This window comes from Spinacia oleracea, chromosome 4 (assembly GCF_020520425.1).
Source record: "Spinacia oleracea cultivar Varoflay chromosome 4, BTI_SOV_V1, whole genome shotgun sequence".
NCBI classification, from domain to species: domain Eukaryota; kingdom Viridiplantae; phylum Streptophyta; class Magnoliopsida; order Caryophyllales; family Amaranthaceae; genus Spinacia; species Spinacia oleracea.
In genome coordinates this window covers 158,329,149-158,401,237 of record NC_079490.1, presented here as the reverse complement: position 1 = coordinate 158,401,237, position 72,089 = coordinate 158,329,149, and the positions used below count along the sequence as shown (strand labels likewise).

The window sequence follows — 72,089 nt, the reverse complement described above, 5'->3', positions numbered from 1 at the left end:
TTGGTGTGTTCCGTGAAACCTCATTGACATTTCATGAAAAAACCATGGAATAATTAGTTTTTTTTTCCCTTAAAGTTATTTATGTCAATCATCAATCGTGAATGGTGTTGAAGATCATGGATGATCAACAAGATTCATAAATGTCGTGTAGTAGCAGAGAAGAAGATGTGAGTCATAAATTAGATGGGATAGCTCAGCTGGTTAGAGCTTCCCTCCCGGTTCTAGGTAATCCTGGGATCGATTCTTATCCCCGCCATTGTGGCTCATTTGCACTAAAAAAAATTAGATATGACCAAATTCAACAATTGATTGATTTATTTATTTTGGGTTAAGGGTTGTTTAATGTGGTTTTTAATCAGTTTTGAAAATGCTACAAAATCAAACCAAAATCAGTTTTGTGTTCTACAGAAACAGAAAAAAATATAAAATGTTACCGAACAATCCCTAAGATAAACAATTTGTGCTCAACACTAACGTATAATGACCCACATTCAATCAATATGGCGATCGAACGTACAAGCCGTATGTAAATACCGTCCAAATTTCTCACTGGATATTTTCAGATTTAAATCTTATTAGGCGTAGACTAACATTAATAAGCCAACTACTTATACGATTATAGCCCCTAATAGTGTACTCCTTTCATCTCTTTTTATTCTTTACGTTTTATTTTTGAGTGTCTCAAAATGTTCTTTACATTTCCTTTTATAATATCACATAAATGCCTTAATATTCTATCAAAATTTGTGTCCAATTATTATTTTAACCAATTAAATTCGTTGGGTCATTTGATCTCTCATACTTTTCCAATGGGACATTAAATCTTTCTCATTTTCCAAATATCAAAATTTTGATAAAAATAAAAAATTATAGATAAACGTAATTTGTCTCATTTAAATAAAAAATTAGAGGAATCTCAATGCATATTAATTAATCGTTAAAACGCGTGTAAAATACCAAACGTAAAGAACAAAAAGAGACGGAGGGAGTAATATCCAACATTGTGCCATGTGGGGTCGGACGAACTCTTGCTAGACAAACCGGTACCAGGCGGCCCAGCCTAGTAGCCTACTACCGAAGTATCAACTTTGATCAAGCTGAAGCAAAGGCGTTGCTGCGCAATGACATTCAACTCGCAATCCTCTCCCGATTCCAGGTGATCTTGGGATCGATTCTCATCCCTGTCATTGTAGCTCATTTGCACCCAAAAAAAAAAAAAAAATATTCGTAATGCTAGAATTTGTTTACGGTAAGGTAGTTAAATCTTCTAGAATTGGTGTTTTAAAGGCCCAATAACAGCATAACTTAGGTACTGCAGCTAGGAAGGGGGCCTAATTGTTCCTTTGTTTGAGTTATCAAAAAAAATAAAAAATAAAAAATATATGTACTCCCTATTAACCTTCTCGCTTAGGGCAATCTCAACTCCTCAAGGGTCCACGCTATATAAATACATCCCTCGGCCTGCAAGCCGTAAATTGAAGACGTCTCTCTCCCTCTCTATCTCTCTCTCTCCGCAGTAAATTGAACTTCCACTTTCAAATTCGGTTTATTGTATTGTATCCTCGAAAATTATTTGTGTTCCAATTGAGTTTTACCAATTTCTGTTGCAATGTTGCTGGAAAAGGGTGATGAATCTCTATTCATTTGCAAACGTAGCAACCCCATGGGGTTTGCGATGAGCGTGGCTAATCCACACGAGATTTCTGACTTTTTCTTTACAAATTCAATTTAAATTAATTCTCTTTAGTATTTCTGTATTCTAAGCCATGTACAATTATATAAGTTTGATTTCCAATTTATGAAAGCTCAATCATAAAGTCTAACAATGATATTTGACATTGTTGAATGAATCAATTGGAAACTCGTCATCTGTGACTCTACGTTAATATTGATGTAAAATTGCTGATTTTGTCTGATTAATTGAATTTGATGGTATAGCCTATAAGGTGAAATTGGTTGAGCTTTGTGTTTACACAAAGGGGTAGGTTCGAATCCTATATATGCTCTTATTACTTATTAGGATAAGTATTGTGGTGGGCTTTGGATGCTAGTTTAAATCGTCTATGCTTGCTGTCGCTTTGATTCAGTTTCGTTGGTTAAGTATTCTTGTTCCTTGGCGTTGGGAATCCACTGTTTGATGTTATTGTTGTTATTGTCTTTGGATGCCCACTCTTTTGGCAGTCTTGGTTTAATTAGTGCAGTTTATGTCTGAGTTTTCGCGTTAGGTACTTAGGTTCTTCGATCCAAGGACATTATAGCTCCCTGTACAGTTCGGGATTAGTGTCTTTTCTAGGAAAGGGATTAGAGTTTTAAATTAAACACCGACACACATACTTGAAAAACAACCTAATGGGTTGAATACCTTTCTGGGAAGTCTGCCTTAATGCTTGTAGATTTGAGGAATGACACAGGGCCGAGACTCAAATTGTGGGACTTGAGTAGAAAAAGAATTCGGGTTAGCTAATCTGGGTCTCTTGCCTTCTATCTTCTTCCGGAATCAATTTTAAAAGATAGACAACTGGATCAACCTTTTTAAAGACTAAGAAAACATAGTAGCCACATTACCAAGTTTCTGATCTGATTACACAAGCATCTGCTAAAACCAACAAATTTAATTTCTTTATAAATATCCTCAATGGTTTTCTTCTTGGCTTGAAATTTCCTTTGATTCCTCTCCATCCGGACAAAATAAACTGCAAACTGAATTTCAGAGTCCCAATTGGCACTGTTCCTATAAAGCTGATGAAGAGTTGGGTTCGTATTGACCCGATGCACCTCAAACTGAATTTCAGAGTCCCAATCAGCACTGGTCCTAGGAAAGCCCAACCAATGCAATAATCTATTCCAAATCTCAGCTGAAAAAATACACTTGAAGAACAAGTGATCAAATAGGATCACAAGTCGCCCCAAATTTGCAAAGTTTGTCACTAGTTCAACATTGCTAACCAACCTATAAAGGAGCATTTAGGGATTGCGGGGGTGTTACATATAAGTTTCTTCCATGGAACTTTGGGAAGGTGATAGGGGTGTTCCTTTGCGGAATTTAAAATGTTAAAGGAACAACGATCAAATGAATGCTAACTCGTCAAGTTCCACTTGAACACGAGTTCCTCACATCAATTCTCGTTGATTACTGTGCTTGCTCCTTTCACGCTCTCTCACTGACTTTACTCTAAGTCACCTTAAGGATAAATCAACCCTTGAACCCCAAAATACAACTCGATGTATAAAAACTTCTACGGAGTAGTAATTAATAAAGCTTATGAATAATAAAGGAACTTTGAGGAACACGCTCTTTTGTAAACTAACTATTATAAAGACTCTTAAGCTCTTTAGAATTATTGCACGTTGTCAGTTGTGTTTTGAGAAATGAAAACTTTTCTCCTTTTATAGAGGAGCTTCCCTAAGTCAGTTTCCCATGTTCCCCTCAACTGCCATTAACAATTATTGGGATCAGTAACATGCACGTTACTTGAGAGAATTATGGGGACTTTTTCAAAACACTTTTAACACGTTCATTTCAGAGAAAATAATGGGAGTAGTTTTAGGAACAAGTAAAAACCCTTTCTTGGAAAACAAGGAATTATAAAACAGAATTCAACGTTGATTTTATTAAAATCGTTTTATTTATTTTCCAAAGATTTTTCCTTTATAAAACTTTATTTTATTTACAAGTACTATTTTCTCAAAACGTATTAAATCACACGTGTTCCTTTTGTTCCATATTATGCATAAACAATATTAAAATACTTACATAAGACCTAAACATAAACTCATAAGTTGTAGCTTTCATGTTGTCACCTTTTGAAGTTTTGCTTAAACGCTTCACGCATTGTTCCATCTCCGGAACTTCGATGATCCTCATAATATATGAGGAGCTCGCTTAATAACTTGTTTAGGATCAGCCATAAGAGGATCAACCGTTGAGGATCAACCACCTTGATGATCAAGAGGATCAGCCATAAGAGGGTCAGCCGTGTGCAAGACATTCACACTTCTTTGACTTCCTTGTCTTCTTTGTCGGAGGCTCGGGTATTGCACTAGTACCCAACTGCATATTCTTTTCTCTCTTCTTCTCCTCCCTCCTCTCCCTCATATCAGGCGCACCATAACACTCACACCTCCATGTCGCACCGGTCAGTTGCTTGATTTTATTCATTGTACCTTGGGGCCTGCAAACACCAAATCCCTGCTGTTTACCATATCTCTTGTAGTAATCCTCAACATCCTGCCAACTTTCAAATATGAGCCCTACACTTGGGGGGGGCAACAAGTTCCTCGTTAGTGGTAGTACATGGGCTACCTTTTCACATGCTCAGGAGTGAAAAATAGTCCGTCTTCCTCTAAAATGGTCATATTATTCCTCCTTACGGGGGTTATATTGGAGGATTGTATAGACGAACCACCAATTAACGTTGTTGAACAACTCTGAGGGCTAACACAAAATAGATTTTCATCTATGTTGTTATGTTTATTACGGATTGGGGTGACAAAGGATAAATTTTCATCTAGGTTACGTTGCCATTATGGGTATTACGGTTTGGGGTGAAAAAGGGTATATCTGAACTCCCGACACATGATCCAAATGGAGATTGAAGATCGTTACTTTCAGCAACCCCCATTCCACTAGGCGATCCATGAAGATTACCACTATTGAATGGAAATTCATTTGAGGTAACACCACCATCACCCAATCCAACAGGGTTGTACATGATCATTATTATTTAGGACACACTTAACACCTTGGTTATTAAGCTGCAATAAATTAATTTCACATTACTAGATTACTAAAATGTGAAACATAAATAATACTATCTACTCTTATTTTATTCTAATATGAAACACATATTTACAATATGTTATATTTAAATATTTTCAGACAATTTACAGAGGTAGTATTTCTTTAATAAATCTAAATTTCGGCAATTTACAGAGGAATACCCATATATTTACAAAATGTAAATCTTTCTCGGAGAATCAAATTTAGTCAACTATAAAATAAACATTATTCAACCATATTCTCATCATTATAGAGGTCCCTCAAATTTTATGTTTTGATATTAATTACGAATTATATAAATTAAATCGGAATCACTACAAAGTTATATAAAAAAAATCAATTGGGTCCCATTACTATTCATCATCTTCTCAACGAGGCCCCCCATTAATACACCGCAGCTTTATACAATAAACATATATAACAAAATTTCCATAAGCCCCAACCTGACCCACATATATCAGAACCCCATAGCATCAACATACCATAAACATCTAATTATCGAGAAAATATTTACCTTTGCAAAGTCCAGATCTGCCATTTAAACCATACGCTGATCTTCTAAATCAACCTTTACTATGAGAGAAGAACAATAACGGCGGGAATTACAAATTGGATTGAAGGTTAGAGTTTTACTATACAGTGAAATTAAAAGTGAACAATAAGAGAGAATATTTTTCATGAATTTTGCAATTGAAATTTTGAAACTGAAACACTAAACTTCTGAAATTCAAATGTGGACGGTTCAATAACGTCTGACAAACTCTGATTGAACAGTTACAAAACGGTCATTTACACTATCAATTACCGTCTACAAACGGATGCCAAGTCCACATTTTCTATTCTCCTTTATTTTTAGAACTTTTCCTGCTTTCTCCTTTTATTTCCCATTTTCTTTCCATTTTTACCCCCCGATTAATGCACCTGGTTAATCGGCCCGGTTAATTGGGGGGGCCTCTGATTTGATAACCATATTAGTTATAATACTCCCTCCGTATTTATTTAAGGGATACACTTGGCCGGACACGGGTATTAAGAAAAAGAATTGAATGAAGTAAAACAATAAAGCAAGTGGGGTTGGGTAGATATTTTAATTAGTAAATAAGTGGGGACCATGTCATTTTGGGGGGTGGGAGATGTGGTGGGGACCATGTCATTTTTGGTGGGTCATAGGGTAAATTAGATGTATTATTTAATTAGATGGTGGGGTTGATAAATTACTAAAAATGGCAAGTGTATCTCTTAAATAAATACGGCCGCAAAAGACAAGTGTATCCCCTTAAATAAATACAAAGGGAGTACCTTTTTTCTAGACCGGGTATATAAATGGCTTTCGGGTTTATAAGTAATTTTATTGAACCCACTTTTTAACACTTGTTTTACATAAAATAAAAAATAAATACTTCTTTTTGTTTGGGTATGGTCGTATTACACTCCGTATGTTTTATATGAAAATCGAAAAAATATTTTGCTCTTTAAAAAAAATATTAAGGATTCACCAGGATGTGACACATGTCATTCCTGGTGTGTCTTTTAGTATATAGTAATAGATAGATAATAGATAAATATTTTTTTTTTATCCGTACATGTATGTTCTTCAAATCAATATTAACATATTTGTTTTATCCTTGTCGTAATACATGAAATCATAATTTTTTTTTCATATATACTTCTATTATATTAAATAGAAGGAAAAAATAAGAAGAAAAATAAAATCAGAAAAACAGATATTCTAAAAGATTCTTCAATTAAAATATTAAGGATAAAATATTCTTCAATTAAAATCATTTTTTTTAAAAGAAAAAAAATACTAAGTACTCACCAGGATGTGACACGTGTCATTCCTGATTTGTCTTTTAGTATATATAGTAATCCCTTCGTTTCTTTTTGTTCTTTACGGTTTCCTTTTTTGGTGTTTCAAAATATTCTTTACATTTCATTTTATATTATCACATAAATGTTTTAATATTCTATCAAAATTTGTGTTTAATGATTATTTTAACAATTTAAATTCATTGGCTCATTTAATTTTTCACGAAAATAATAATCCATGTATTTGGACATTTTCCTTCAACTCCATAATTTTGTATTTAGTTATTTAACATAACATCACTATTTGAAGTTAATTCTACGAAATGAAAATGGATCATGGAAGTGTGTGACTTGAACTATTGATTAGGCCATGCATGTATATATCCTTTTATGCCACATTGAAATTCATACTCAAATGTGTTTTTTCATCACTTTTTCATTGGGACATTAATTTTTTTTCATTTTTCCAATATCCGAATTTTGATAAAAGTAAAAACATTATAAATAAACGTAATTTGACTTGTTTAAATAAAAAGTAGCGGAATCTTAATGTATATTAATTAGTCATTAATAAACATGTAAAAAGCTAAACATAAAGAACAAAAAGAAACGGACGGAGTAATAGATAGATACATAGATGGAGTTAAGCTAAAGGTTGGGGTCAAACCTTTTGGTTTTTTCACCCTTTAGGACCTCAACTTTTTTTTTTTTCACCTTTTGGGGACTCATATTCATTTTCCGACCAGTTAACATAGTTTAACTCACCGTTAACCATACTATCACTCAAATAATAAATTAAGACAAAGGTTAGGGTCTAACTTTTTGAGTTTTTCACCGTTTAGGACCCGAATTTTTTTTTTCACCTTTTGAGACTTCATATCCATTTTTTGTATACCAACGTTATTTACTATAAAAAATAAAAAATCAGAAAACGCAAAATAAATAAAAAGTTAGCGCTCAAATTAATAATTATAATAATAGTTATTAATATTTTTATTTTTATTAATTATTATGTAATAATTGTTATTAATATATTTAACAACAACAACAACAACAACAATAATAATAATAATAATAATAATAATAATAATAATAATAATAATAATAATAATAATAATAATAATAATAATAATAATAATAATAATAATTTATCTTTCCCAAACCCCATCATACAATTAAAACTACATAGTACTCTTCTCCAAACATCATAGATAATATTTACTCATTTATAAGACCTTTAATAGTTGAAACTTAATGTACGTAATCCAATAACAATTGATTTGAATATGTTTATAGAAAATTTCAGGTCAGAAATTTTAATTCAGAATTTTAATTCAGAATTTTAATTCAGAAATTGCTGATTAATTTTGATCGAATTAAGCATAAATCATTTAAGTACCTCATCAAATATGAGCATCAATAATCCAATTGTCTTTACTCTCATAAAACAATCAAGAACTAGTATGATATATTTGTTCCGGGTGTGGAATGAGAACAGCTGACTGTGGGATACTGGATTCCTGTCGAGATTGCCGGTTGATATCTGCACAACAGAATGGATTAACTAGCCTCGGGGGTGGTTCGAGGATCCCCCCTCCGATGCTTAAGTAAGATTACTGAGAGATTAAGAGATGATTAAGAAATGATTAGAGAGTAAGAAAGAAGTGTGTTTAAGTGTTTGTGTACCTCATAGCAATAAATGAGGTGTTCCTTATATAGACCAATCCAAGGGTACGATCTGGTAGGTCCCGTGTGGTTAGATAGCGACCTGTTGATAGTGACCCTTGGCTGGTTGTCTCCATGATAATGCCGGTAGGCTGTCTCGCAGAAATGCCGGTAGAGGATATTTACCTAAGATGACCAGGTTACCTGCAGGTTAAGTTTACATACGGGGAGTTCTGCCGGTACCAGGTGGTGCCGGTAGGACACCCCGTACAACTAGCCCCCTCAGAGTAAGCGCATATATGATCATTGTTGCGCTTGATCTGAGTTTAATGGGAAAAAATAAGTATTATTTTGATACCTGGTGGTACAACTAGCCCCCTCAGAGTGAAGCGCAGGTGCTGACTGCGTTGCGAGTGTTTATGAGAAAAGACCGCGAACAGTTTGACGACTGCCTTCGCTCTGAATGAATAACTTTGTTGCTAGGTCCTTTTGGAAAAAATATTTGGACGACTGGCTCCCTTGAAATTGCCGTTTGGACGACTAGTCCCCTTGTAAAAGGTTTTGACGACTAGCCCCCTTGAAATTGCCGTTTGGACGACTAGTCCCCTTGTAAAAGGTTTTGACGACTAGCCCCCTTGGGAATAATTCAGATGACTACCGCTTTTCGAATTTTTCCCTTACAAGTGGCGGGAGATTGCTAGCCACGTTCCTCCACGTGGCCTTCATCCTGTGCCTTATTTTTTGCGCTTAATCTGGGTCGTTGATTCTGAATGTAACTGACCTTTTAACTGCTTAACTTACGGGTCGAGACGTTTTGCATACCCCCCTTTGACCAATAAAAGGCCTTAACCTCTTCGAGATTTTTCATTTCACCCACTTTATTCTTGAACTTCCGACCTTTCTCTCTCTCTTCCCCTGGGTTTTTCGCTGAAATTTGTTGCTGTTTGATTCTCAAGCTTTTGCTGTTGTTGTGGTTTGAATTTTCCAAGGTTTATTAGCCTCCTTTTTCGTTGTTACCGAATTTCGGGTTTTTCTCCCTCTCTTATTTTTGTGCTTGATTTTCTTTCGTTTCAGTGTTTTTTGTAGGTTCTCCCTGTTTTTCTCTTTCGCGTGCTTCATTTGTCTTTCAAACTCCAGAAAAAACAGTAGGTACCCACCCCTCTATTTTGCTACTCTTTGCTATACATATATTTTTGTTTTTGCATTTCTGTGGTGTCAAATTTTTTCTTGTTTTTAATTATCCGCCGCCTTAAAAACAAAATGACCAAAAATGTGGGTGGGGACAACCCTTCTTCTCAGCCTTCTGGGTTTACCGGTTGGAGTGTTCCTCAAGAGAGTAATTGTAGTTGGGCCCGGGAGGAGCTGTGTTCTCAATCTAATTTAAGACGGGCTGCCATTCGTGAGGTTTATGCTGAGGGTTTGAATCAGGCTGAGAGAGAGCGTTGTTATGCCCTACATCATCTGCGGGCTCGAATGATACGGGAAGTGAGGTCTCGCGAGCATCCTATTCCAGCTTCTGAGCCTGCTTTAGATGTTTCTCCCCTTTCGGTGCGGTATTATATTCGTGATTACCGGGAATTCTTGAATTCCACGGGCAGTGGCCACGGGCAGTATGGAACTAATACTGGCAACTTCGGTGTTTCTTTTGGTCAGGCTGATAGGATGGCTTCCGAACAACCGGCTAGCACTAGTGGCCGCCGCCCTGGTAAAGAGCCTGTTAATGATGATATTGATATGGCTACCGGCGAATACTCCGATGGTGATTCCATCTTTGAGGATTCCGCCGGCAAGGGTGTTGATGCTCATGGGGGTGATGATGGTGAAGATGCTGGCGTTTCTGGTAGGGATGACGCAGACATTGGAGACGACGGTATTGGTTCAGATGATGACGATCCGGCCGACGTGATAGTCGCTGAGGTTCTTGCGGATGAGGCTAAAGAACAGCCTTATTTTACCGACGACTCCACGGATGTTCATAGGAAAGAAGAACTCCCTCCTTTAAAAAGTCTTCCTCGTACAACCGCGATTTTGACGTCTTGGCGCGATCTGATCATAAAGAAGAATCATGTGGTTCATGGAGGGACTTTTCTTGGATTGCCGGCTGAGTATAAGCTGGTAGTGCCGGATGAAGGTGCAACTATATTCGACTGTCCTCCCGGCCATATTGCTGTGTATGCGAAGCATTTCGATTTTGGGCTTCGCTTTCCTCTGCACCCCTTTGTTGAGAAAATATTCCGGGCCTGGAACGTCTGCTTGGCCCAAGTTACCCCTACTACCATCAGAACTGTTATCTCATATGTCTGGTTGTGTTTGTTTAAACAATGGCCGCTGACGTTGAATTTGTTCAAGCGGCTGTTATGGTTGAAGAAGGATGGAGAGACGGGGTGGATGTCGGCGTATAGCGCAACGAAGAGAAAGACTGTGCATCCTCCTTTGTCGAGCTGTAAAGATTGGCAGGATCGCTTTTACTTCGTTCAAGTTCCTGACGGCTTTTTGCTCCGACGGACATTTTCTAAACCCCGGCCTCGAATGGAGCAGTATGACCAGCGTGGTTTGGGCCGGCGGGAGAGAAAGGCTTTTGATTATTTGGCGTGTGACATTTTAGATGTCGGCCTCAGCAAAAAACAGGCTGTTAATCGAAATTGGCTCCCTAATGCCTATTATATTTTGGGTAATCAGCCCTTGTCCGCTGTCGGCCTTTGCAACACCCACTGCTTTGGTAAACATATTTTCAGCCGAATGGGATGTACTTATTATTGCTATTTACAGCTTTGTGTATTGCATAAGTTTCTTGCCGGTTTTAATTGAGTCCTTGTCTTTGCAGGTACTAAAACATTGGATAGAGAAATTCTCGGTTTTGACGAGAATTGGCGACCTGTGTGTACGCAGCCTCCGCCGCCTAAGGGAAAGTACGACACCATATCAACGTATTCGACCCGAGCTTCATCTCGTCGCTCTACTGCCACTGTTGCAAAGAATCGTGTGAGTGCTGCCTGCAAATCCAAATCCTCCTCTGTCGTTGTTTCTCAAGCTCCGCCTTCATCCACAATGCAATCCAATCCAACAGGCCGAGGTGGAACCCGCCGAAAAAGGTCGTCTCTTAATTCCAGTCGGTATAATCCGACTAAGAGGGCAAGGGCCACTGGTGAGGATGATGCTTACGCCGATCACGAGGCAAATGAGCCGGTCTTGGAGTCTGCCGCCAAGAAAACTACTGATACCGCCCTTCAGGCGCAGCCGTCTCCACCAGCTTCTATTGAGATTTTGGACGAGGGTATTGTCGGCGGTTTTATTGAGGACTTCCACCGGCAAGCTACTTCTGCTGCTGTTACCGGTGGTAACTCTAGTATGCCTCCCGTCAGTCGCAGCGAGAACAAGTCTGGTGATTCTCGACTGAATTATCATCTGCCGCTTCGTACCGGCGGTTGGATTGAGGACACCCCCTTTAAGATCCCGGAAGCAATGAAATCATGGTTCGGGTCTTTTGGCGGCGAACCCACCGATCAGTTCTACCCAAACATTGATCTGCTGTGTGGGGAGTCGATGGCGACGGATTCTGCTAAGGACGGTGGGGATTTGGGCTATCGTGCTTTTCGGGATCTGATTACTCCTGCTGACAGGCCACTGGGTCAGATTGACGCCCCTGCTGCTCAGCATTTCAACGATTTGTACAAGGTATTTCTTGCTTAGTTTGCTACAACTTTCTATCCGGCCATTTTTTGATTACTCACTTGCTACATGTTTTTTTTTTTTTTTTGTTTTGTTTCTTAGGCTGTTCAATCCAGCATGGATTTGTACTATGTCTATCGTTGGAACCAGATGCAGCTGACGCAGAATAACATTGATATTGTCGAGCTGAAGAAGCGGGCTGAGGCGGCTGAATCTGCTTTGAAGATTAACGAGAAGAAGTTGGAGAGTGCTTCTTCGAATTTGGAGGCGGCGAACCGAAGGCTGGAAGAGGTTGAGCCGAAGCTGAAGGCTGAAACTGAGAGGGCAGACGGTCTGACTGAGCAGCTGACTGATCTTAACCAGAGTTTGCCTGTGGTGAAGAAGACTGCCGCCAAGAGGGCTGTTGATAAGCTTCTCCAGTCTGACTGGTTTAATGATATTCTTACTCTGCGCCATAACGGTGGTTGGTGCGCTGCTCATCGGGTCGTTTGCCATGTGAAGAAGCTGGATGAGGATGGGTGGCAAGAATTTGAGGCTGGGTATGAGGAGAAGGAGCTGTACAAGGTTGCTACCGGCTTTGAGCCTCAGGAGCTACCCGAGGCTGTGATTTGCAATGCCAATCAAAAAACCTTGCCCCCCTTGCAAGTTCCAGAAGATGCCTACTGGTCTGGTGATGAGCATGTCGTTTGACGGTCTTGGCAGTCATCACCCTCCTCTTCTTGCGGATCCTCTACTTTTCCCAGCCGGCCTCGTACATGTTAGGGTTTTTTAGCTTAGGCGGCTGGCTTTTGACTTTTTGCCTGATGCTGTTAGGGCACTTATTGTTGATGTAACATATCTTAGAACATCGTTTTATTGTAGGGGTGTCGGTTTTAATCGACATCTTTTGTGCCTTGTGATCAGCTAATCACTTCGCAAGATTTTTTGGTGATGGCTGTCGGTTTTTAGTGTTTTTTCTGCTGTAATCATGCATTTATAACAAGTAGTTTTTTGATTGTATGTTTACTTCGTTTTGTGTATGATACTTCCATTTTATTAGCATGAACTCTTATTTGTTGACGGCCTTTCTATATTTCTATCTTGTTGAAATGATACACTCCGAAATAATTGTTATGTTTCGAAATGGAGTGCATCTTGACATCGTTTATTTTTTCTAACACTTTTAATTACAACAAATTATTATGGGTTGCTACGCTTCGCAGTACAAGTGTTCAAACGGCATTTATTTTTTGTACGGCTACTAGTCACACCATACACTTCGTTGAATGCTACGCTTCACAATGGAGTGCCCCTTAACGGCATTTATTTTCTCCAAAGCTACTAATCACAACAACTTTATTATGGACTGCTACCTTCACAGTAAAGTGCCCAGACGGCATTTATTTTCTTTACTGTTACTGATCACATCCATACACTTCGTTGAATGCTACGCTTCACAATGGAGTGCCCCTTAACGGCATTTATTTTCTCCAAAGCTACTAATCACAACAACTTTATTATGGACTGCTACGCTTCACAGTAAAGTGCCCAGACGGCATTTATTTTCTTTACTGTTACTGATCACATCCATACACTTCGTTGAATGCTACGCTTCACAATGGAGTGCCCCTTAACGGCATTTATTTTCTCCAAAGCTACTAATCACAACAACTTTATTATGGACTGCTACGCTTCACAGTAAAGTGCCCAGACGGCATTTATTTTCTTTACTGTTACTGATCACATCCATACACTTCGTTGAATGCTACGCTTCACAATGGAGTGCCCCTTAACGGCATTTATTTTCTCCAAAGCTACTAATCACAACAACTTTATTATGGACTGCTACGCTTCACAGTAAAGTGCCCAGACGGCATTTATTTTCTTTACTGCTACTGATCACATCCATACACTTCGTTGAATGCTACGCTTCACAATGGAGTGCCCCTTAACGGCATTTATTTTCTCCAAAGCTACTAATCACAACAACTTTATTATGGACTGCTACGCTTCACAGTAAAGTGCCCAGACGGCATTTATTTTCTTTACTGTTACTGATCACATCCATACACTTCGTTGAATGCTACGCTTCACAATGGAGTGCCCCTTAACGGCATTTATTTTCTCCAAAGCTACTAATCACAACAACTTTATTATGGACTGCTACGCTTCACAGTAAAGTGCCCAGACGACATTTATTTTCTTTACTGCTACTGATCACATCCATACACTTCGTTGAATGCTACGCTTCACAATGGAGTGCCCCTTAACGGCATTTATTTTCTCCAAAGCTACTAATCACAACAACTTTATTATGGACTGCTACGCTTCACAGTAAAGTGCCCAGACGGCATTTATTTTCTTTACTGCTACTGATCACATCCATACACTTCGTTGAATGCTACGCTTCACAATGGAGTGCCCCTTAACGGCATTTATTTTCTCCAAAGCTACTAATCACAACAACTTTATTATGGACTGCTACGCTTCACAGTAAAGTGCCCAGACGGCATTTATTTTCTTTACTGTTACTGATCACATCCATACACTTCGTTGAATGCTACGCTTCACAATGGAGTGCCCCTTAACGGCATTTATTTTCTCCAAAGCTACTAATCACAACAACTTTATTATGGACTGCTATGCTTCACAGTAAAGTGCCCAGACGGCATTTATTTTCTTTACTGTTACTGATCACATCCATACACTTCGTTGAATGCTACGCTTCACAATGGAGTGCCCCTTAACGGCATTTATTTTCTCCAAAGCTACTAATCACAACAACTTTATTATGGACTGCTACGCTTCACAGTAAAGTGCCCAGACGGCATTTATTTTCTTTACTGCTACTGATCACATCCATACACTTCGTTGAATGCTACGCTTCACAATGGAGTGCCCCTTAACGGCATTTATTTTCTCCAAAGCTACTAATCACAACAACTTTATTATGGACTGCTACGCTTCACAGTAAAGTGCCCAGACGGCATTTATTTTCTTTACTGTTACTGATCACATCCATACACTTCGTTGAATGCTACGCTTCACAATGGAGTGCCCCTTAACGGCATTTATTTTCTCCAAAGCTACTAATCACAACAACTTTATTATGGACTGCTACGCTTCACAGTAAAGTGCCCAGACGGCATTTATTTTCTTTACTGCTACTGATCACATCCATACATTACCTTTGTGTGTTGATTTGTGCCGCGTTTGTTTTTTGCTTTTTTCTTCCTTCATTTATGGACTGGCCGTATTTGAGGACCGCCCTAATTATACATAACAGCAAAATGCGGACTGCTATTGCAATCAGTCTGCTCATACATGATCATTATAGTTTTTCAAACATAGTACTTTCTCAGAGTACTGGCGTTCCAGGAGTTTTTGAGCGCGGTACCATCCATTTGCATTAACCGGTATGATCCAGGGACTATTTCCTCCCATATCTGGTATGGTCCTTCCCAATTGAATGTCAGCTTTCCTTGAGCATTTCCTTTTCCTGTTGCCGCCGTTCTCCGCAGTACCAGGTCTCCCACTCCTATAGGCCGATGCTTCACTTTCTTGTTGTATGCTCTGCTCATTCTGCTTTTGTATGCTGCCGAACTTACTTCTGCTTTCATGCGGATTTCTGGCATGAAATCCAACTGGTGTCGCAGCAGCTGATCGTTTCTCTCCTCATCGTAGTGCTGGATTCGCATGGTTGGCAGAGCCATTTCTGCCGGTATGACAGCCTCAGATCCGAAGCTCAATTTGAACGGACTCTCGCCGGTAGCCTCCTTGATAGGAGTTCTGTTGCACCACAGAATTTCTGGCATAAGATCTGCCCATTTGCCTTTACAGTCTTCTAGTTTCTTTTTCAGAGCAGCCAGGATTTGCTTATTCGCCGCCTCTGCTTGCCCATTGCTCTGTGGGTGACATACTGATGAGTGAGCTAACTTTACTCTGTACAATCCCAGGAAGCATTGTATGGGCGCACAATCAAACTGTGATCCATGATCAAAAACTATTGCCTGCGGCAGCCCGAATCTCGTTATTATATTTTTCCATATGAATTTTTTCACCTGGTTTGCCGTTATTTTTGCTACCGGCTCTGCTTCTATCCACTTGGTGAAGTAGTCCACTGCTACTATCAAGAACTTGCGCCCTCCAGCCGCCATTGGGAATGGTCCAACAATATCCATTCCCCATTGTGCGAATGGGATTGGGTTCAGAATGGGCATCAAATCATTGGCCGGCAAGTTTATTACAGCTGAAAACTTTTGACATTTCTCGCACTTTTTTACATAAGCTCGACAATCTTCTAACATTGTTGGCCAGTAATAGCCTTGCCTTTGACAGATGATGGCAAGGGGTTTTCCACCGGCATGGTTTCCACATGTTCCTTCGTGCATCTCTTCGATCAGCCTTGCTGACTCGAATGCTGTCAGGCACCTTAAGAATGGCAGGCTAAATGACTTTTTGTACAACCGTCCCCACAGGATGATGTACCAAACCGAGTCCCTTCTTGTCTTTTTGGCCTCTGCAAAATCTGCTGGTAGGGCTCCAGTCTGTATGTATGTTTGGATATTATCGTACCATTCTGAGGTGGTTGTGATGGCCATGACCCGTATTATCTCCGACTCCGTACTTCGCTTATTCATGACTTCCATCATGACTGTTCTTTTCAAGTCAGCGACATTTGAACTTGCTAACTTTGATAGGGCGTCTGCCAGTGTGTTCTCTGCTCGGGGTACCAGATTAATGCTGAATTTCTCTAGCTGAGCCGACACCGACCTCAACTTCTCAAGGTATTTGACCATCGAAGGTTCTTTGGCCTCATATTCTCCGCTGAATTGACTTGCTACCAGCTGGGAGTCTGTTGTCAGTATTACTCTTTTGGCATCTGCTGCGAGGCACATTTGGATGCCGGCAATTGCTGCCTCGTATTCTGCCTCGTTATTTGACGCGTTAAACGTAAACTTTATAGCATACTCAAAAATGTCTCCTGCTGGCGATTTCATGATTATTCCAGCCCCACTGCCTGTCTGTGCAGCTGAACCATCCACTGACACATCCCATACTTCAGCTTGTACTTCATCCTCTTGGTATGACGCTTCAACTATGAAGTCCGCCAATGCCTGGGCTTTGATTGCAGTTCTTGGCCGGAATTCCAAGTCAAACTCGGACAACTCTATTGCCCATTTTAGCAACCGGCCTGATGTATCTAGCTTGCTGATGGCTTTTTCGAGAGGAAAGTTTGTTAGCACTTCGATTGTATGCGCATCAAAGTATGGTCTTAACTTTCTAGCCGCGATGAGGACTGCATATGCCATTTTCTCCACCAACGTGTACCTTGTTTCTGGGCCGTTTAGCACATGGCTCACAAAATATACCGGCTGCTGCCCTTTGTTTTCTGTTTCGGCTACCAGTACTGCTGCAACTGTCTTTGGCGACGCCGATATGTACAGTTGTAATTTGCCGCCCTCTTTTGCCCTTGCTATTGTTGGCAGGTTTTTTAAGTGACTTTTTAGAGCTTCAAAGGCCTCTTGCTCTGCCGGCCCCCATTTGAACTTCTTGTTTTGCCTCAGGGTTGTGAAGAAGGGCATTTGCTTATCTGCCGACTTGCTCACAAATCTGTTTAAGGCGGCCATTTTTCCTGTCAGCCGCTGTATGTATTTTACGCTCTTGGGTTGCGGCAGACTGATGATTGCTTCTACTTTTTCAGGGTTGGCGTCTATGCCACGCTCGCTGACCAAGAAACCCAGGAATTTGAAGGAAATAATGCCCTTGGTCCAAGTATGCATTCTATGTTAAGTCTAATAAATGCGGTTCAGTATTAATTAACAAGTTAATAATTCAGTGAGATCAAGTGAGCTGAATGCCTAGCTAGAGGCCGCTTCAGTTCAAGTGGAATTAATGATATTAATCCACAGCTTACTCTTGACTGAACCCGTAGGGTCACACAAATAGTACGTAAACGGATCAAGTATTTGATGGCATTAAATACTCCATCTATGAATATTCGGAACCGACGGATCTTGGTTTCAGTGGGAGCTAAGATCGTCACAGGCAAGAAATGAATACTCCGGAAACGATGATATTGCCGGAAACGGAAATATGGATCGTATCGGAAATATGAATATTATCCAAGTCGTAGATGTTGCCGGAAACGGAAACATGGTAAGTATCGGAAAATATTATTGGAAATGGAAATATTACCAGAATCGGAAATATTGCCGGAAACGGAAATATTGTCAGAATCGGAAATATTACCGGAATCGGAAAATAATTCCGGAAACGGAAATATTAAATATTTGTTCGAAACGGAAATTAATTCCGGAATCGGAAATATTAAATATTGTTCGTATCGGAAATAGATTCCGGAAATGGAAATTTAATCGGAAGCGTATCGTACGAATTAGCATCGGACGAGGCTTGCCGGACGAAGGCCCAGCACGAAGCCGGGGCCATCGCCCAGCAAACATGCGCGCCACAAGCCCAGCCAAGGCAGCGCCCAGGCCTACCGCAAGGCAGGCCCAGCGCGCGCCAAGGGCCACGGCTGCGTGGGCCGTGCTGCGCGGGCTGCTGCTCGCACGCGCATGGGCAGCCCTTGTGGCTGCCGTGTGTGTGTGAGTTTGTGCTCATGCGTGATTCCTGAATCTACAAGAGTCAGTATATGATTAAATTTCTATTCCTAATTGGATAAATTAATTAAATAGAACTCATGTAGGATTCTAATTCCAATTAATTCGTATCCTACTAGGATTACGATTCCTTTTCCATAACTCTATAAATAAAGGCCTAGGGGTCATAATTTATACACAAGTTTCAAAGTATTCAAAAGTGAGTTTTTGAGAGAAAATTAAAACACATCTTGCTCAAAAAGTGCCGAAATTTTCTAGTACCTTAAGGGCGATTCTAGTTGGTCAATCTTAAGGCGGATCCGGACGTGCTGTGGACCATCTACGGAGGGACGACACTTGGAGTCCTAAGAGACTTGTTCTTGTTCGGTTCGGGCGCAGCTAGGGAGGGCACGCAACAAAGAGTATGCATCTAAATTATGCTATATGATTATGTGTAAATAATATGTTGTCCTGGGTTAATGGTTGTTTCCGCATGATCTATGTAGTGTCATATGTATCATAACCTAACAGTGGTATCACGAGCCCCTTATTATTTTCATAATCTAAATTGCATGAACATGGTTAAATATTACAAATTTGCAAGAATTAAAAGGGGTGATTAATTTTCGTAATTGTTAATTAATTGCAAATTGCGTTTATTTAATTATACGTACGCAGTTTTTCGGCAGTTTCTTCGTTACTCATCCAAATCGAGTGATTTTTGTGTCAATTCCGCATGTAAAAGGCATTCTAAAATTTTGACAAAAATAATATTTTTCTGCCGAACCCAGAATTCTCAAATTCGAAGCCTAACTATGACTTTTCGAAGGTTTTAGTTTTTCGAATGCAAAATTTCGTAAATTTAAGATGTTAAATTAAATATTTGCGATTCTTGTTGATAAATCTTGAATTTTTGATTGACCTACTGCATATGTTTAACAAGTTTGAATGCCTAGTCTTGTTAATTATGCAATCTAATTTGTAATTATGATTAATTTGTTGAAAATTAGAATAATTTAGAATTAATTTGATTTTCATAATTAATTGTAATTTAATTAGAAACCTATGATTAAAAACCACCATAAAAATTGTAAATTTACGATAAATTTTAAATTTTTATGACCTAGACTTGAATCCATATCAATCGGAAATCAATTGGATAATAAATTTTCGATTTTTTCGCCCTAAAATTATGAAATTAATAATATTTATTAATTTGTCATTAATTTTAAATATAAATTTTAAAAATTTATGCGATTCGTTCAAATAACTTGCACGCACGAAGCAATGGACGCTTCGTGTTACCCTTAAGAGGTGTTGTATAATGCGGGCATGCGACGACGAGCAAGGGAGCTCGTCGCCCGTGCGGCACGAATGCAATGAGCAAGGGCGTAGTGCACGAGCACAAGGCAGCAGTCCTGCCTTGTGTCGTGTGCCACGAGCAATGAACGAATGGGCATGGGCGAAGGGCGAGCCAAGGCAGTCGCGTGTGGGCAGCAAGCGAGCTGCGCCACAACGCGCGCTGCCTCGCACAAGTGCGCGCAGCCTCGCGCGCAGCGAGCGCAAGCTCGCGTGCCACGAGCGCTGCGCCCAGCATCACTCGCGCGCACAGCGCGCGATGTCGCCCGCCCAGCGAGCGATGTCGCGCCCCAGCGAGCGATGGCTCGCGCGCACAGCGAGCGAGCCAGCGCGCCCAGCGAGCGATGTCGCGCGCCCAGCGAGCGATAGCTCGCGTGCGATGGGGCGCTGTGCGGAGGCTTGCGATAGGGAAGCAGCAGCTATGCGACGAGCGCATGGGCTGCGCGCACATGGCCAGCAATGGCTGTGTGCGTACGGTCCATGGGCGTGCAACGCGTAGGGTGTTTGCGTTACGATTAGATCGTTTTGAATGTTTAATTTGAAAATTTCAGTTCACGTAATTTTAATTAATTTTAAAATTAATAATTTGAATTATTTTCTTGGATTTTAATTTTGAATATTATAATTATAATAAATGTTATTTATTCTAATTATTTTACTAAAATTAAAATCATGAATTAATTTAAATACGACTGAAATTAAATTAAATTTTTGGATTCAATTATAAATTGATATGAGCTTTAAATTTTAATTAAATTTGTATGTTTCCGGTTGGACTAGAAATACATTTTTATGTTTAAAATTGGTAAAGCATATGAATTTATTGGTTTAAGTGGGAGCGCTTTTTAGTCATAAACTCTTGATTAGGTCTACAAATCCTTAAGGTTAAAACAACTCGATTAGAATTAATAAGGACTGAATAATTGGTAGATTATTGGTGCCCTTGATTAATTGCTGCAAATGTTTACGTGATGCATAATGTGTTTTACTAACCAGCTATGTGGGCCATTCATGATAATGAATGGGTGAATGGTATATATTGTATATGTACTGTTTTGCAGGTTATGAAGTGACTAGTATGGCCCAAATAGGATAGAAAATATGGTCTGCGTACCATTAATTTGAATGTAATTGGTCTAAAGCACCAAAGTTATTTTTCAATTCAAATATGGTCTGCGTACCATCAAATAGTTGTAATTAGTTATAGCTTATCCTATTTGAAGAAAATGGTGCCTCCCACGGAGATTTTCAAGACGGACTTTGAAGTCAAAGCTTCAAGATGAAGTCGGGCCATACTAGATCACAAATATCTTATGCATGTTTTGAGTTATTTATTGCTTTAAATATGTCTTAAAATGCATGAGATCAAAAGCTTGATTATGTTTCATGATTAAGGATTTTAGTTCACTTAAAATCTAACCAACATAGTAAGAGCCTTAAGTTCCAAACTTAAAAAATTGAGTTAAAAGGTGCCATGCCAAAATATACACTTGCTTGGATATCCTTTACATCAATCTAGTAATAGTTTTCGCTCAGCGAGGTGTTACTTATTGGTCCTAAAGGGGCAAGGTACACAAATAATTGTGAGTACATGTTAGTTTTGGTGAAACTCAACGATATAAGTAAGGAGTCCTTTTATGTCGTGGCAAAATCGATAGGTTTACCTAATAAGTTCTTAGACGTACCTATCAACCAAGAGTAGTTTCTAGACTATTAGCAAAAGGCTTTTGCTTACCTAAAATGTTTTAGGATTAAGTCGACAAACTGTGCTTAGTTCTTCAATGATTTTAGGATCTTGGAATCATTTTATTCACACCTGCCGGAACAATAAAATCGAGTAAAATGCTAATAACTTGTTTGAATTGCATGGTTGCTTTAATTTCAAGTTATTATTCATGATAAATGTTTAGACTTTGCATGCTTCAATGTATGTTTTAATTATTGTTTATAATTAAATATCTTGCACTGCAATAAATCCTTTTAGAAAGGTAACAGTAAATTTCCTCGATTGGTAGTGAATCCAAGAACGATTCACGGAAATGAGAGAAAGTGAGCAATTTAAAATGTACGTTTCTTATATCGACTTTTATGGTTGTTTTCGAGTATCAAAGTCGAATGGCAAACCGATTGGTGCTTGTGAATTCAAAATACAATGTGGTTTTGAGATCATAAAGCATTGAGTTTAAACGCTCGGCTTTACCAATGGTTAACAACCTAAAATCCTTTTTCCATTTAATTCTCGAATGAGTCTAGTTCCTGGACATTCGAATAGATCGATGCTTAGAGAACTTTAGAAGCTTCTGGTAAGATCATCTAGTTGAAACAGAATATTCAACATAAATTAAAATGGTAAAGAACCTTGTTGGTGACATTGGACATGTCTAACAAAGTATAAAAGTCAACACTAAAGAATTCAATTCTTAAGACTATAAGAAAGGGTACAAGAAATAGGAAAACGAGGAACAAATGAAAGGAATTTACGATTCCGTTTTCTACCTATAAATTTATGTTTAAAGAGAAGTGACCTAGCAATCAAACTTCCTTGGTATCATATACCGCTTGAGGTTCTTACTTCGGTAATAACTCAAATAATGGAAGCTAGGATACACTAATGACCTACAAGTGGGAAATGAAGCATGGCAATGCTACATTAGTTGTAGGGTCATCTAGTTTGTTTTAAGTCCTTTCAAAGGCTGGAACTTAATGGCTATTTTGTTCCATAATCAGCATACCTAAATTTCTGCTTCAAACACAGAAAGACTCACATTCAGAAGAACAAAAACAATGCTTGTTTGTTTGTTTATTTGAATGAAATGGTCAATTACTGGTTGAGTCAATATGCTTGATTAAAACAAACAACTCTTTAAAGAACTTTACTAGGTTCAAATCAAACCCTTGATTTGAGTTCCATTAAATCTTTGGCATTGTTGCTTAGACCATATCAACAAGTTAACATTCATAAGCTCTATTTTGATGGACTTTTGAAAGTTGGTTGATTTCTAGATCAACTTAAGACAAGCTAGTCTTACTTGTTGAAAGTAACAAAGAATGTGAACTATTGTTAGAACGCCTAGACGATAGAGTTCAAAGCTAAAGAAAGGTTTTATGACTTTATTATTTCACATGGATTTGAGTGAATATAGGTTTATTTACTCAAATGTGATATAAGTTGAATCTGTTTGGCTAGTTCAAAGATTCAGAAGTATAAAATCCACTCGGCAAGAAATCATAAAGATCTAGGTTAGATCATGTTGATGATTACTTGAGACCAAATATGATCATCAATGATTGTGTGTTGTAATTTCACAATCTAGCTCCATAAGATATGGCATATCTACGTTGGAATGATCGAAGTCAATTAGTACTTGATTCGATCAATGATGAATCATAAAGACTTTTCCTATAATTTCTAAAACAAAATGCTCAACTACCACCAAACTAAACCAAATTCGTCAAAGCTATTGAAAAGTAATTTCAGGATATCTTTTCAATTATATATATCTAAAGAGTTGCTAAACTCAGTGGGAGCTTAGTGTTTGTTATTCAACAAACTAAGGCCCAAGTCTAGATATATGTTTCATTGTGATTTATTCAAATGAGACACAAGGGTATTGTTTCTACCACGAATTTTTGAGAACATAATGTTTGTTTGCTCGAAATAATGTCCTTTTGGAGATTCGTTTCCAAAATGACAAGTGGGAGAAAATAAACCTCGAAAGTTTTCGAGGCGAACAACAAACATAAACGGACATTCCGGAGGCTTTTCGAAGTGCTTCAGAAAATCCGAACTTATTCTTTAAGGACTTTAGAAGTGGTTTTAAAGAATAGACATCTCTTAGAAGACTTTACAAGTGCTTCAAGGAGAACAGAATATTCAAAGGACTTTCAAGTGGCTATTGATATTCTATTGTTTGATGTTCTATACCCTAGTAGGCATAAAGTTCAAGTCACTGGAACTATGAGATTCTTCTATTAGATAGTGAAGAAACATGGAGTTCAGGTCACTGAAACTATGCAATTCTTCTATTAGATAGTGAAGAAACCTACAACTTGCAGTCAAACTATTATCATGTAGATTAATGAGTTTGTGACTTGTAAGAAAGCTATGACGAAACCTAGATTCCCTAAAATGGTTAGAGGCCATATATAGACTCAAATGTTTTAAATGGTTAGAGGCCATAAAACATACTCAATGTTTTGATGACAAAATTGAAATTTTGTTGATTTGCAAGAATGGGTTCACACCTATTGGTTGCAAGTTTGTTTTAAGGATAAAAACCATCAAACAAGAATTGTGTTCACACACAAAGCTAGATTAGTTGCTAAAGGTTACAAGCAAATTCATGGCATGGATTGTGTTGAAACCTCATGCATAATCATAATGCTCAAGTCTATAATTCAAGCAATGATTGCATATTGGTACATATGACAATTGGATGACAAAACGTATTCCTCAATCAAATGATGGAAGAAACTATGTACATGGAATGTCATAGGATTTGTGGATCCAAATAAATGCTTGAAAAGAAAGCTAGCTTACGAAATCTAAGTACAGATTTAAGCAAGCAATTGGGAATTAGAACTGTATTTTAGTGAAGCTAATAAGTATTTTAGTTTCATAAAATATACATGATTCTTATAGATATATAAGAAGTTTAGTGGGAGTACTTAAAACTTAATTGGTCCTATGTGTATTACACACATATCTCTCTATTGTGAAATAACATTCAAATGCTAATGACTTAGATTTGAGATTATTCATCAATGATGGACCATGGCGAAACTTAGTACATACTGGGTATTAAGATCTATTTACAAAGATCTTATGATATTGTTTTGGATTAAGTAATGGCATTTACTAAATCAAACACGAAAGTCTCCATTGGAGATGTTCGACCCATGTGAATAAATCTAAGTAAAGGATGTTTTAACTATGTATAAGCATTTACTAAGTTAAACATCAAAGAGTCTAAATGAGATTCTTAACCTATATTATATGTCAAAGAATTTAGCTGAATTTAGTATCTACTGAAACTAGATAAGCTAAAGTTACATGAATAGAATTCAATTGGGAAATATTCTGCAAAAGAATTTATCATGTATGATATAATATGAGGATCGCCAAAAACGTATCGTATGACTTTAGGCATGACGAACATATACCAATCTCTATTGATCTAAGTGAAGATCAACTAGATTGAGATCAAGAATACTTATGGTACTTGAAATGGTACATAGGAATAGTTCTTGATTCAAGGAAATAAAGATATGCTAAATATTGATGCTACACGCATAAACACTGGCAAAGGATCAAGCAAGACCCTTTGGAGTTAACCATTGATAAGGACGAGCTATAGAGCATCGTGTTTTGAAATGGCAACATGGATTGGAGACCATGAGTTGTTGCGTGGGAAATTAAAATATTAATTTCTATGTTCTAAGATACAGCTGGAAAGTCTTCCACATATCTGTGAACTGCTTGGATAAGTAAATCCAAACAAAGCATCACTAGCAACCTACACAGTTGAAGTAAAAGTAATTATTGCCTAAGAAGCAATAAAACAGGGTTGTTTAAAGTTCTTCACTGAACTTGGGTAGATCACCTATCTGCTGGCTTGATGGTTCTTCATTGAAAAATGCGTAGAACCACTCTTGAAGCAAGAAAAACGTCTGCTAACTTGATGGTTCTTCATTGAGAAATGCGTAGAACCACCATTGTAGCGAGAAAGACTAGATCACAAAATAAACAAACTCGAAAAGATCTTATCATCATATCTCAAAGAACATTCGATGAAAAGGATGTTAAGATTGGCAAAGCATGATAACTAAACCTATGCAACAAGTGAGAAGCAACACTCACGTTGTAGCACTGGAAATCAAGCATAGCTTTGAATTCCATGAAATGTTTTAAAGATGGGTTTGAGGCCCATGGTTATAAAACATTGGGGATGAACATTTATCATATATGAAATGTATTTTCATATTCCATTTAATCTTGGTTTAGTATTAAATGATGAGTCCCTTCAAATTTGACGATATATTCAAGATAGACTGTCAGGACCAGTCCTGTGACTAAGAAATGTCTATCAAGTGAACTTGAATGTCAAAGGTTGAAAATGGTCCCTAATCGGAGTTTTCTATAAAATTGGACGCATAGAAAACGTTAGACGATTAGAATGCAAGATGACTAGTAGTTCTGTTTCTTGAACTATGTGGACATGGCAATGTTATAATCATTTGCATAGATACTTACTTTGGGAAGACTAGTATCGGACAAGACCTATGAAACTTTACTGTAAGAGATGAAAATCTGTCATAAGTAAATTTCATTAAATTATTAGACACTAAATCCTCAATACCTGAGTGATTTGAGATTACTTGTTTGAGAACTGGTTGCTTTGACGTTGACCAACCGTCGCACCGTAAAAGGAGGCTATAAAGGCAACGCTCAGGTAATCACCTATCAAACGAAGTCTAATCTCAAGATCGCAAGATTGGGATTGTCCTCCCATAAATCGGGATGAGATGCTTAAAAGTTGTATAAGGCCACTCGGAGAGCTAGAAACTGTGAAATGCATGGCCGTGCTCGGATGAATCATAGGCTATGATTATCTGTTTATTTGATCAGTTGAACTCTGAAACCGAGGAACACCTCTGGACATAATAAGGATGACAACTCTTACCTTATGTTCAAGAGCAAGCATCGAGCGACAAAGGAATTAGGAAATGCACACTTGTCCCTAAGGACAAGTGGGAGACTGAAGGAAATAATGCCCTTGGTCCAAGTATGCATTCTATGTTAAGTCTAATAAATGCGGTTCAGTATTAATTAACAAGTTAATAATTCAGTGAGATCAAGTGAGCTGAATGCCTAGCTAGAGGCCGCTTCAGTTCAAGTGGAATTAATGATATTAATCCACAGCTTACTCTTGACTGAACCCGTAGGGTCACACAAATAGTACGTAAACGGATCAAGTATTTGATGGCATTAAATACTCCATCTATGAATATTCGGAACCGACGGATCTTGGTTTCAGTGGGAGCTAAGATCGTCACAGGCAAGAAATGAATACTCCGGAAACGATGATATTGCCGGAAACGGAAATATGGATCGTATCGGAAATATGAATATTATCCAAGTCGTAGATGTTGCCGGAAACGGAAACATGGTAAGTATCGGAAAATATTATTGGAAATGGAAATATTACCAGAATCGGAAATATTGCCGGAAACGGAAATATTGTCAGAATCGGAAATATTACCGGAATCGGAAAATAATTCCGGAAACGGAAATATTAAATATTTGTTCGAAACGGAAATTAATTCCGGAATCGGAAATATTAAATATTGTTCGTATCGGAAATAGATTCCGGAAATGGAAATTTAATCGGAAGCGTATCGTACGAATTAGCATCGGACGAGGCTTGCCGGACGAAGGCCCAGCACGAAGCCGGGGCCATCGCCCAGCAAACATGCGCGCCACAAGCCCAGCCAAGGCAGCGCCCAGGCCTACCGCAAGGCAGGCCCAGCGCGCGCCAAGGGCCACGGCTGCGTGGGCCGTGCTGCGCGGGCTGCTGCTCGCACGCGCATGGGCAGCCCTTGTGGCTGCCGTGTGTGTGTGAGTTTGTGCTCATGCGTGATTCCTGAATCTACAAGAGTCAGTGTATGATTAAATTTCTATTCCTAATTGGATAAATTAATTAAATAGAACTCATGTAGGATTCTAATTCCAATTAATTCGTATCCTACTAGGATTACGATTCCTTTTCCATAACTCTATAAATAAAGGCCTAGGGGTCATAATTTATACACAAGTTTCAAAGTATTCAAAAGTGAGTTTTTGAGAGAAAATTAAAACACATCTTGCTCAAAAAGTGCCGAAATTTTCTAGTACCTTAAGGGCGATTCTAGTTGGTCAATCTTAAGGCGGATCCGGACGTGCTGTGGACCATCTACGGAGGGACGACACTTGGAGTCCTAAGAGACTTGTTCTTGTTCGGTTCGGGCGCAGCTAGGGAGGGCACGCAACAAAGAGTATGCATCTAAATTATGCTATATGATTATGTGTAAATAATATGTTGTCCTGGGTTAATGGTTGTTTCCGCATGATCTATGTAGTGTCATATGTATCATAACCTAACAGAATTTTCCCGACCTTACTCCGAAGACGCATTTTTTTGGGTTTAATTTCATCCTGTATTTTCTCAAAGTTTCAAAAGTTTCTCGGAGGTCGCTAACATGATCCTCCTCCTTCCGGCTTTTTACGATAGAGTCATCTACATAGACCTCCACGTTTCTGCCTTTTTGGTCGGCAAACACCTTGTCAACCAGCCTTTGATATGTTGCCCCTGCATTTTTCAACCCGAACGGCATCGCCTTATAACAGAAAACTCCTGCATCTGTGATAAAGGCCGCCTTCTTCCTATCTGATTTATGCAGGCTGACCTGATGATACCCTGAGAAAGCATCTAGGAAACTGAGCATTGCGTGACCGCTAGTGGAGTCTACCAGCCTATCAATCCGTGGCAGGGGGTAGAAATCTTTCGGACATGCTCTGTTAAGGTTGGTGAAATCTACGCACATTCTCCATGACCCACTTGACTTTTTTACCATTACCACGTTTGCCAACCATTCGGGGTAGTCACATGGCTCAATGAAACCTGCCGCCAGAAGTTTATCCACCTCTTCTTGTATTGCTGTCATTTTTTCCGTGGAGAAATTACGTTTTTTCTGCCGTACAGGCCTAACATTTCTGTCGGCGTTTAATCGGTGAACCATTATCTCTGGATCGATACCAGGCATCTCATCCGCCGAGAATGCGAAGATGTCAGCGTGCTCTCTCAGCAAGCTTATGAGGTTGACCTTCATGTCACTCCCCATTTCCGTACCGATCACGACTGTTCTATCCATGTTTCCAGCCTCCAGCTCGATATTTTCTGTCAGACCATCTGGCATTGGTCTTGGTGCTGATACCGGCCTTTCATCAAAGTGTTCCATGTTTAGGTCGGTTCGACCCCTTTTTGTGCAGTTCTTTCTTTTTGACAGCTGTTCTTGCCTTGCCGGCTTAGTAGTCAAGTGTATCTCTTGCCTTGCCGGCTCAGTAGTCAAGTTCACTTCTGGGACCATTCTTCCCGGTGTTCTCAAAGCAGTCAAGTAACAGGACCTTGCCGCCAACTGACTTCCCCTTATCTTTGCCGGCCTTTCCAGGTTCGACATATATATCATTGTCAAGTGATAGGTGGAGACTACCGCCTGCACGTCATGTATGAATGGGCGACCGATGATCACATTGTAGGCCGCTGGCACTTTAATGATTAGGAAATCCACCATGAGATCTCGCATTTCGGATCCTTCTCCGATTTTCACCGGCAGCCTTATACTACCCTCTGGGTACACTGTAGATCCTGAGAAACCGATTACTGGGTAGTTTACCCTTTGAAGTTCGTCCTCTGGTATGTGCAATTGTTTGAAAGCTTCCCAGAAGATGATATTTGCTGAGCTGCCGCCGTCTACCAGTACTCTGTTCACATCGGCATTTGCTATATCAATTGTAAGAACTAGTGGGTCATCATGCGGGAAAATGATGCCTCTGCAATCCGATTCCGAGAATGTCATCACTGGTATGCTGGGTGGGTTAGGCCACACTCTTGTGTTATGAAAGTTTACCATGTGCCTGTGTTCCTCCAAGCTTCTACTGGCGCCGCTTATTGTCCCTCCGTGGACTGGGCCGCCAGAAATTACATACACGGGTGGTTTTTTCCCGCCATCCCTCTGTTCTGCTCTGGCACTGGTTTCCGGCTGTTTTTGCTCGATTCTAGGCGGCTGATATGGTTGCTCGATTCTAGGGTATTGTTGTTGATTTTGCTGTTGTGGCCGGTATGAATTGGTAGGGTTTCCTCCCACCGAGTTGTTGTTACCATTTCCCTGCCTTGCCCTATACTGTGAGAAATACCCCTTTCTGACCATATCCTCAATGTTGTCTTTGAGGTCTCTGCAGTCCTCTGTTAGGTGGCCGTGCTCATTATGGAAGTCACAGAATTTCTTGACATTCCTTTCCCTACTCTGCATTGGTGGCGGCCTTCTCCAGCCATCCATCTTGTTGTTTATGTTATAAATTGCCGTCCGCGGTGTGTTCAGCGGAGTGTAGTTATCAAAGAGTCCTCTGGACTCCCTTCTGTCTTGCCGGCTTCTCTGCCCTTGTGGATTGGCATTTCTGTTATTCTGGTTTCTCTGCCCTGCCCCTTGCTGATTATTGCTCTGATGAAAATTGTTTCCTCCTTTTCCCATCTGTGGGTTATAGCCTGGATTGTACCCGACATTTCCGCCGGTTGCCACTACCACATTGGAGATCTTCATCATTTCATCCCCCCTGATGTACTCGTTGGCTTTGTGCAGGACGTCACCCAGATTGGTGTATGACTTTCGGCTGAGATATTTCTTGAATTCGCACTCTTGCATTCCCCTCATAAGAGCCAGAACGGCAACCTCCTGCTGCAAATTGGGGATAGTGATTGACTCGTTGTTAAAGCGGGTGAGATAATCCCTTAACGGCTCTCTATCTCTTTGAGCGAACGACATCAACTCTCCCGATGATTTCTTTCTCTTCTGTTTGCTCACAAATCGTGACAAAAACGACGCCTGCAGCTGTCGGAAGCTGTATATGGAGTGTGCCTCTATGCCCTTATACCAGCTCGCTGCGACTCCTAGGAGTGTGGATGGGAACACTTTGCACCACATGGCATCAGAATCAGTGTACAGCATCATGTGCTGTTCGAATGTGGTGCAGTGATCCTCCGGATCTGTCGTCCCATCGTATCTCCCTGTCGGGATTTTTATCCTTTCCATCCTTTCTTCTAGGATTTCTCGGCACAGGGGAGAATCCTTTGGCTGGATTGTCTGCCGTCTAGCTATCTGTAGAACCGGCGCTCTTCGTTTGTATTCCGCGATGGGGACTTGCTCTGTTTCCGGCCATTCTGTTTCCGCCGGATCCGAGCGCTTTCTTTTTTCTGGGGTGTTTTCTTGATTCAGGGCGGTTAGGAGATCCCTAACAGGTAACTGGGGAACCGTCGGCCTGGTCTTTCTTAGACTGCTGACTGATCCTGGCTGCTGCGAGGCTGGTAGTTCTGACAAAGCGGCCATCACCGCTGACAGTGTTTTCAATTGCTCTCCCGTGAATACTTCCGACAGGGGAGACAGGCGTTCCTGCAGCGTCTGTTCCAGCGGAGTTTTCGGTTGCTCTCTGGCAGGGCTTTCTATTTCTAACTCCTCATCGTCCTCCACTGTAAATTCCCTTTGTGCCGGTATCGAGGTGTTTTTTGTTATTAGGCTGATAACTGATTGTGCTTGTGACGGATGGACGGGGTTTAGAAGTGAGGGTTGGAACTTGGAGGTTGTCGCCGGTTGTGGGGTTGTTGCTTTTTCTTGACTTTTCTTTGATTTTTTACCGTCTTTCTGTGAGAAATCCATGCTGACTGTTCTACCGTTTCAAGGGATAAGGTCCCCTCCTTCTAGCGCCAATTGTTCCGGGTGTGGAATGAGAACAGCTGACTGTGGGATACTGGATTCCTGTCGAGATTGCCGGTTGATATCTGCACAACAGAATGGATTAACTAGCCTCGGGGGTGGTTCGAGGATCCCCCCTCCGATGCTTAAGTAAGATTACTGAGAGATTAAGAGATGATTAAGAAATGATTAGAGAGTAAGAAAGAAGTGTGTTTAAGTGTTTGTGTACCTCATAGCAATAAATGAGGTGTTCCTTATATAGACCAATCCAAGGGTACGATCTGGTAGGTCCCGTGTGGTTAGATAGCGACCTGTTGATAGTGACCCTTGGCTGGTTGTCTCCATGATAATGCCGGTAGGCTGTCTCGCAGAAATGCCGGTAGAGGATATTTACCTAAGATGACCAGGTTACCTGCAGGTTAAGTTTACATACGGGGAGTTCTGCCGGTACCAGGTGGTGCCGGTAGGACACCCCGTACAATATTAACTTGTGATCAAAATCAGAATTCGTTTAAAATTAAACTATTTTTATTATTTTTACGTTTTTGTGTGGACATTATTAATATTCTTCAAACAAACCACAAATAATTGTGAGGATATACCATCAATGGCGGATCTTCCTAACAACTTGGGCCCCGGAGCGGAAAATTCCGTAGTGTATTTTTAGTTCCACCATCCTCTAAACCTTTGAGTATAATTGTATGAATATCGTACTCTATTATATAAATTGTTTAATTCTTCTATTGTCATTGGACACCATAACCGAATATTTAAAATATGATTAGCTTGTAAATAATTATTTGCTTCTTTATTCATTAGATGATTTGATACCCAAATCAATTTATATATGGGCTAAGTTTATGAATTAAGTTACATATTATTTCAATTTGAGCTTATTATATGTTAATGATTAGAAACTTTAATAATTAAATTGGAATTACATGAAAACTTGAATGAGGTCTCAAAAGGTGAAAAAAGAAAGTTCAAGTCCTGAAAGATAAAAAAAACGAAAAGATTAGTCCTCAAACTTTTGATTTATTTTAACTTTTAACCCAAGGACTTAAACTTTTAATGTACTCTAGTTAAATTTGACCGAAAAAAGGGAATAAGGTCCCAAACGGTGAAAAAAAGAATATAGATCCTAAACCGTGAAAAGTTAGACCCCATTTATTAGTTTAAGTATACATAAAAACAGTTGAATTAACTAACGGGGCTGCGAATTATCCACGCGGCAGAATAACAGTTTCTACGATTCACCCAGGGGATCCCAACCGTCGGAAGATCTTCACAAACCTGTAACACAAAGAAGAAGCGGGAATAATCATTTATGTTTTTTCCAAAAATTTCAAACTAAAAATACACTTAAAAAACCCTTCAAATTCAAGCTTCAAACTTTTAGAAATTAAATTCTTCCTCGAAATCACAACGATCTTTAGTTCCCACTTCAAAATTTTCCCTTAAATATGATGAAATGATCTGCTGAATTTTGTTATCCGTTCAAATTTGAGTATTTTCTTTGACTAAAAATATGGATTTCCATGGGTTGAAGAGGAAAAAACTTCAAACACTCTGCAAGAAACATGGGATTCCCGCAAACTTGAAGAATATTGAAATGGCTAACCGTTTAGCTTTGCTTCTTAAGGTATATTTCATATTTTTTTTTGCTTAGTTTCATGGGTTTTTTTGTTGGGTTTGCTTAATTTTGTTATTTATACTGAATTTTGAATTATTTTGGTGGGATTCTTTTGATTTTCGTGGTTTTATTTTGTTTGGTTTGTGTAAATTTTCTATTCCAGCTTAATTTTGGTGGATTTTCTTTTGTTTTTTCTTCTGATTTTCATGGGTTTTATTGTTTGTGTAACTATACTGAATTTTTAATATATTTGGTAGGATTATTTTGAATTTTATGTTTTCTTTTGTTGGGCTTGTGTAAATTTGCTATGCTGAAATTTGAATGATTTTGGTGGATTTTTCTGATTTTCATGGTTTTTTTTTTTGTTATCCTGGTTTGTGCAATTTTGTTAATTATGCTGAAATTTGAAAGATGGGTAGGGATTTATTTTGATTTTCAAATTTCAATGCATATTTTGGGTTGTAATATTGTGTATTAAACTGAATAGGATGAACAACCCAAGAAGAGGGGGAGATCTCGTGAGAAGAATATTGGTGAAGAAGACATGCTGCTGTCACCATGCGTTGAGAAGAATGCGAAAAGGAATAGGAAGAGTCATCAAATGGAGGGACGAGAAGTCATGGGTGGAGGTGAAGTTGTAGTTGAGGGTTTAATGGAGGAAATTGATAGGGATGAAATGATCTCCGAAGGCAATGGTTTAAACAGGAGAGTAACTAACATTGATGTTGATGTTGATGTTGATGATGGCTTTAGTTCTGAAGTTGTAGGGAGGTCTAGTAGACAAGTAGGAATGTGCATAGTTGATTCTTCAGTGAATGAGCAAGCACTAGATGATCTCAAAGTGCACGAACTGGACGTTGCGTGTGTAAATGAATCGGAGGTGACAGAGAAACCTGCTACTGTTGGCACTGATTTCTTCCAAGACAAGGAGACTATATCAGGCGTTTCTGCTCCACCCGGAAGCCTTTCAGATAGCAGGGATCATCAAGTAAACGGTAAGTGTGGATTTAATCATATAAATAATATTAGAGGGATACCCATCAAAACAATTTTAAGAACTTTGATCATGCTACTCAGTTTGTTATTTTAATACCAAAATTCCTTAATCTTTGTTCAAGTAAATATAGTGCTACTATAACTTAAACAGCAGCATTTTTAGAACTGTTTTCAGAGATCTGATCACACTTCAGGATGTGAAACTGAACAAACGGGGAACTTAAAGCCATGCTTTCCTTGTCATCTTATAATATATGAACAAGTTCTTGCTTATACATATCATTCTCTCTTTGTTTCTAAATGTATTATGTGTTGTTTTAGAGAAATGTCATGCAGCTGTAGACACCATGCAGCTAGAGGGCTGTCAAGAAGAAACAGACATTATACACAAGGCGCTTGAAGATGCTGTAGCAGCTATTCAGACCCCTGTAAACAATGAAAGTTCAATGTTGCAAAACAGTGGCAATGATGAAGTCGAAAGTTCTCCAATTTTGTTTTTTGCAGCTGACAAGACATTTTATGAAAAATCTGTGTCTGAACCAACCAATGATTTAGCTATCATGGCTGCTAAGGATGCTGAAGACACAAATGATGATGTTAATCTCCAGCCGGAGGCGGAGAACAGCGTGAATGATTTACAAGTTCAAGATGGTGAACCTGCAGAGAAATCAAATTTGGAGAATGTAACATCAAGTGATGGCTTCAAAAGTATCAGCAATGAAATTTCTGAGAGTGAACTGTTTAAAGAGATAGTGTCTCCTGTGAGCGAGCTAGATTCACACCTCATAGATGAAGAAACAAGTGTTGATCTGAAAAGAAACTCTTGCAGTGTTCCTGTCGAGCCAATGGAAAACCCATTGCCAAAAGTTTCCCATGCCCAAGACTCCAGCCCTTTCACCGCACAAGAGCAAACAGATCGATTTGAATTTGACAGTTTTACTATACAAGCATGTGAGAAAATTAGAATCATTTCCCTAGCTTCTCTTGCTTCGTTTTACCACTAAATAAGCATTTTTTTCCAAACGTTATGGTAGTTTCCAAAACTTTAGTGGCAAGGCACACTTTAGTTATTATTAATAAATTATGTTACTGTAGTTTATTGAAGTGCCTGTTTGAGTTTTGCTGTTTACTTGATTTTGTGATAGCTTATGTTGTATGTTTTTACTAAGCATTGGCCTTATTTATACAGTCAAGTCTGCAGATTCAGTTGAAAAGGAAGTGGTAGCTATGTCTCAAGAAACAGGATGTGTCGAGGAAGCAGAAGGTGTGAGCATTTGTGGAATTGAGAGTCCAAAATCCAATATTCTCAATGATCTTGATGAAGCTCTTGGACAAGCATTTAGCCAACAAAGTAATTGGATGCTTACCTTTTCATTTAGAAATCTAAATATTAACCTTGTTTTCTTCATGCAAAGGCCTATTGAGTAACATTTTATGAAAAATTGCCCTTAATTTTCAGCTTCATCCGAGGGCTCAGTCAAGAAGGAATTTGAAAACATTACTCAAGTAGCAGGATATTTTGAGGAAGAAAAAGGAGAAGGTGCAAACAGTGGTGAAAAGGAGAGTCCTGAAAGTAATAATGAAATGGAATTTGGTGAAGCTGTTGAAAGAACACTTGCTGTGCAGAGCAGTTTGCTGATAGATGCATCAGAGGAAGGCGGGTGTGATGGTGGGAATGAAATAGTGGATGTGTCCTCGATGGTGGCTATCAACCCAGTGTTCAGTGTTGAGAAGGGGAATGACTCTGACAGTTGTAGTGGCCATCTTGAAATGGCTGCTAAAATGGGTAGCCTGAAAAGAAACTCTGGTAAATTTTCATGGAGTGATGCAGCTTCAAGGTTGAACAAAGAAGGTGAACTCATGCTTTTCACGGATGACCAAGATAATAAAGGTGTGGTGCATCATGATTTTCTCTATGGATATAATAATCTATCAGTTCCTTTGTCAATGGATAATAACTGTTTGATGTTTAAGTTGCACTTTGTAACCATAACTTTTTTTTGTGTTCTTTAAACGGGTACTCGTATATTCATGGTGCATGAAATTTTTGCATCTCAGTACAACAAACTAATGATCAAGAGCATGTGGATGATCATATGGATCTTAAACATAAAGATGCTTGCATAACTGAAAACGATCATATAGCATTGGAGGGGTCTGGCAATATAGAAAGATCTTGTAGCATCTCTGTGATAAATTCTGCTCCAGCACACATTGTCCACAGAGAAAGCGGAAGTCCAGGTGAATTTAACAGCTTAAATGATATTTTCTCATCCACTTTTTTTCATACTTAGTAAACTAAGAAAATGCCTAATTATCCGTTCTGTTATGAACTGTTTCTGTTGATCCCAGTATGTGATTAGAAAATTATTAGAGTAGTTCTGATTTTGATTCTTATTACAGTTTACAATGACAATAACCAAGAACTTATTCTGAAAAAGACCCGGATGTTATAGACGCTCTAGATGATAAAATAAAAGTTATCTAGTCCCTTACACATTTGGTAATGACTGCAGGTTATACATGTTACTAGTACGCCACCTGATGAAACATAGAGTTATTTACTTATTTTATGCGTATGATAAGTAATCTTTTACATTAATTTTTTGAGTATTTTTCTCAACCTTATGTTCAATCATTTTAACTTCAAAACAGGTTACTCTGTGAAGGGAGAAGCATGTGTTTTTTCCTTTTTCACCGCCATTGATTAATGCAACAAGTTCGGAGTCTCTGATTGGTATGCATGGCATTCTTGAAAGTACCAGCAGCCAAAGGTTTGTTGATATTTCTGGTGTACATGAGATGGCAGAGGAAGTACCAAGTGATCATATAATTCCACTGCTCAATCAAGAAGTGGGTGACGGGTATTGTAAAGGGAATTCTGGCCCCACAATTGAAGATGGTCACAATGATATCGCCCATGTCGGGAGAGTATCAAATCCTCCTTCCATTATCTCTGACAATAAAGGAGACATATAATCCAGAACATGGTAAATTGGATGAAAAGGGAATTCAGAGGGATGAATCTGCATGTCAACCAGGCACGAAAACAACCACCTTGGGTGAGTATCCTCCTATCTCTGAAAATAAAGGAGAAAATGTTTCAGAAGTTGAATGTGCAATTCGAGACAGCCAATTCAGTTGAAGAAGATGGTAAAGTGGATGAAAAGAGAATTGACAACAAAGAAGATGCTGAATCCTCGTCGTTTAATGTTTTTGAGAATTTCACTGATCAGCCTTTGATACCTTCCTATCAGCAAATGTATCCCATAGAATCTTCATGTCAACCAGGCACGAACACAAGCACCTTACTAGGTGAGTCTTTGGAACCCACAAATTTTAGGAAGACATATAACAAATACGAAGTACATAGTATGCTATGTTTAACCAACTATGTGTTTTTGCATATTTTTCCTTTCATGCTGAGTTTTGGAAACATATAATAATCAACCACCATGAAACACTGGTAGGGGGGACAAGGGAGTAGGGACCATACACACATAAATCTGGTAAATGATGTTCAATGGGTCAACTTTTGTTAGATGATAGAGAATTGGAGATTGAAGAAGGCAAGGGTCTGAAGTTGATCCTGAATTTGAACCTTAAAAGGGAGAGAAGGTAGTGGAGAGGAAGAGCTTTGAGTGTTAAGGTTTTATGCATGCTATCTAGAATTATTGGTCACTTTATTTCTGCCATTCATAATCAAGGATTTAAGCGTATAAAGAAAGTTTACTATAATTGCAACACTCATATTACAAAATTATAGCGAAGGTTTCGGGTAAACTACTCACAAATTATTACTCTATCTTAAGGATTATGACCACTTGTTCTGGATATTTGAAAATTGTATACTTTGTATGTGACTTTTAATTTCAACAAAGCAAGGTACATTTTTACCAATGTGGCTTTCATTTCATATAGTTATTTGAATTAATCTTTTTGGATAATGCAGAAACAGAAGCAATGAAATCCAAAATTGAATCTTGTCTATTCAGCGAGTCAGAGATTGACTTGTTATGGGGAGAGATTGAAAATGACGAAGTCAAAGAGCTCGAAAGAGAAGCTTCAGATGTGATATTTACTGTGAGTACAGTAGAAATTGACACAGTAAGCACACACGAGCCTGCTATTGAAGATGATAGGGATTTGGTGGAGCAGACACTTGAGGAAGGCAAAGAGACAGAAGAAAGAGGCGATAGTGTTGGTGATGAGCAGAATTGCATGAATTCTAAGGAAGATGAGAGTTCAATAATCAGGAAAAATAACACCAGAAGCATATTGATCCATGGAACTCCCCAAAGGGTAGCCCCTTTAATAGATGATATGAAGGAGAATGCAGTAGCTCGATCAAAAAAGGCTGCAATTGGTTGGTGCAACAGCTTTTAAACCTCTAAGGACGGCTTTGGAAGACATCAGCAAGTAGTTTCAGATGTCCTGCATTGCATGCTACCAAGGTTTTAGAGAGTGGCATGTATAATGATCAGACCTCTTTGGATAATACTTTTGCATATCTCATGCTTATGATGATATAATCTGTGAATGGAATCTAGTTAGTTTTATCAGCTGACTGTTTGGGATGGGATGAAGAATATACTAATCAGATGATCCATGTTAAAACTCATTGTGGGTTTCTGGGTTGTGGTTTTTGCTCTCAAATTTGAACTTCATCAACTGCAGTTGCCATGAAAAACAATACTGGCAACATATTTTCATCTTTATATGCTGTATGAAAGCATTCTTCTTTGAACTGCGTAGTATATAAGTATCACAAGTTATATATTATTGCTAATATTTGAGGTTTATGTCTTCGGGAGACTGTTAATTATTTTTCTGGTGGGAAGATTAATCAACTTGATAAGTAATTAATCAATCAGAAAAGAAAAGAAAAAACAAAGAATCTATTACCAAATTTGTACAGGGCATTGAACACAGCAAGTGAAGCTAGGTATCAGATAGATTGTGCTTCTATTTTTAGTAAACAGATCAGTGATCAGATTAAGTAATTGAATTCTTAAATTTAAAACAGTTTGTTGGTTGTTCAATACCGACTTTCCCCTTAATTTGGTAAAGATGACAATAAAAGCAGTATAGTTGGCCCACTTGCCAAGCACAATTGAAGGACTCCCTTCCTCCGGAAATAATTGTATTTGTAATTGTTTTAAAGTTAATGGAAACTTGGTTTGAGAAAAGAGGACTCTCACCTAGTAACCTATAAGAGTGGAGGTAATACGAGTCAGATTGACTTCTTTTTAGTAAGGATTACTTTGAGACAATGCTATACCAATTGTAAGGTGATTCCGGGTGAGAGTACATCAACCCAACATAGACTTGTGGTACTTGATTTTCGAGGTATAAGTTATATAAGGAGGAGAAGACTACTAGTGGAGCCTAGGATCAAGTGGTGGAAACTTCAAGGGGAGCAACAACTAAAATTCGTGGAAAAGGTGGCAAGTGAAGGTATTTGGGACGGTAATATGGATTTGGATAAAGACTCATTATGGACAAGAATGGAGCACACCATAAAGGGAGTGGCGAAAGAGGTCCTAGGGGAATCTAAAGGAATTATGCCACCAAGTAAGGACACATCTTGGTGGAACGAAGTTGTGCAACAAGCGATAAAGAGCAACCGAGAATGCTATAAAGAGTTGGGAAAATGTAGAAGTGATGAGAACTACGAGAAGTACAATGAGGCTAAAAGGGAAGCAAAGAAGGTCATAAGAGAGGCTAGAGCAAATGTGAATCAGGACCTTTACGCAAGATTGGATACAAAAGAAGGGGAAAAGGAAATCTATAGTCTTGCTCGAATGAGAGATAGAAAGACGCGAGACATCGGGAGGATTAAATTTGTGAAAGATGTTGATCAAAAAGTTTTGGTGGGAGATAAGGAATTAAGGATAGATGGAGGTTCTACTTTGATAACTTGTTCAACGGAGATCAAGGGCGCGATATTGGGGATACCAATATCCCTCGGGATATGGTTAACCTAAATTTTATGCGAAGAATTCAAAAGAGAGAAGTCAAAATGACACCGAAAAAGATGGGACGCAAGAGGGCAGTGGGGCCCGATGGTATATCTATCGAAGTCTGGAGATGCTTGGGAGAGAGAGGGGATGGATGGTTAACAACTCTTTTCAACAAGATTTGGGGAAGTAATAGGATGCCATTAGAGTGGAGGAAAAGTACTATCATCTCCTTGTACAAGATTAAGGGTGATGTCCAACATTGTGCCAACTATCGAATGATCAAACTAATGAGTCATTCTATGAAACTTTGGGAGCGGATTATTGAGCAAAGGTTGAGGAGAACTGTGAAAATTTCGGAGAACCAGTTTGGATTTATGCCTGGGAGATCGACTATGAAAGTCATTCATCTTATAAGGCAACTAATGGAGAATTATCGGGATAAGAAGAAGGATTTACATATGGTTTTCATTGATTTGGAGAAGGCGTATGATAAGGTACCAAGGGAAATTCTTTGGTGGGCATTAATTAGGAAAGGAATTCGTATATTGATATCATCAAGGACATGTATGAGGGAGTTAGCACGAGTGTGAGAACTAGTGTTGGTAAGACGGAAGAATTCCCCATTACGATTGGAGTGCATCAAGGTTTCGCACTTAACTCGTTTCTTTTTGTTGTAGTCATGGACGAATTGACGAGGTTAATTCAAGATGGTATACCCTGGTGCATGATGTTTGCAGATGATATTGTGTTGATTGATGAAACAAAAGAAGGAGTGGAAAGTAAGTTGGAGTTATGGAGACAAACTTTGGAATCTCGGGGTTTTAGGCTGAGTAGAAACAAGACGGAATATATGGAGTGTAAGTTTAGTGGAGTCCAAGATAGAGAGACAGGGGTAATTACCTTAGATGGGAATATTGTCCAAGGCTCTGAAATGTTCTGTTATTTAGGATCTATTATCCAAAAGGATGGAGAAATGGATGGCGATGTGGCCCATATAATCAAAGCAGGTTGGTTGGAGTGGAAAGATGTCACGAGGTTCCTGTTAGGTTATGATACATATGACAATTCATAAATCATGCGGAAACAACCATTAAGCCAGGAATACATATTATTTACACATAATCATATAACATAGTCTAGAAGCATACTCTTTGTTGCGTGCCTTCCCTAGCTGCGCCCGAACCGAACAAGAACAAGTCTTTAAGACTCCAAGTGTCGTCCCTCCGTAGATAGTCCACAGCACGTCCGGATCCGCCTTAAGATTGACCAACTAGCATCGCCCTTAAGGTACTAATAATTTCGGCACTTTTAGGCAAGGTATGTGACTGAATTTTTCTCTCAAAAACTCACTTTGAATACTTGAAAAAACTCGTTATAAATTGTGAACCCAGGCCACATATTTATAGGGGTATGGAAAGAGAATTGGAATCCTACTAGGATACGAATGAATTAAATTAGAATCCTAGTGAAACTCTTATTTAATTAATTTATCTTTTAGGATTAGGAATTTAATCATTAAACGAATCATGTACGTTTTAGGTTTCGTATGTGAACACAAACACACACGCACGCACAGCAGCCCACGAGGGGCGCCATGCGCGCGCGCGCACAGCCCAAGCAACGCAGCCCACGACTGCCGCAGCCTTGGGCGCGCGCTGGGCCTGCCTTGCGGTGGGCCTGGCGCAGCCTTGGGCTGGCGTGTTGTGGCGCGCGTTTCCCTTGCTGGACGTGGGCCTGGCTTCGTGCTGGGCCTTCGTCTAGCAAGCTCGTCCGATGCTAATTTGTACGACGCGCTTCCGATTAATTTTCCGATTCCGGAATTCATTTCCGATACGAACAATATTTAACATTTCCGATTCCGGAATTAATTTCCGTTTCGAACAAATATTTAATATTTCCGTTTCCGGAATTATTTTCCGATTCCGATAATATTTCCGATTCAGACAATATGTCCGTTTCCGGCAATATTTCCGATTCCGGCAATATTTCTATTTCTGATAATATTTTCCGATACGTACCATGTTTCCGTTTCCGGCAACATCTACGACTTGGATAATATTTATATTTCCGATACGATCCATATTTCCGTTTCCGGCAATATCATCGTTTCCGGAGTATTCATTTCTTGCATGTGACGATCTCAGCTCCCACTGAAACCAAGATCCGTCGATACCGAATATCCATAGATGGAGTATTTAATGCCATTAAATACTTGATCCGTTTACGTACTATTTGTGTGACCCTACGGGTTCAGTCAAGAGTAAGCTGTGGATTAATATCATTAATTCCACTTGAACTGAAGCGGCATCTAGCTAGGCATTCAGCTCACTTGATCTCACTGAATTATTAACTTGTTAATTAATACTGAACCGCATTTATTTAGACTTAACATTGAATGCATACTTGGACCAAGGGCATTATTTCCTTCAGTTCCTATGTGATTCAGGCCGGCATGCCCCAAAGATTGAAGGGAAAATTTCACCGCACGACGATTCGACCGGCTCTGTTATACGACACGGAATGCTGGGCAGTGAAACATTGTCACGTGCACAAGATGAATGTGGCGGAGATGCACATGTTACGTTGGATGTGTGGGCATACAAAAAAGGATCGTTTGAGAAATGAGATTATTATGAAGAAAGTAGGGGTTGCACTGATTGAGTTTAAGATGATGGAAAATCGTTTAAGATGGTTTGAACATGTAAGCAGAAGATCAAGTGATGCCCCGGTTAGGAGGATAGAAGGGTGGCAAAGTGATAGAATTGCAAGGGGTAGGAGAAAACCTAAGAAAACTTGGAGGAAGGTGATTGAGCACGATATGATCTTTCTTGGGATTGAGGAAAATATGGCGTTGGATAGGACATAGTGGAGGGAGAGAATATACATTGATGAATTCATTTGACCTATACAGCTTCCATTTTTCTGTTTCTCTCTATTTTTTAATTTTTTTTAATTTTACATGCTATTTTGAAATGTACTTATTTTACTTATTCATTTATTTTAAACTTTACTTATTTTTTATTATCTCTTACAATATTTTTTCTATAATATATATACATTTTCCTCTTATCTTACTTTAGTTAATTCCACTTTTTTTTTTTTTTTTAAGTTCCCGCTCCTTTCTGATTTGATTGATAACAATGACGATCTTCTACGACGATTCATGTTAGCCGACCCCAAAACATTTTGGGACTAAGGCTTTGTTGTTGTTGTTGTAATTGTTTTAAAGTTATCGTTAAGAAATATCTTAGAGACTGAAGGTCCGTAATTGAGGAACTTTATGGATATTATAGCTGAAATTAGTTGAGATGAGTGATCAAATAACTAAAAATGGGGAATTGAGAAATTAAATTTAGTAGCAGGATTGTATTTTGAGCAAGATGTGAACTAATAAGACAATAACATCATAGTCCACAGCTGCAACACAGATCTTTTGCTTAGAATAGACAATACTCCCTCCGTATTTTTTTAAGAGATACACTTGTCTTTTCCGGCCGTATTTTTTTAAGAGATACACTTGCCATATTTGGTAACTTATCAACCCCACCACCTAATTAAATAATATATCTACTACACTTTATGACCCACCATCCAATTAAAAAATAATTTTACAACTACACCCACCCCACCCCCACCTCCACTTGTTCAAAAGGACATGGTCCCCAATGTACTTATTTATTAAAATATCTACCCCAACCCCACTTCTTTTATTCTTCTTAAGACCCGTGCCCAACCAAGTGTATCTCTTAAAAAAATACGGAGGGAGTACTTGTTAAAATTACGCTATTAACCATACGGGGTACTCCGTATAAAATTAGGACAAAGGAGGTACAAAATTTCATTATTGGAAATTTGACAGCAAGAAAACCCAAATTATAGTTTGACCATTTTGGAAGCAACCAAATTCAAGACCACAACTTCACAGGTGCTGTCCAATGTTGTCTCACTCTTCCATGAAAATCAACATAGTGAACTTTACACTTCCAAAACAAACGTCTCTTACAAAATTACTTTGTAAAATTTTGTGGAATGGAAAACATTTGAATAACATACTTTAAGGAACACAAGGAGATATAAATTTGAAGGAGTATTACGACTAATATTCTATCAGTAATCTTGCATAAACATTAAGAGAAGAGAGAACACTAAAAAGTAAAAACCACTTTATTGATATACTAATCCAAAAATATAGAATAAGATTTAAACTTCACAGTCTAAAAAGAAGCCAAAATTAATTGTAACCCACAAACCTACAATAATGATTAATGACACAACATTTCAAGTCCCTTATTTCTAAGGGAGAGGGCCTTATAAATTAAGAATAGAAGAAACTTTTACCCCAACAAAAAATAATAGAAAAAGAAAACTCCTTTATGTTCATGGGGGGATCATAAAAATACCCTGAAATCCATAATCCCCTATAACTTGACTCACAAATAACGACGTGTATCAAAAGAATGAATAAACATTTTTCCCTGACAACAAATTTTTTCAATGTGTCAAGCTCCCAACTTTATCTACACAACACAAACCCAATTCTCATCTTTTGTATCCTTCAATTCGATTCAATGATCGCCTACCAACGTCGTTTTTCGTTTTTCTTGCTTTCTCCCAGCTTGGTTGGGTTTCTTTTTCTACACAAAATTCATCATCAAAAATGTTTGGTGTACTAATCACAATCCAACCCACATACTTCGAGAACAATACCGCCTTTGGCTGTGAACGGGTTAACTCTGACCCATAGAAGGGAGAAAATGGATGCAAGTAAAATGGACCAGACGATGAGAATGGTGGGGACGCGATCTTGTTTTCCCATCATACCCTTGAGGAAGGGGTAAAGATGAATGATGACCCACATTGCAAAGAAGAGCCTACCGAATAGAGGACCCCATGACTCGTACCCGTTGTTAATGGCATCTGATATCCCGACTATAACCCCGATGATGTTCATCACCAGCAAAGTCATGGGTGGGATCAACAGGGAAGTCCACTTGAACAAGTAAAGGTCTGAGAATTCTCCGTCATCTGCTGCTTTGGATGTGACAGTAAAGTTGGTGTCCACACCAGCAAGAACCTTTAGTAGACCTTGAAAGAGGGCAAAAAGATGGGCAGATACACCTCCAATCACCCAAAATTGTTCATTCCTCCACATGTCGTCGATTTGCACATGTCCCCATTGCATTTCTAGGATACTCGTTACCGCGATGGAAATAAACAGACCCATAAACAAAATACTTGCATAGCTGCTGATCTGTACATCACCAGTGTATAAATCAAACATCAGACTAGTATAGTAAACTCAAACAGCATTATACTTAGGATAGGAAAATGCTACACAATCACTTTTTTGCAAGCAATACTCTGAAGCACAAACAAGCCTGAAACTTACCTCAGGAACAATGAATTTCCCGGTGAGAAGACAGACAGCTGGGAGAGTACAATAGACAAGCAGTGGGATAGACGTCAATGGGTACACAACAGAGGCAATATAAGAAAATCGCTCCAGTGGTTTGAGACCACTGTTAAACCCATACCAAATAGGGCAGTGTCTGCTCAACAATATCTCAACAGATCCCAAAGCCCACCGAAGAACTTGGTGGAGACGGTCAGACAGATTAATTGGAGCAGACCCTTTAAATGCAGCTCTTTTTGGCATGCAGTACACTGACCTCCATCCATGACAATGCATTTTGAACCCAGTCAGGATATCTTCTGTAACTGAACCATAAATCCAACCAACCTGATTTCAACAAAACGTGGTCAGAGGAGGCAAATTTATGCAAACATTTCTCACATAATACAAAGTGAAGGCACATCCTCACCTCTTTTCCCCATTCAGTTTTGTCCTCGTACCCACAACTGATGACATGGATGGCCTCCTTCAATAGTGATGCTTCACTTACACCATGAGGCATTCCACCTTCCTCCATCAGTGTGGAAGCTATAAAGACCGGAGACTGACCAAATTTCTTCTCGAATTTCACTTGGGGCATAAGAGCAGACTTTTCATTATCGATTCCTGCAAATGCAGAACAACAATGAGATCCAGGCAGAATGATCAATTTTTTTAAAAAAATTATTTATCAGAATTTTTCTTTGCCGTTTTTAGGGAATACTCCCTCCATCCCGAACTACTCATTGCAAGGATTTGAGAATAACCTCGGTTGTGAATATAATCAAATTTACAAAACAACCTACCAACCTTGGATGGTGTTTGAATTATCACTTCCAATCAACAAAGTTGTGCGATGTAGAAAGTAAATTAATTACTGCATTATGAATAGAATCGTTGCAAATATTTGGGAGCGTAGAGTGAATAACATACAATACACAAGTAGTGTAAACGTATGCTTACCTTCAATACCTTCCTCAATGTTTTCAAGAGCGTGTATTTGTGTGGATGAATCCTTGTTTTTGGACTTCTTTTTGTTGTCCTTGAGCTTGCTGTTATCCTTGGTTTTTGATTTTCGGTTATTCTTTCTGGATCCAAAACAGCAGCAGCAAAAGCACCATTTCGGCCAACAATTACAGGTCTTGCCTGGGGGCTTCTTTACTTTAGGGGCATCATACCCATAAAGTGCTTGCCTTCTGAAAACACAACCTGTTCCGACATAAATTGGTCCTTGGATACCATCCAACCCTTTCATGTTGATCTATTAACAGGGGAAAAGAAAATTGATAAGGAGAACAATCATCATTTGCTTCTAAGCAAAATCACAATTGAAGTGATAATCATATTTTAGGGGGGAGGATGATGCTTACATCAAAGAATACAACATTACGGTTAGAGTATCGATCATGTCTATCAATGCCATCAAACCTCTGAGGAAACTGTACATAGCATATTTTCTTCCCTGATATGGGATCCATTAAGAAGCACATGGCTTCACGGAGTGCCTTACTGTTGTTGATGTAGTGATCACAATCCACATTAAGTAGGTATGGTGCATTTGAGAGAACTGCTGAAACTCTTATCTGTAAAACAGTAGAGGATTAGGTACTTAGGTGATTTATATAGTCTTATTTTCAGGAACAAGACAATATGAGAGAGAGAGAGAGATAGACTTACCAAGGAATTCATGGCACCAGCTTTTTTATGATGATCAAATCCGGGTCTCTTCTCACGAGAAACATAAACAAGTTTAGGCAGCTCATTTCCATCCAAGTCACGGACACCATTTTGGCCAAGGAACACCTGTTAGACAATAGAACATATGTCACGTATTGGACGGGAGCTCAAAACAACGGAAGTACAGGAGAAGGGAGAGTAGGGAAACATTCAAATAGTCCCAGTTCCAATCACCTGTATCATTCCAGGATGATCCCTAACATTGTTTCCAGGCCACGGGGTTCCATCTTGCATAGTCCAACCTTCCTCAGGAACCTTTTGTGCCATGGAAACCAACCCATTTATCCGGATTTTGAACTCTTCATAGTCTCTCTGAAATTTTAGCAAACATAATGAGCTGAATGAGATACTGAAATAAGATTGCACTCTAGAAAACACTCTGTAATATATTATGCCACAATCTACCAACCTTCATGGCACGGCGTTCCCTGACAAAGGCAGGATGCACTTTATCTTTCAGATAATCAACCTTCTGAGAGAAATACCATTCAGGAGCACGAGGTTCAATTTGATACTTCTTGCAAAATGGGACCCATTTTCTTGCAAACTCAGAGGTCTCAGAAAGGGCTTCAAAAGTAAGCATGGCTGCACCATCATCTGAGACATAGCATGAAACCTTGTCCACTGGGTAATCCGCAGCAAGGATAGAAAGAACAGTGTTTGCTGTGATAAGTGGAGGTTCTTTCATAGGGTCGACAGTTGACACATAAACATCTACTGGGGCTAGCTCAGATGGCTTGCCTTCCTTCTCATACCTGATTTACATTTTGACTTGAAGTTTAGTACAAAATAATTCAGGTGAAGGAAAAGATATTGAGATGGAGGAAAGAGAATTACCTCAGCGAAAGCCTATCGAGATAAGTTTCTCGTTCAATGGGCTGCCATTTCGGAAACTGATCCAAAATCCACGACACAGCAAACCATATCTCACAAATGACTGATAACAGCCACAGTGCAAATGCATCTCTCACAGGGTGGAGGATTCTATAGTGAAAGAAGAGCCCAAGAATAACCATACGAAGAACAATGACTATCCTGTATGGATTTATCCTGCTTGATGAAATGGGTAGTTTTCTCGACAGTGGCTGCCTTCCTTCGTCCATCCTTTAGAGATAAGAATGAGATGGCCATTGTTAGAATACATCTTAAAAAGGTCACGAGCTACTGTGAACATCCAGACAGTACTATTAACATGGACACATTTTATCCGCTTGAACAGAAAGGAAAAGAACGAGGAGTTTATCTCAAGGACACTAGTTAATAGTCATTTTATTATAATTTGGGCAACAGACTCAAAAGTATCCATCCTTATTAGCGATTGTTTCACATGAGAGAATCGGGATCTTACTTAGGCAAATCGGGATCATCAGGTTCTCCTCCATCATAGTTTCCATTCTCCTCTTGGTGCTTAACCATTTGAAGCTTGTCATTCTGCCTTCTCTTCCATTCTTCCATCCTATCTTTCCAAGCAACACTTCCATATCCATAAACTGCTAGATCTTTCTTGGGGTCCATTGGTCTAGGTGGCACTAAAATTAACCAAAACGATGCACGTTTAGCTAAATTCCATATAGTTTTCAATTCAATGATACCATATGCACAATTTTTCAAAACGCAAAGGAACTTACAGGACATTGCTGAATCAGGAAATGATACAGGGTGGACTTTCTTCCCACGGCTCATAAAAGGAGGGACTATTAAAGCATGCCTCTCCGATGAAATATAAGGATCCTACATTGCAAACAAGAAAGAAAAGGTTAATATAGTCATCTCTGATAGCAATTGAACCCCAATTATGCACACTATATAGCAAGAAATCAGAAATATAAGATTGATATGATAATAACCTCTGATCCATTAGTTAAGAGAAGTTGTTCCTGTGAATGGGCAGACGGATCCAACTCTGCCGGTGTTGAAAAGCCGGAGGCATTGGATGGAGCCCGGCCAACATTAAGCCGGGATGAAAATATTGCTTCAGCAATGTGCTGAGGGTCGTTATCCTTACCCGCGTATTTGAGCTCATTTTCTATATCATCAAGATCATCTTCATCCTCATCACCCTCAACTCTTGCAAACCCTATAAAAGTTAAAACAGTTCAATTGCTAATTAGCACACATCTAACTACTGACTCTCCTAAAAAAAACATCATACAATACAGAATTATGAACAACAAAGGAGAATTATGTTACCTTTAATACGCTTGTAACGGGTTTTGCACTGAGGACAAGCTTGATTTCCTTCATTTCTTTCATAGTCATAGCAAGGTCTACACACTGGGAAAGCACACTCATTGCAAGCAACAAATGGCTCGTCATCATCCATTACTATATCATCTCCACAAATCTGACAAAGCTGTCCACTCAATTCTTTCACTGATGTCACCTGTAACACGTTTTTTATGCAATTAGCCCCAAATTAACACACAGATCTAAACCTCCTAACTAAATCCATGTTAAATTCCCCACAATTCCTGGGTCAAAATTATGTTTCAAAGTAACTGATACTTTTATCAAAAGCTACCAAATCTATGAGTTAATTGGCAAAATAATTGGAAAAATACAGCCAGAAAGTCTGCATACTACTTAATTAACCCAGAGTATCAGTCAAAGTGAAAGCCGAGAACTAAAATCAGCTGAATCCCTAATAAACATAAACACATTAACCCCAAATGCAGCCGAATTTGAGTAATAAAAAAACCCGAGTAGCGAATGATGAAGAATTACTTACTCTTCCAATATCATCGGCATTGATAAGAACGAATTCGTTTCGATTGTGCGAACCGGCAACCAGCCGGCCATTGGCAGCCATTGTTAAGACCCCCAACAAAACCTCGAAAATAAATCAGGGGGCCGGAGTAATTTGACCCAGATTCACTCAATCAAAACGCACAAATCTCATCAGTTTGGTGAAACCCCTTCGTCTTCCTTGCACCGACCACAAACAGAAACACTCCTTTTTTGACACTTTTCTCACTCCAAACAAACAATCATTCACAGGAAGCAACACACCAAAAACAACAACTACTCCACATTAAAGTAGTAAGGGGGGAGTGTAGAGAGAGAAAGTGGGGAGAGAGAAATTAAAGAAGAGATGTGAGATGGAGAAATAATTCCCAGAAATGAAAATGCCCACAATATAATATCAACAAATTATTATGTGGGCTATAATTAAAAATACCTACCAAATTAAAAAAAAAAAAAAAAAAAAAGGAGGTGGGTCTGGGTCGTTTGTGTCTCTCTAGAAAAAAATCAAGAGTGATTCTTTTCTTTGATTAATAGTTGATCCAACCTGTAAAAAGACCGGAAATTCACGGAAACAATGTAAAATTAATTAGGGGATGGAAATATAATGAAGATTGGAAAAAGACAGAGAGGTTTTAGAGAGAGAAAGGAGGAATTATTACAGCTGAGATTAGATGGGGAGTTAAAGGGGAGAATAGAGGAGAGAGAATCTAAGAAGAGGGAGAGAGAAGGGTTTGATTATTCAACGCGTAAGGCAGAAGGGACAAGAGGGAGTGAGCGACCGACAGACAGATTAGAGGAGAGAGAAAGAGTGGTTCCATGTGCAAATTGTTAGAGAGATAAACTAAGTGCCTTTCTGTAAGATCTAACTCTGTCACTCACTATATGTTTTTAACTTTTTACTCGTCTTCAACCCCTAAATGGATTAATGGAGTACTGTATTTTAAGAATTTAATTTAACTAGTGTGTTCAATTTGTTTTTTATTTAAAATTGTGAACAAAGACCGATTAATGTTTGTGGATTTACCTCAAAAAAGAAAAAAATGTTTGTGGATCGTTGACTAGTTCAATACCATCCCGTAATAGATTACTAACTACACAGTAAAAAGTTACTAATGTACTTCGTATATTTTAGTGGTCTCGTAAAAAATGGTGTGGTAAAATCCCTTTAGAGATTATCAAGTAATTTATAACGTCAGTAATTTATTTTAGAATTTTGAAACTAATAAAAAGAATAACTTGAATTTTAAAATTCTTCATTTCTCTTTTTTTTTCGAACTTATATTTATCCAGAAGAATTAGATTCTTGTCATATTATTTTTATAGGAATTAAAAGTTTATCAACAATTTGCAAGTAAAAACAAATTCCGAAAGTAATGACTATAGACAAAAATGTGTAGTTAAATCATATATTGACAGTGTAACTAATTGAATAAAACACTAAAAACTTGACTTTTGTTGCATATTATAATAATTTATTTATTTATTAGTGATTTTAGAAAAGGCTATACCGCGCGAATGATTTAGAAGTTAAATTATTAAAAAAAAGCGATATTTTAAATTGTTTGGACAAAAAATATTTTATCAATTTATCTTAAAAGATAAAACAAATTTAATAAAATAATGCGTAAGGATTTTTTTTTTTTTTTTTGGTGTAATAAACTTATATCTATACAGAGTAATAGATTTAACATAAAATAAAAAGAATAATTTAGATATACTTACTTCGTACAGAGTAATATTTAAAGTAGGGGTAGGACCAAAAGGCAGAGGTTGGTGGTGGAGGAACGTGGTGGGTCCTAATTAGTTGTGAACCACCGGATGTAATACGCCGTATTTTTATTAAATTATAAATACATTTATTATAGGAAAATTTGTAAAAAATAATCCAACTTTTGCCCGCTCTTCTATTAACAGTACGACATATCGATTAATTCTAAATAATCCAAACTTTGGGGGTTATCTTCCCCGAATAGGTCGTGACCGGATAGTAACCTGATTGACAAGTAAATGTGACACGTGGGTTAATTAAATTTAAACTTTAATTTTTTTTATATTTTAAAATACCCTTCTCCTTTTCTTACTCTCCTGCCTCACCAAGATAGCCCACCCCAGTGACCACCGTGACCACCACCCCTTGCCCAGCCCCTGCGACCAACCCCACCCCCTGCGACCACTATGACCACCCCCTTCCCCACCCCTGCCCCTTGCGACCACCGTGACCACCCCCCTTCCCCACCCCTGCCCCTTGCGACCACCGTGACCACCCCCTTCCCCACCCCTGCCCTTTTGCGATCACCATGGCCACCCCCTTCCCAACCCCTGCCATTCTGCGACCACCGTGACCACCCCCCTTCCCAACCCCTGCCATTTTGCGACCACCGTGACCACCCCCTTCCCAACCCCTGCCCTTTTGCGACCACCCCTTCCCCACATCACCACCAGCTTTGCCCGATCTAGAAAGAGACGGAAGTGGTTCTCTGGCAATGAAAAAGGCGGCGCGGTTGGACAATGGTGGTGTGGCAACGAAGGTACGACAGAGGAGGGATGGAGGAAGCAGGGAAGCGCGAGTAGGAGAGAGAAATTAGGTGAGGATTTAGGGAGGTTGTCGACACCGAATGTGGATGGGGAGGATAGAGGGATGGAGGGTCTGCTACGAGAGGGAGGGAGGAGGAGCTAGAAAATCTGGGTTTTTTTTGGGGGGGAAGCTAGAAAATCTGGTAGAGGAGGAAGAGATTGAGAAAAAGGGTGGGGTAAAATAGTTTTTTTAAAATAATTCAAAATTAAAAATTGTAAAATAATTTTTGGACCAATTATTGAGCGACATATGTCTCACTTAACCTTTTAAAATAGAAATTAACCTGTTATTAAGGTTGTAGGTAAAAAGGACTGTTATGGGAAGATACCCCATAAAATTTGGATTATTTAGAATTAATCGATATGTCGTACTGTTAATAGAAGAGCGGCCAAAGGTTGGATTATTTTTTACAAATTTTCCTTTATTATATTTATAAAATATTTTTAAAGAGTTTTAAATTAAAGTTGCATTTAGATATTTAATGAATGTATTTTATTAATTAAAAACATTTATTATTTCTAATTGGAGGAGAAAAGTATTTAAAATGCACAACTTTTGTAAAAGACGGTCTTATAGGAAATACTGCCTTGTTGTCGCCTAATGTGCCACGCGGATTGTTGACAACAACATTTCTTTTTTATTTTTTCGTTTTCCTTTTCATTTTCATTTCCCAAAACCTAATTATTTTCTTTCTCTCTCCTAAATTATTTGTCTCCCCTCCCTCTCCTAAATTCTCTGCCTCCTCAAACCCTAGGTGATGTCAGATCTTCGGCGCCGCCACATTGATCTTAAAGGAAATATGCCCTTAGTCCAAGTTTGCATTTAATGCATTTAATGCGAATTCTAATAAATATGGTTCATTATTAATCAAGCAAGTGATATGAATGTCTACCTAGAAGCCACTTCAGTTCAAGTGGAATTAATATTATTAATGCACCAACTTACTCTTTGACTGAACCCGTAGGGCCACAAAATAGTACTTGAACCAGTTCAAGTAGTTAGGTGAATATTATATCGAGTAAATACTCTAATAATGGATATTCAGAAATGATGGATGTTGGTTTTAGTGGGAGCTAACACAAACCATCAAGAGGCAAAGACGAGAATATTTGTCTAAAACGAAGATATTACCGGAAGCGTAAATATGGTTCGTATCGGAAATGTTATAGGAATTATAAATGTTACCGGAAATGAAAATTTGTCGGAAACAGAAATATGGTTCATATCGGAAATATAAATATTACAGGAATGGACGGAAACGGAAATATGGGTCGAATTGAAAAATATTATTGGAAAAAGAAATATTGTCGGAAACGGAAATTGTAACACCCCCAAATTTCTCTCTTTTTAAAAACAACATTTCATTAAATAACACCAACCTTGAGAGAAACTCATGAGTATTACTTCCACGTGATTACGTTAAAGGCTAATTAACTTAACTAATGCAGCGTGTAGGGGGTTTTTTGAATCGTACATTGTACTTTGCTTTTCGTAAAATTGTATATGTTGTATTTTTGAATTTCGAAATGCAAGTTAGGGGAATTTGATGAACCCCGATTAGAAATAATCAAAAACCTAAACTTTGTTCGGTTTATCGAAGAGGAAAACACATAGCTTTGACTTGGTTTTTTTACAACCCCACCGGATCAAAGGGGGGCAAAATCTAGAGTTGTCCTAATGACGTTAACCCGTTTTGAACATTTGAAATATCAAAACTCAATATATAAAAGTCTACGTAAAGACCCCTACGACTTTCAAATATTGAACCATGACGGAGTCGCCACCAAACATATTAAGGGGTCCCGTTTGGAAGGACCAAAGTTGGCTCTTTTTGGATAAGGCATTGAATCTTTAAACCGAATGTGTGAGATTCGGGTAAGGGAACGAATCGCTTATTTTGGTAGACTTTAGAAATACATTTGAATACAAGACAAGGATTGTTTTGCGAAATCCTAATCATGACACTAGGTTGGTTGAATCATGCATTTTAGAATCATTGAAATTGCTACTTGTACGTGGTCACTTTGCTTTAAAGTTAATTTAAGGAACCTAAGGTCGGTTTGTCAAAAAATTATCTTCGTTCACGTGATGTAACCCTTTTGTATTTTGTTGTATTTATCATGTTGGGTGATGAAAGAAATAAACATGTAAAGCATCATCACAAGTAGAAAATGAATTATTGAAATGCGTACAACACCATTTAGGTGCAAAACCACATCGCCTTTAAAATGGCGAGTAAAGAGTGCGATATTGAAATTGCAATCATAGTAATAATAAGAGCAATAATAATAGCAATCATCACTTAAGTAAATTTATCTTAAATTTACTTAAGTGATGATTGCTATTATTATTGCTCTTATTATTACTATGACTGCAATTTCAATATCGCAATTAAGAGAATAATTTAACAAAAAAAAAAAATAAGAGGATAAAGGTGCATTATTGAAATTGTTGTATTGATATAGCACCATTGTATTTGAGATCCGAATGCCAAGCAACTTCTTAATAATAAGTGTGCCCGACACAGATTCAATTCTCTAAAAATCTTAACTTTAGATGAGTTGCTCATCTTGAAGTGTCATTAATTTTTGAACATTGAAATAGAACTTGAAATAGAAGTAGAACTTGAACTTGAAAAGGGAGGTTCAACATCAAAGATTAAGAGATTTCATGATAGAAAAATCTCATCTTTAACACACTCCATGATTTGAAAATTTCTAGTTTAAAGAGAGTTTTTCTCTCATTTAATCATCATTGAACTTGGACATTGGATTTTGTATTGTGAACATGAATGTTCATATGTTCTAGTTTAGAAAAGGGATTTCACTTTTCATAAACATCCTTGAACTTTTGAAAAGTTTTGGATTTTGTGAAATTGTATGATGATTGTTGTAAAGAGAAAGTCTTTCAAGAGTGAAAGTTCCTCATTTTACTAATCATTTTTTAAAACAAAGCTTGAAACTTGCATTTGAATATTGAAATGGTGCTTGGAAAATCATTTGAGAGAGATTTCAAGAATGAAATCCTCCCAAAGATTGCACCTTTGTATATTTTTCCTAGTTTGTCATGATTATGAACTCAAATGCAAACATCATTGGAGTTTAGATCTTGGACTAGAAAGGTAGAAAATTAGAACAAATCATAGTAATTTAGATTAGGGATTCAGATTAACTTGTTAGGGTTAGGTTATGCTTCCGATTTTCACTCCCAATTGCTCTTGGTGTTTAGAAAAATTGTAGGAAAATTGAAGGTTTTTGAAGATTGAATTTGTGTTGAGAGGAAAAATTTGTATTACGACCTCCTATTAAATCCTCCTCCTCATAGCCGGCAAAAAAATAAATCACGCCAGCGCCAGGCGCCTAAGCTGCGCCCAGCGCTGTTGACGTATCGCAGAAGCCGCCAAAAGAAGGACGATGACACCGTCCTTCTTGTACCGGAGGCTTTGTACCTTTGTACGATTTTGGAGTGTAGTGATTTTCTTGGTGGTTAAGGCAAGAATTTGCGACTAAAAACCCACCTTTGAATTCGAAATTTGTATTTGGACTCGGTTTTGTGGGTCGGCGCCCGTTTTTGGATTTCTTAATGGCATTTTGATTGAAATGACCTTGTAAAACCAATGGAGAGCTCCATTGGGTGAGATTGTGTTTGGATTTTGAAAATTAAATTTTGTACCGAGTTCCGAAATGGGAACGGGCTCGGGAGTTGGACTTGGATATTTGGATTTTGGAATATATCTTAGCAATTGGGATTTCCGCACGAAGTTGCACCAAACATCTAACAAGGATAAAGGTTTCGTCATCATCCCATTAGGGGAGACATGAATTAGGTGTCTACAGAAGCCCCCACTCTGACTAAGCGTTCGGTTAGGAAATCGAAATTCAAAGTTTTCGGAACGGGACGGAGAATAGTCAAGATGTTCTGCAATCAAGACCATTCTTTGTATGTCGGTACCTGCATAAGACAAGTGTTAGAAAAAAGGATAGAGTCTACCTCCATGCGGCTTGACGACTCTGATCTTTGTATGGATTGCATTTCTTTTTCGCCTTTGACTTAAAAAGGAGCTTGGCATCGAAAATTTTGAATCTTGGATTTTGAATTTTGAAATTTTGAATTTTGAATACCCGGGTGAATCCGCTGGGTTTTTGTACTTGCTTGAATTGAAATGTCGTCTGAGGCTTGAACCGCTGGTTAATATATCCACAGGGGAAAAGAGTTTTTTTACTGACTCTTGGCATTTGAATTTCTTTGACTTTCCCGGAGCTTGGGTCCACTGGGAGTAGAAAGCTTAAATCCGCATATTTTTTGGACTTTGTATGCTTGAGATATTTATCCGTCAGTGTTGATGGAACAGATGTATACCCGTATTTATCGGAATGGAGTATTGTTAGGGGGGGAAAATACCCTCTTGGTGACGTGGACAGACGTGGAAAACAGTGCCTATGTGGCTGCCAGCAAGACGTATGGTAGCGCCTTTCAGACTCACCCTCAACGGCTGGGATCAAGACAACCGTTACAAACCGTTGATGGAGCCGGCTTTCATTACGCATTTATTATTCAATTCTGTTCAATTAAGCACAAACGTTACGTTCTTGTTACGAAGGCCTATAAAATGGCTTAACTTTGTAAGTTTACATATACGAATTCTAAGCAATAACAATACTATTATTCCATGCTATTACAACTTGCTCTCGTTACTCTAAATTATCTAGCACGATCGATTGTTAGCACCATCGTCAAGGCAAGTTCGTCTCTAAGTAGAATTTGCCCAAATTAATTTGGCGCCCACCGTGGGGCTGACAATCAAAAACAGCTTGATAATACCATTCCAATCACCATGGCCGGAAATGCTAGCTCATCCGATGATATCACTCGTCGCTTCGAAGCCATGTAGCAGCGCATCAACATCCTCCAAAAGGAAAACGAAGCATTGCACTCCCAGGTCATATCCACCGCCTCTATCGCCACCGGGTCAAGGTTCCAGTATCGGCGAGACACCTCTGGTCTAAACCGCCGTTTAGATCTCGACGCTGCTCCGGACCATCCCCTCCATGTACCTTTTGGCGAACCAGGAGGCCCAATCCTCGAACAGATTCGCGAGTTCAACCCGCTGCCAAATCAGCCCCGCTCTAACCCGAGTTGGCTTCCCCCGCCACCAACTCAACCATCTTCTGCAGGTACATCGGCGGCCGCCATCGCCACAACAGCTGCCCGGGTCGCCCCATCCCAGGTCGGCATGACGACATCCTCCGTGATGTCGGTTCCCACCTCCGCTCCGGCATCTCGTCCGTTACCACCCCAATGGTAACCATGTCAATGCCCCTGGCCGTCACGGTCCCAGCACAAGGACCGACACCGGCGACTCAAATTCCATGGGATCAACTCTTCTCTCAGCAAGTCGTCCAGCCTGTTGTCAACCTAGTCCCTTCAGCACCATGAGCACCCCCCTAGTTGATGGCGGTTCCTTTTGCCAGTCAGGCGCCGCAAGCAGTGTTCCCGAGCACCGTCATGCGACCAGACTCTTCTCGAAACTATTCTCCATATACTCCTCTTAAGAGGTCAGTCGTTCCAGTTAGTCACGGTTTCGTAACTCCTTTCCCTTATGTTGCAGGTACCCATGCTACCCAAGGAACGCCCCCTTACATGCAACAAGTGGTGTCGCAGTTCACTCCTCACCAACCTCACGGCGTACACCCACAAAACACTTACTACCAACACCTCCAAGCCAGCCTCCCCGAAACATTCAGCCCCCTCGTCCCGATGCTCAACAGCATCTGCGAAAACACTAATCATCAACTCCAACAAATTATGACCATGGTAAACAAAATCCCAGGAGTACCATCACCAATCAAAGAAGCCAGCCTGGGCAGTTATGCCGACTCACCATATGCCGACCCCATCGATGCAATCGACATCCCGAAGCGATTCAGCCCACCCAACATGCCCATGTACGACGGAACGACTGATCCAAGGGAGCACATCTTGACCTACAAGCAGTGAATGATGACTATCCCAGTTCCCAAATATATGAGGGAAGCTCGCCTTTGCAAAGGGTTCAGTTTGACATTGATCAGACCCACCTTGAAGTGGTTAACCAACCTGCCAAACGGATGCATCACCTCTTTCGCTCATCTCGACAACATGTTTAATCAGCAGTTCGCTAGCAGCAGATGCTTGGAGAAGCAGACGAGCGACCTGTACCGAGTGGTCCAACGCCCTGACGAACCTCTAAAGGACTACATAGCTCGGTTCATCAGGGAGAAGGTAACTGTACCTGAATGTGACGTCCCGACAGCAATCGAAGCGTTCAGACAAGGATTGTACGGCGAAACCGATCTTTGGAGGGATCTGATCGAATACCCCTGCAAGACGTTTGAGGACGCTCAAGCCAAAGCAATGGCCCAAGTCAGGCTGGAAGAAACTCTCTATTCCAGGAAAGGAGCCAATGACTACACCAAAATGGAAAGGTGATTGCCCTACCCCAAGAGAAACAGTGATCGTCCTGCCCCTTATTACCGACCTCAACACGTAGCAGTGGTGGAAGATGACGACGACTCCGACTGGAAGAATAGCCCGGACCTGCCTCCAAAAATTAACGAATATTATTTTTGTGTTGACACTGTAGGTCTGATGAACCACCTCTCGAAGATGGGGAAAGCGGTGCAGTGGCCACCGAAGTCCAGTAAACCCGAATCAAAGAAGAATCCGTCAAAATGGTGTGATTTCCACGCCGACATCGGTCACACCACCAACGACTGCGTTGCATTAAGGAGAGAAGTAGCCTACCTGTTGAAGAACGGATACCTCAAAGACGTCATGTCAGACAAAGCCCGTGGCGTCGTCAACAAAGACAACTCTAACTCTCCATCTCTACCTCCTCCACCTCCCCCTCATACTAAAACTGTAAATTTTATTGCTGGAGGTTCTGACATCTGTGGTTTAACTTATTCTGCAGCGAAGAGGCATGCTCGAGAAAACGAGATAGACAGACCGACCCGAGTCGTAGCCGCAAAGTATCTAACCCCTATATCTTTTGATGAATCTGATGTAGGGGACATCTCGGACAAACATCACGATGGCCTGGTGATATCCATTCCTGTTGGAAACTGCATGATCAAACGAGTCCTAGTCGACAACGGCAGTTCAACTAATGTGATGATGCTCGACGCCCTCAAGGAGATGGGGCTCAACCCGGATACAGATGTCGTCAAGAAATCCACCGTGCTGATAGGGTTCAGCGGTGAGGCAAAAACCACCTTCGGAGAAGTCACCTTACCTGTTTACGCTCAAGGAATCAACCAACAGGTAAAATTCTGTGTTATTGATTGCCCGTCATCTTACAACATTATCTTGGGCAGGCCCTGGATCCACGACATGAAGACCATCCCCTCGACATACCATCAGACCATCAAATTCCCAACTCGATGGGGGGTTCAGGAAATCAAAGGAGATCAACAAGAATCTAAAGAATGTTACAAAGCAGCTCTAAAGCCCTCAGCCACCAATAAATCCTCTTTATAGCAACTACAGTCCAATTCCGACACAGCAGGCTACAAAGCACCCAAGTCTGAGCGACTTGACGAAGTCATCTTAGATCCTGCGAAACCAGAACAAGTCGTTTTCATTGGGTGCGACATGCCTGACGACATCAGGTCGGAGCTCATCACATTTCTCAAGGCCAACGCAGATTGCTTCGCTTGGTCCCATGAAGACATGCCAGGTATCAACCCAGATATCTGAAGGAAATAATGCCCTTGGTCCAAGTATGCATTCTATGATAAGTCTAATAAATGCGGTTCAGTATTAATTAACAAGTTAATAATTCAGTGAGATCAAGTGAGCTGAATGCCTAGCTAGAGGCCGCTTCAGTTCAAGTGGAATTAATGATATTAATCCACAGCTTACTCTTGACTGAACCCGTAGGGTCACACAAATAGTACGTAAACGGATCAAGTATTTAATGGCATTAAATACTCCATCTATGAATATTCGGAATCGACGGATCTTGGTTTCAGTGGGAGCTGAGATCGTCACAGGCAAGAAATGAATACTCCGGAAACGATGATATTGCCGGAAACGGAAATATGGATCGTATCGGAAATATAAATATTATCCAAGTCGTAGATGTTGCCGGAAACGGAAACATGGTACGTATCGGAAAATATTATCGGAAATGGAAATATTGCCAGAATCGGAAATATTGCCGGAAACGGAAATATTGTCAGAATCGGAAATATTATCGGAATCGGAAAATAATTCCGGAAACGGAAATATTAAATATTTGTTCGAAACGGAAATTAATTCCGGAATCGGAAATATTAAATATTGTTCGTATCGGAAATGAATTCCGGAATCGGAAATTTAATCGGAAGCGTATCGTACGAATAAGCATCGGACGAGGCCTGCCGGACGAGGGCCCAGCACGAAGCCAGGCCATCGCCCAGCAAGCCAAGCGCGCCACACGAACAGCCAAGGCCACGCCAGGCCCAGCAGGCCGAGGCAGCGCGCACAGCGCGCGCAGCGCGCGCAGGAGCTACGTGGGCTTGTAGCTCGCGTAGGCCTCGCTGCGTGGGCTGCTGCTCGCACGCACGCGCATGGGCGGCCCATCGTGGCTGCCGTGTGTGTGTGCGTGAGTGTTTGTGTTCATGCACGATTCCTAAAACATGCAGAGTTCGGTTAATGATTAAATTCCTAATTCTATTAGATAAATTAATTAATTAGAGTTCTTGTAGGATTCTAGGTTTAATTAATTTGTATCTGAATAGGATTCCAATTCCCTTTCCATACCCCTATAAATATGTGGCCTGGGTTCACAATTTATAATGAGTTTCAAAGTATTCAAAGTGAGTTTTTGAGAGAAAAATTCAATCACACATCTTGCTCAAAAGTGCCGAAAATTCTAGTACCTTAAGGGCGATTCTAGTTGGTCAATCTTAAGGCGGATCCGGACGTGCTGTGGACTATCTACGGAGGGACGACACTTGGAGTCCTAAAGACTTGTTCTTGTTCGGTTCGGGCGCAGCTAGGGAGGGCACGCAACAAAGAGTATGCATCTAAATTATGCTATATGATTATGTGTAAATAATATGTATTCCTGGGTTAATGGTTGTTTCCGCATGATTTATGTAATATCATATGTATCATAACCTAACAATATCATCACTCACAAATTAAGTGTTGACCCGCATCACAAGCCCGTCAAACAGAAACGACGGAAGTTCGCTCCAAAACGTAAACAAATCATCAACGACGAGGTTCAGCAACTATTAGATACGGGAAAGATCAGAGAAGTCACATACCCAGATTGGTTAGCCAATGTCGTCGTGGTTAGAAAGAAAAATGGGAAATGGCGTGTTTGCATAGATTTCACCGACATCAACAAAGCATGCCCCAAAGATTCCTTTCCCTTACCCCACATCGACGCCATGGTTGATGCTACCGCAGGGCATGAAATGCTCACATTTATGGATGCATTCAGTGGGTACAACCAGATTCTGATGCACCCGGAAGATCAGGAAAAAACCGCCTTCATCACCGAGCGGGGAACTTATTGTTACAAAGTCATGCTATTCGGTTTAAGGAATGCATGTGCCACCTACCAACGCCTAGTGAACAAAATGTTCAAAAAACAGTTAGGCGACACGATGGAAGTCTACATCGACGACATGTTGGTAAAGTCCTAGAAAGCCTCAGATCACATTTCACATCTCCAACAAGCCTTCGACGTACTACGAGAATACATCATGAAGCTCAACCCCACCAAGTGCTCGTTCGGAGTCTCCTCTGGGAAGTTCTTAGGTTATATGGTTACTCAAAGAGGCATCGAAGCCAACCCTGACCAGATCCGCGCAATCATCAGCCTACAATCACCTCGAAATCAAAAGGACGTACAAAAATTAGCAGGCAGAGTGGCCGCCCTCAATCGCTTCATCTCCAGGTCGTCCGACAAATGCAAACTGTTCTACGACATTCTCAGGAAGAACGAGAAGTTCAGCTGGACCGATCGACATGAAGCCGCTCTACAACAACTCAAGCAGTACTCGTCGAACCCTCCGCTACTGTCCAAACCAAAAGATAATGAGGAGTTACAGATATACCTTGCAGTCACGGAGTCGACCATCCGTGCAGTACTAGCACGAGAAGAAGACGATAGACAGTTACCTGTTTATTACGTCAGTAAGTCTCTACTTAGCGCCGAAACGAGGTACTCCCATCTTGAAAAACTTGTCCTTGCATTAGTGGTTGCTTCCATTAAATTACTCCCTTATTTCGAATGTCATCCTATAACTGTTAGAACTAACTATCCCATGAAGTCAATCATGAGGAAGCCCGAGTTATCTGGAAGGATGTCCAAATGGGCAATACAGTTAGGTTGTTATGACATCAGGTATGAACCTTGTACAACCATCAAGTCGCAAGCTCTGGCAGATTTTGTGGCTGACTTCAGCCCAAGCCTCCAACACGAAGCCGACTAAGAAATCAACATACTGACCGACGATGGATCCTCATCGATATGGACTCTACATACTGACGGCCCCTCCAACATACGGGGAACAGGCCTAGGCATTATGCTAAAGTCGCCACAAGGGGACACCATAGTACAGTCTGTCTGTTGCGAGTTCAAAGCTACCAACTACGAGGCGGAATACGAAGCCTTGATCCTGGGATTATCACTAGCACTCGACATGAGTATCCGCCGGCTCGAGGTACGTTGTGATTCATTATTGATTATCAGTCAGATTAACGGTTCGTATGCAGCAAAGGACTCAAAGATGCAGGCTTACTTGGAAATAGCAAAAAAGCTCGTCAATAAGTTCGACTCATGCACCCTGCAGCAAATACCAAGAGATCAGAACACCCAGGCCGACGCCTTAGCCAACCTCGGCTCAAATATCAAACCTAAACTCACTTCCATCCCTGTAGTCCACTTAATGTACCCAGCCATCACCAAAGATAACCTACCTATCACCGAACAATTCCCACTTACTCAAGTGCCTTCATGGCGCGACCCCTACATACACTGGCTCAAACACAACACCATCCCACCTAGAGTCACCCACGAAAAATCCTTCCGCATGAAAGCCTCCAGATTCATCTTAATCCATGGGATATTGTTCAGAAAATCAGTGGCAGGACCGTACCTGAGATGCCTAGATCATGACGAGATCGAGTCGACACTGTGCAAAATACATGATGGCGAATGTGGAAACCACGCCGGAGGAAGAAGCTTAGCCCACAAAACTCTTACCATGGGATATTATTGGCCCACCATGAAGAAAGACGCAATAGCCTTTGCCAGGAAATGCGACTCTTGCCAGCGGTTCGCATCCATCTCTCACCAACCTTGTGAAGTGCTCCACCCCATCCTGTCCCCTTGGCCCTTCATGAAGTGGGGGATGGACATAGTGGGACCCTTACCACAAGCATCAGGGCAGCGTGTCTTCATGCTGGCAATGACTGATTACTTCTCCAAATGGATTGAAGCAGAAGCATTTAAACGAGTTCGAGATACTGAGGTCATCTCGTTCATAAAGCGAAACGTCCTTAGTCGGTTCGGTATCCCTTCCGAGATCATCTGTGACAACGGTTCTCAGTTCATCAACAACAAAACCAAAGAATTTTGCAGCAGGTACAACATCACCTTGCATACCTCAACACCGAGATACCCTCAAGCAAATGGCCAAGCCGAGTCAAGCAACAAAATCATCATCAACAACCTCAAGAAGCGCCTCGACGATGCCAAAGGAAGATGGGTAGACGAATTACCTATGATCCTTTGGGCCGACAGAACAACACCCAAGACGGTGACCAATCATACTCCTTTCTCCCTAGTCTTCGATTGCGAGGCAGTCATCCCTCCCGAAGTCGAGCTCCCCACAGCAAGAAGCAGTTTCATGGCACTGTGAGGGGGTCGAAAAAGCGCGAGGCTAATGCGTGACCTCGTCCCTCGTGGGTGTGACGATTCTTTTTATTCAATCAAGTGTAATTGGATTTCCTGTGAGTTTACACCCAATTGACTAGTAATACAGGAGTCGCCATTTAGTTTTTAACGACAATGAGAAAAACTGACAAAACCCGGTTATCGTGACATAAAGGGAGTGCAATTATGTTTGACCACGACGGCCGTAGGTTCCCTTGTGATCCCTGGTGTGGGGATCTCTCAACATACACCCGCAAGGTAGAGGTTGAGGGTTCGGGGGACTGTAACTACCGAGAGGAGTACTTCGCTCGTCGATAACTCCAGAGGCAGGATATCCTTACTAGCTCAGCATAAATAATTGAAGGGACATGCGTTAACTATTAAACTAATCTGAGTTGATTTTAGCAATATGCAACATATAATACTAGATCGATCGTGATTATCTGATTTAAATAGTATTAAGGGACCTAGCATGATAATCCAATTTCCCAAAAATATTATATTTGTTAGGCGTGATAGAACAATCAGATTTAGTTAGTTTAACAGTTCATAAAGAGGGCGAGGAAAGCAATTAAATCATCGAAAAGGGGCACATTACGACGCACCCTTGAGAGGTGCGTCACGGTTCTCAGAAAACTAACCACTTTGACTTTGCTATTTCTCCTTTTTATTTAACGAATCTCAAATTATGGGACAGGATACGTTCTGTTCGATTTATGGATCGATTGCGACAGAACGCATGAACAGTTTCGCAGCGTGAGGCTTAGGCTAAGGGTTGGAGTCAATACTCAGAATATAATTGTGTGTTATTGTTGTGTTCTTTTCACGTCGAATTTAGGGGTCTATTTATAGGGAAGAGTTCGTGGAAAGATAGAATTGCAGAGTTCTAATCCATAAAGAATTAGGAAAAAACACTTACCCAGGTATTTTCAGCGCCCAGGCCTGGGCGCCGAAGATTTCGGCGCCCAGAGCCAGGCGTTGGAAATAGGGTCTGGGCTGTTTTCTTTAGTCAGATTCGGATTCCTGAAATCCGTAGAGTTTTTAACCGAGTCTTTTAGCGCGTATCAATTTTATGACGGAATGCGTCTGGGCCCGTTACGAACTCTAGGCTCGTTAGGATTTCAATTAATACGTAACTCTTATTTCCGAATCATATTAGGAATAGGATTCTCGTAGTTTTCTATCTCATTTAGGATTTATGTTGGAATGCAACACCTAATTCTGACAGGTTTCTATCTTTTATGTTTTGCCACTTTTAGAAGCTACCTTTTACGACAGTTACTATTTTTAGCAGGTTTCCATAAATAGCAGGTTTCGGGTGAAATGAAAAGGGGAATTGAGATTCGTTTATTTCATAGGAGATGCGTTGTCAAGTGGAGATTTACGTTTTCATCATCGAACCTTTCCCTTGCGGGAATGGGGACAAAAGTAGGTGTCTACAGTTAGCCCCCACTTTGACTGAGTCTTGGAGTAAGACGATGGTCAAAGTATTAGACGGAGTGCGTTACACAAGCTATGGTGTATTGTGACATGTTTTGCGAGGGTCTCACGAGCCCCCGAGTGATAACATTTGACTTAAGGGTCATCACTTGAAGTGTCGACATATCCCTCACGTGTCATTGGGATTTGTCAACTGATAGTATAGAAACTTCCTCACTTTGTCATTGGAAGGATCTAAAGGTGCGTAGAAACTCCCTCACTTTGTCATTGGGAGTAGCTACCGATGTTTTCGAAATCAAAGCTGTAAAGTGTAATTGGGCCTGGCCAAGCCCAATCACGAGGTAAAAATGTTTTTTAAAGATTCTCATTTTCAGGGCTAGCTAAACGAGAAAACCCCCTTGTTTTTATAGTACGTAAAACGAAGGAAAATCCAGCACCCTTGTTTTTATAGGACGTAAAACGAAGGAAAATCCAGCACCCTTGTTTTTATAGGACGTAAAACGAAGGAAAATCTAGCAAAAGTTATCGCTGCAGCGACTAAGGACCTGCGCGGTTTTAATGGCGCAGACCCCGCCGGCTAAAGATGGCGAGCCTGTCCGCTAAGGGTGGACACCCCGTCCGATAGAAGTGGACGAATCTGTTTTTGAAATTTGAAAATAAGGACCTACACAGTTTGTGGCGTAGACCCCGCCGGCTAAAGATGGCGAACCTTGTCCGCTAAGGGTGGACACCCTGTCCGATAGAAGTGGACAAATCTATTTTGAAATTTGTTTTGCTTTTTTTGAAAATAAGGACCTACGCGGTTTGTGACGTAGACCCCGCCGGTTGAAGATGGCGAGCCTGTTTTAATTTTGAATACTTTATTTTTTCGAAAACTGAGGACCTGCGCGGCTAGTGACGCAGACCCCGCCCGCTGAGGGTGGGCGAGCCCTGTCCGCTGAGGGTGGACGTCCCTAAATTCGTTTTCTTTTCGATTTGGGAACTCGCGCGGTTTGTGACGCGATCTTGCCGACTGAAGATGGGCAAGTTCCTATTTCTTTGGTTCTTTGTGATTTCTTTTGAGAATTTCTTTTTATTCATTCTTGCAAGAGAGAATTCTTTCGAGGGGTGCTCGAATTTAGTTGTAACCTGAATGTGGGCTGACAACGTGTTCAGACGGATCTTTGTCTTGCGACCGTCCGCTTTCGTGATTTTAAGCTAGTCTTTACGGCTCGACTTGGTCTTTGATCAGAGGACCGTGCACAAGTGTCAGTGACGTCCTTTCGATGAGGTCGAACCTATTGTTGTTCTTTTTTGAGATATCCAAACATGATATGGTGTATGGCGCAGTCTGGGAATGTGATTTTGATCGCGCGCTCCTCGTTGGGGTCTATTTTTTTCGCGAGCCCCCAAGCACTGGGGCTCGTCGGTTGTTTTTCGCATCTTGTAATCATGTTTGGGGTCATGCTCGTATGTGCGAGCGACCTTCTACAGTAGTGTGCTACTTTAGCGAAGCCGTGGAGTGCGACTTTAGTTTTCAGGCGACATCCGATTTTAACTTGGCCCGGATTAACCCTTTGACAGACAAACATTTTTTATTTGGAAAACCAATGACTTGACGACACATATTTTTGGTGTTTCGAAGAATGACCATGATATTTAACTTGCTTTTTTTTTTTTGAAAAGTGTACATAAGCATTTTCTGAGACGAGTCTAAGTTTCAACCAAGTTTTAATGTTATATTTTTTTCTTGCTTATTTGGGAGCTAAAGGTGCTTTGGGATTGATCCTACTTGCAATAGGGCCTCGTGTTTAGCAACACGGTCTTAAGTCCTTTCCTGTTCCGTGTTTTGTGAAATCTGGGCCTTGGGCTGCATTTTCAGCGCCCAAGGCCAGGCGTTAAACATTTCGGCGCCCAGCCGTGGGTGCTAAATGTCCTTTCCTGGTAACTTTTGACTTTCGGATTTCCTAACACGTTTCCGAATGGGATCAGGATGTCATCGGGTGCGTTCAGCTATATATAGGGGCTAGATACGTCCCTATTTTCTACTACTCTCAAATTCTTTCTTTTCTTTTTGTTGTGCTTTAATTATTCATTGCTTTTGTCATGTCGATCCCTACTTTCTCACTCCAACGGACTATTAGGCGTTGGTTACGGGCCCTTACTCCCACAGAAAAAGCTTTGTTAAAAGAATACCACTTAGAGGCACTTTTAGGCTTACAACAAATTAATATTGATTATAACTTTCTGCATGCTGCCCTAAGCTTTTGGGACTCCGATCATCATGTTTTTTCCTTTCGGGGCAACGAAATATTTCGTTTGCCCGATGAATTTGCTGCGATCCTTGGTTATCCTACTAATGCTACTCCTGTTACCCCTGGCACTATTGAAGAGGGTAAAACAATCATAAGGGCTTTCCTAGGGCTAGATGATAACATGTTTGCTGAAATTGTTGTAGATGATAAGGTTAACTTGGCAAAACTTGTAAAACAACACTTTAGGCCTAGTAAAAATATGACCGAACAGAAATTGAATATTCGAGCCCTTGTATTTTGCTTGTTGAATCATTATTTGCTATCGAATAACAATGGTGAGTTCGGTGACATAAGGTTGATCCCCTTGATTAGCCAGATGGAAAGTTGCTATTCTATCATGCTGTTGGTTGTTGCCGAGACTTTGCTGAGTGCGGATGAGTTGAGGAAGGATGCCAAATTTGAACATTTTAAGGGAAGCCCCCTATTACTGCAGGTAATCGATTTTTTCTTTGCGCGCATACACGTCCCTTTTGCATATATTTCTTTTTGCCTGGGGCTGAGTTTCAGCGCCTAGGGGTGGGCGCTGGAATTTTCGGCGCCTGGTCCTGGGCGTTGAAACTGCGCCCCAGGAACCGTTTTTTTCTTTCTTTTCATTCTTTTGATTCGATCGTACCTGTTTTTGCAGATTTGGCTTGCGGAACGGCTTAGAATTTTGGAAGCTCCTGCCGATCCTAAACATTATCGCCCTATAGCTTTGGGGAACCGAAAATACTTGCACCAAGGCCAGGACGAGGCCGAATGGACCTCCTTTTTTACTTATGGCAATTGTTCTATTAAGTGGGTGGTACCATGGTGGGGTTTGACTACTATGACAGGGGGGTCTGATGTATCGGTTTATGTTTCTTTGTTGGGGCTATCTCGTCCCATTTATATTTTCCCTTACCGAGTCATGCGTCAATATGATTTAAGGCAGACTATCCCCTTTTCTGATACGGTACCACCTAAGGTAGCAGCCTTTTCACAAACACGGGTCCTAGCGTGGGCCAAGTATTATGATGGTCTCCCGCGTTGGGCCGTAGCTACAAATGGCTTTGTGGGTCTTTCTGAAAACTACAAGTTGTGGATGAGCTCCGATGACAAAGATGTGAGGACCGAGGCTCGTAATGGGGAGCCGGCTGAGCTTTTGATACCTCGTATTCGTGTTAAGTATGAGGGTCCTGATTCTGCCAGACCTCGTACTTATAGTATTAAGACTGTGAAAGCTCGTCCTGATTGAAAGCGAAAGGAAGTTCCTCCCCGTTCCAGTTTCAGGCCTAAAAAGATGCCTAACATGAAGGGGCATGCTGTTGTTAAAAGAAATGTAAGCTCTCGCGGAGATCGTCGCCGGAACAATGTATGGGTTAGGAAGGCTCAGCCGCCTGTAGAAACAGTGGCTAGTCTAGTTGATGATAATAATCCTTCTCCCACCATTGCCTGTGCCCTCGAGGCTGAGCGGGCTATAACTGAGAACGTTTCTGAAGCCTTGGCATCTTTGGAAGTTAGTGTCCAGGAGCCGGTTCTCATGGAGATTGACATTGGGGCAGCGCAGAGGACTGTGGGAGTGGATCCTGCGAATATTGCCCTCTACAAGACTTTATTTGATGATCCAGAAGAACTAGAGTAGTGTAGTTCTTGCTAGGGTGTAGGTGCCCTCTATTTATTTCAGTCGTGTTTGTTTTTATTTTTAGCACTCTGTTTTCCTTCTTATTACATTTTAATAAAGGCGTATTTTTAGTTTTCATTTATTTTTGTTTCTCCTCTTTTTTATGTATTTTATATGTCTAACACTTTTTTGCACAAAGAATATTTTTTTTAATTATTTGGACCGAATCCTTGGTAAGGATTGCCTACGTATCTTGTCAGAATCAGGTCGCGCGTAGTTCTAACTTTTGAATTAGTTCTAGTATGCCGGATTTCGGTAGATATGCCATGAGGTGGAAACATATTACTTAGTCGGTCAAATGAGTGAAGTATTATCATTATTTTCATCTGCCATTTTTTTTGCCATAAGTCGTGTAAAATATGAAATTTGAAATTCGACTAATTTGTATAGCTATATTCTTGGTAAACCTATTTGGATACGTACTATACCCCCCAAGTGTTCGTTATTTTTCCGTTGTGTGCGGATAAAATGACGAGCACTTTCGAAAAGAAAACTTTTGGCAGGCAGAGAGTTTCAACGCCCAGGCTGGGGCGTCAGAAATTTCGGCGCCCAGCCCTGGGCGCTGAAAATGACTTGGGCGGTCAATTTTTGACGCTTTGCTTCACATGTTCTTGCGTTTATTTCTATTTTTTTTTGTGCCTTGATATTTTGCTTCGTATTTAAAGTTAATTTTGAGGCTATTTTGGAGGCTTTTTTGACTGTTAGCGTGAAACGCATTTTTGTCCAGATTAATTTTTTCTATTGGTGACTCAAAACAGTTTTGAAAATGGAGTTAGGGTGCGGAATTTATGAAGATCTTTGTGTAGGCTTTGGAGGTGGGTTGTTTAGTGAAGGATATGATGGAATCTATGTTTTATGAATCTGTTTTTTTGGTAACATTTGCATTGTTTTGGATTTTTGATTTCCTTTGATTTTGGGTTGCATGGATTGGCTCTTATGATGACACTGGTTGGCTTTTTAGGTTTTGGGGATATGAATGGGATAGTGTGGTTTATTTTGTGGGTTTCGGGAATTGGTTCCCATGGCACTATTTCAAAACCGAGTGGGCTTTGTTTATTGGGCCTATAGTGGGCCGCCTCTTTATTTTTGTATTTTGCAAGTACATTTGGTGTTTATTTAGTGTTAGAATAAAATTTTTAGGAGAAATATTACGCCTTTATTGATTCGGAAAGTAAGGAAAACACACTGAAATAAAACTGTCCTATATTCTAAGCGGCCTTAGGACCATCTAAAGTCTCTATAATTTTTTCTATCAATCTAAAGAACTACTAGGCGCTTTTTACTAATGGTGCTCTATGTGGCTCAAGCCTGGGGTTTAGTCTCATAAAACTTCGGTCCTTCACCGGTACTCATCTTGAATTCCATTCCTTTTGCATTGACACACTGATATGTCTTCACCCATCCGTTCTCGACCTCTTCTAGCGTTGATGCAGGAGAGATTAACCGGGTGGATCGAAACCTTCATCTTGTAAAGCTAGGGTAGTCATCACAGTCTCGTTCTCCATAGGCCTCGATTCGTTAAATAATGTCCATAGAGCCTGGTTGTCCAATATTTCAGCTGTTTTAGTCTTGGCGAGGTGGGGTGCCTCATCCAAGGTGTGGCAGTCATGGAAAATTTCAAATCCGGGTTTTAGCAAGCCATCCTGAACAAAGGGTTCAGGGAAATCACAGCATGGGTGTTCTTCTCCTTCCCGAACGAACATCCCGTTAAGGGTCCTTTGATATGGGGGAAGGAGGGTGGTTTGTTTGGCTTTGTTAAGGCGTAGCCTAGATAGGCGGTCAGTAATATCTTCCTCCGTTGGTTCATAACCTAAGCCAAAGGGAGTAGATTTGTTGGGAAAAGGATGGAATGTGTAATGCCTTCTTCCTTATGCCCAATGGGGTTCCTGGGAAATAACCTTGAGCTAACAGCATTCTAGGGATGACTCGGGATGCATGCGGGTCTAGGAATACTGGATCATAATCTTCGATGAACTGGATTGTTTCTTCCATTTGAAACCCATAAAGGTCGTCTGCAGTTTCGGCCGTTCCAACCATAGTACAACTGACGTCGAGAGGAGGGGCGCGGATTTCTAGTATTACCCCGTTATGGTTAAGTTTAACCATTTGGTGCAAGGTAGAAGCCACACCTCCTAAGTCATGGAGCCAAGGTCGCCCCAAGAGGAGGTTGAAAGTGGGCTTGATGTAGATTACTTGAAACTCCGTGGTGCGTGCCACAGGCCCAGTTTGTATGGCAAGGTTGATTTTTCCCAATACAGGCCTTCGGGAGTTATCATAAGCTCGTACCCCTTGTGTGGAGGTTTGGAAGTCATCGTTTCCTAGCCCCAAGCAATGGGCGGTTCCCAATGGGCAGACGTTAACCGCCGAACCATTATCTACGAGCGCTAGGG

At 40.0% G+C, this 72,089-nt stretch overlaps 5 protein-coding genes across 5 annotated transcripts; 2 read left to right on the top strand and 3 right to left on the bottom strand.

Moving 5' to 3' along the window:
• Window positions 1–15,243: 15,243 nt before the first annotated feature.
• Window positions 15,244–17,532, bottom strand: LOC130472080 (uncharacterized). The gene has a single exon (XM_056842503.1). It carries the CDS (start codon window positions 17,530–17,532, stop codon window positions 15,244–15,246), a length of 2,289 nt encoding a protein of 762 aa, XP_056698481.1.
• Window positions 17,533–27,999: 10,467 nt separating this feature from the next.
• LOC110802884 (uncharacterized) lies at window positions 28,000–31,329 on the bottom strand. Its single transcript, XM_022008340.2, has one exon. It carries the CDS (start codon window positions 31,327–31,329, stop codon window positions 28,000–28,002), a length of 3,330 nt encoding a protein of 1,109 aa, XP_021864032.2.
• Window positions 31,330–32,599: 1,270 nt separating this feature from the next.
• LOC110802893 (uncharacterized) lies at window positions 32,600–38,783 on the top strand. The gene is made up of 8 exons (XM_022008347.2): window positions 32,600–33,007; window positions 33,486–33,993; window positions 34,316–34,945; window positions 35,184–35,345; window positions 35,454–35,885; window positions 36,053–36,235; window positions 36,650–37,309; window positions 37,947–38,783. Exons 1-7 carry the CDS (start codon window positions 32,894–32,896, stop codon window positions 36,703–36,705), a joined length of 2,085 nt encoding a protein of 694 aa, XP_021864039.1. The 5' UTR covers window positions 32,600–32,893; the 3' UTR covers window positions 36,706–37,309; window positions 37,947–38,783.
• Window positions 38,784–44,103: 5,320 nt separating this feature from the next.
• LOC110802894 (cellulose synthase A catalytic subunit 6 [UDP-forming]-like) lies at window positions 44,104–50,582 on the bottom strand. Its single transcript, XM_022008348.2, has 14 exons — window positions 49,815–50,582; window positions 49,277–49,469; window positions 48,934–49,163; window positions 48,715–48,817; window positions 48,435–48,615; window positions 47,924–48,190; window positions 47,496–47,841; window positions 47,261–47,398; window positions 47,027–47,152; window positions 46,720–46,932; window positions 46,313–46,610; window positions 45,780–45,976; window positions 45,347–45,697; window positions 44,104–45,208 (listed from the first exon to the last, which is right to left on the bottom strand). Exons 1-14 carry the CDS (start codon window positions 49,893–49,895, stop codon window positions 44,627–44,629), a joined length of 3,306 nt encoding a protein of 1,101 aa, XP_021864040.1. The 5' UTR covers window positions 49,896–50,582; the 3' UTR covers window positions 44,104–44,626.
• An 8,469-nt stretch (window positions 50,583–59,051) lies between these two features.
• Window positions 59,052–59,869, top strand: LOC130472079 (uncharacterized). Its single transcript, XM_056842502.1, has 3 exons — window positions 59,052–59,235; window positions 59,359–59,708; window positions 59,762–59,869. Exons 1-3 carry the CDS (start codon window positions 59,052–59,054, stop codon window positions 59,867–59,869), a joined length of 642 nt encoding a protein of 213 aa, XP_056698480.1.
• The last annotated feature ends 12,220 nt before the right edge of the window (window positions 59,870–72,089 follow it).

Bases quoted from the DNA above. Each gene is read 5' to 3' on its own strand.
- LOC110802884 (XM_022008340.2), bottom strand. From the start codon at position 31,329: ATGGATTTCTCACAGAAAGACGGTAAAAAATCAAAGAAAAGTCAAGAA.
- LOC130472080 (XM_056842503.1), bottom strand. From the start codon at position 17,532: ATGGCCGCCTTAAACAGATTTGTGAGCAAGTCGGCAGATAAGCAAATG.
- LOC130472079 (XM_056842502.1), top strand. From the start codon at position 59,052: ATGGGGAAAGCGGTGCAGTGGCCACCGAAGTCCAGTAAACCCGAATCA. The intron at 59,236-59,358 runs GTGGCGTCGTCA...CTTATTCTGCAG, and splicing joins CGTCATGTCAGACAAAGCCC to CGAAGAGGCATGCTCGAGAA. The intron at 59,709-59,761 runs GTAAAATTCTGT...TATCTTGGGCAG, and splicing joins CTCAAGGAATCAACCAACAG to GCCCTGGATCCACGACATGA.
- LOC110802893 (XM_022008347.2), top strand. From the start codon at position 32,894: ATGGATTTCCATGGGTTGAAGAGGAAAAAACTTCAAACACTCTGCAAG. The intron at 33,994-34,315 runs GTAAGTGTGGAT...GTGTTGTTTTAG, and splicing joins CAGGGATCATCAAGTAAACG to AGAAATGTCATGCAGCTGTA. The intron at 35,886-36,052 runs GTGTGGTGCATC...TTTGCATCTCAG, and splicing joins GGATGACCAAGATAATAAAG to TACAACAAACTAATGATCAA.
- LOC110802894 (XM_022008348.2), bottom strand. From the start codon at position 49,895: ATGGCTGCCAATGGCCGGCTGGTTGCCGGTTCGCACAATCGAAACGAA. The intron at 49,470-49,814 runs GTAAGTAATTCT...AACGTGTTACAG, and splicing joins ATGCCGATGATATTGGAAGA to GTGACATCAGTGAAAGAATT. The intron at 45,977-46,312 runs GTAAGCATACGT...CTGCATTTGCAG, and splicing joins CATTGAGGAAGGTATTGAAG to GAATCGATAATGAAAAGTCT.